This window comes from Budorcas taxicolor, chromosome 3 (genome assembly GCF_023091745.1).
Source record: "Budorcas taxicolor isolate Tak-1 chromosome 3, Takin1.1, whole genome shotgun sequence".
Taxonomy (NCBI): Eukaryota; Metazoa; Chordata; class Mammalia; order Artiodactyla; family Bovidae; genus Budorcas; species Budorcas taxicolor.
In genome coordinates this window covers 59,594,696-59,655,643 of record NC_068912.1, presented here as the reverse complement: position 1 = coordinate 59,655,643, position 60,948 = coordinate 59,594,696, and the positions used below count along the sequence as shown (strand labels likewise).

At 40.8% G+C, this 60,948-nt stretch overlaps 1 protein-coding gene across 2 annotated transcripts; it reads left to right on the top strand.

Moving 5' to 3' along the window:
* The first annotated feature begins 1,137 nt into the window (after positions 1-1,137).
* SAMD13 (sterile alpha motif domain containing 13) lies at positions 1,138-50,122 on the top strand. 2 transcript variants are annotated; one of them, XM_052637903.1, is made up of 4 exons: positions 1,138-1,147; positions 5,806-5,890; positions 33,549-33,660; positions 49,979-50,122. In XM_052637903.1, the coding sequence occupies exons 1-4, from the start codon at positions 1,138-1,140 to the stop codon at positions 50,120-50,122; spliced, it is 351 nt and encodes a 116-aa protein (XP_052493863.1). The 2 variants fall into 2 exon arrangements, with proteins under 2 accessions (XP_052493863.1, XP_052493864.1); XM_052637904.1 differs by lacking the exon at positions 1,138-1,147 and adding an exon at positions 4,347-4,430.
* The last annotated feature ends 10,826 nt before the right edge of the window (positions 50,123-60,948 follow it).

The following is a 60,948-nucleotide window of genomic DNA, read 5'->3' as shown; positions in this document are numbered from 1 at the left end:
TTTAAAGATGAAAAAGAAGTTTGGGGAGGTTAAACAACTTACCTAAGGTCACAGAACTAGCTCCAAAAGGACAGCAGCAAGATTCTAGGTCTATCTGGCTTCTAAAAGATCCCTGATTTTGCTTTTTTTTTCTTTTCATTTTAATTTTTTGGATACAACTTTCTCATATTGTCTCTAGCCTAATCACTACCTCCTATTCAGTCTCTGTATCTGTGCCACCTGCCTTTTCCTTCCCCCTTCATTCTTCCAATCCATAGGTTCTTCTTTTGGTTTCACTTATTTCCATATTTAGTAAAGATTTATTATCAGCTCTTTCAAGGAAGTCCTTCACAGCAGGCTTCCCTCTTTCACTGCGCCCACCACATCCGACACAGCCCTCCTCCCTACCCTCTCTTCCCAGCTGCTAAGAAAAGAGGTGGAGGATAAAAAGAATTGTGCTGGGGGGTCGGGGTGGGGGGCGGAGAGGGCGAAGGGTGGGGGGACCCCCAACCTCCGGAAGTGCGAATACAAAAGACTCCTTGCATTTTTTAGCTTTCCTCCGCGTATCTGTGTTGCTTTCTGGTTCTAATAAAATGAACTAATAAGTCAGTAAAAAGTGCTTTGTAAAGTGCTCTCCAAATGTGATGGGCAATTATTCACTCTTCTTTTACATGACCAGGGCTTCAACTGAGTGAGCCACACAATAGGTGTTCCAAGCAGAGGATGCCGCTTGTTATGTTTGGGTGAAAGGAGTAACACTCTAATGTGGACTTGGCCCGAGGAAATCTCTGCTTGTCATAGCTGCCAAACCCCAGCTCAAAACTTCATCAGAATTGCCACGTGCGAATAAGACAGGAAGAAAATGGTATTAGCCTGAAAACTCCCTGTTTAAAAAGCTCTCTCGGAGTGTTTCACACCTCCAGCTCCCAGGAAGTTTTAAGTTTTTGCAAATGTCCTCCCTTTACCTTCTTAGCTCCCCGGCCCTATCCCTTCCCTCCCGGGCCTCCCAGCTTCCTCGCCGACCCAGCCCTCGGACCCTCGCCCCGAGGGCGGAGACTACAAGTCCCGGCGTGCCCCGCGCGCCCGGCCGGGTGCACTGGGGCTGGGCGCGTGGCGGCCGGCGAGCTCTGCACCGGGGAAAGCCTCCCGGCGCTGGCCATGCGGGGAGGTAAGTGATCGCTCGTGCTACGAGGGCACTGGGAACGCGCCCGTCCTACCCCCCCCTGTCCAGGATGGAAGGAAACGAAGAAAGCCACGAGAAAAACTGCCCTGCCCTCCCTCGTCTCTGCTGTGTGTCCGGTGCTCCTGCAGCTTGTTGTACCCCCAGAGTGTGTTATCTGTCACCCGGGAGTAGAAGTGGGGGCAGAAGCGTGCCCGGCCCCGTGGAGCGCTGCGGCTCCCCGGGGGCTGCAGGGCGGAGCTAGCAGGAGGGGAGCAAGAGATGGCAAGGCTCGGCTGGGCGCTTACCGAACGCCACACCTCCCTACTCCCTTTCCAAAGATGAGTTCCCCTGGGGAGCCCCCAGTCCCAAAGACAAATGATTTCTTCTTGAAAATCTTAGCCAGAAACTTTCCCCTCTGTCACCAGTGCCACAAGCGAGTCGTTTGGCTGTCGGACTTGACCGCTGATTCAAGAGTTTCTCCGGCATCCCCTCTCCTGCCCTATGTTCTGCCCCCACCGCCCCCTCTCCAGGCCCTCCTCAGTTTCCCCTAGAGACCCTCTAGGGCCCTGCTGAGCTCGGCCCTGCCCTTCGGCGACTTCTTGAGATGACTTCTGCAGCGCTGTGTACCCAGGTCTGCGCTCGGAGATCCGGGCTGGAGACGCCTGCGGGCGGATACCTGGAGGCAAGGCAGGGCGGATGGTTCCCCCGGGAGGGTGCTTGCTCACTGGGGGATGAGAGATCAATAAAAGAAGCTGATTGAGGCACCAGTTTCCCATCCTTCCTGACCCATCTCCCTTCCTATCTGAGCCCATTTCCAAGTGTCCCCGAAAATAATACTCCGGAATCTCAGCACGAGGACCTCTGAAGTTACTTTAGCACATCCCATGATGTCCTGGATTAGAGGGTCTTGTTGGTTTGTATCTCTCTCTCACTTCTCTTACACACACAGCCAAACACAATGCATACTGCTTATTCTGCAAATACAAGAATACCACGACACTACGCACACCACAAACACACACATATACCACAGGTACAACACCCACACATATTACACAGCATACGCTTATCACACATACTGCATTTATGCTGTGCCCTACACACACACCAGGCACCACACTACACACAAATACACTTAATTTTTATTAGCAGAGAAGAGGGTTAATATCACTTTGTTGGAAGGAGTGAGGAGGAAGTGGTTGAGTACTAGTATAGATGCTTATACCCACAAATGTCAGTTTACTCCAAAATTAGAAATTAGCTGATGAATGAAACCTCCTGTTGTCAGGATATGTGGCTCATTTTTTATAAAATGGTATTGATTTTTCACAACACCTTCTGAAACCCACACCCTTGTCTAACAAGCAAATTTTTATCACAACAAGGAAGACAGTAAGGGATGCCCTCTTCTACACGTAGGAAGAAATTCTTGGAGAAATAAAATCCTTTCTCCTGTGAGGGTATCTGATGAGAGTCAGTATAACTACACTTGCTTTGCCTCTCTTCTTTCAAGAGTGGTGGGCTGAACCTAATATTGTTCTAAGCAGTGCCATGACGGTGCTGTCAGGGTACTCTCTTCTCTATCCCTTGCCCCCAGGACTCACAGCCCAGCCCCCTTCCATTTGAATTTAGTTGGAAAACAGTTTAGACACCTCAGATCAAGTTCAAAAGCATTATGGAATCTGTTGGTGAAAGAGTCCTCTGTCTCCAGAAGAGTTCATCATTTTGATCATTGGTGATAAACCAAGAAAAAAAACACTTGTTTGAGCTGTGCTCAAAAAATAGTACTCAAAAATAAAAGAATATTTAGAAGTCTTCCCTAAATTATTACTATTTGCTCTTTCAAGGGGGCAATGGCAAAGATGTGCAGAGAGAGCATTTGAAATTTTTCTCAGCGATGATCTTCCAAGAAGTTGAAAATTTCTAATACCATTCCTGCAGTAAGTAAGGGGAAGAAAATTGACTTTGAAATTCAGATTGCAAATTTAGATTATAGTTGCTGATTTTCTAGTGCCCTTAAAAATTGCTAAAGAAAAGAGAGACCAGCAGCTTTCTCCTCAATTCTGCCGTCTATACAGTATTACAGCAGGAAATGACTTTTTCTGGGATCCTTCTGCGCTACCTTGAGAGGTTTTGTTGACATCTTGACCTAAAAGTGTGCAAATATTGATTGTTTATTTCAGTGACAATCATTTGTGTTTCTAGTTATATACAGTATGTTTGTGGAATGGGAATGTTTCCCTTGAGCAGTAGTTCCCAGTCAAGCAAGAGAACTGTAAGATTGACCAGGGTAACTTAATCAAAAGATCATGCCTGGCCTTTATTCCACCTTCCCCTTTCCTGAACTGGGACTTAGGATGGTGGAAGATACTATGAATTTGGGGGTTCGCACAAATCTTCTTTTTCATATGTAATTAATATAGTAGCAGGTGCTCATAGAAAAGAAATGTTGAATTTGTTGAATTATGCTCTTTACGCAACTGGGGAAATCTGGTAAAATGAAACCTCCCAGACTAATTGTTTTTGTTTCGTAGAATAAAGTTTGTTTTATTTTGAGTTTTTGGCTGACTTCATCTGGTAGGATGAATGCCAAAATTAAAGAATGTGGGAGTTCTCAGGTGATCTGGTCATCTCCTTTGCATCCTCTCTGAAATATGTTACTTCCTGCATAATGAAGTAAAAGGATTTTCTGCTGGGCAGTGCTTTCCTTATTCTCACAAAGAGCTTGAAAGCCAGCCCTGGGAACTTTGTCAGCAAACGAGTAACACAGGACTGCAGCTTCTGGGTGTTCACTGAATATAGCCCTTAGGCACTGGACTTTCTCTTATTTTTTCTCCCACAGGGAAGAAAAAAGATAGTTTGACACATGGCATTCATGCTCCAAACAGCTAAGACATATGATGCAGAAACAAGGAAGGGGAGGGAGAAAATAATAGCCTCTGGATACAGTTTGTTTTCCTTTGATCAAGACAGGTGCAGGGAGAATTCTGCAGCGTGGGGACTTGTGATTCATTCACTTCCACTAATTGTGTTGAAGGTAGTTAGCAAAAGTGAACGGGCACACTGTAGCTTTAAAAAGTCAGCCATGAACCAGAAGGCAGTTGGTGCAGCTTGTGTGTGATTCCTAACGTCATGTTGGCTGAGAGCCAGCCTGGTTTTATTTCACTGTGTCAAATTGTACCTCCTTATTGAATTCCTTTGCCAGCCTACTTTGTGAAAGAAAACATTGGGGTTTCTTTGGCTGTTCTTGATAAGCCTATAAAAAATGACATGTTTTAGTTGCTTCTAGGTAGGTTTTCTTTTTACTCTTCCACAAGAAAAGAAAATAATAATAAGACTATGTAGTGTGGTGTTGCAGAGTATCATTGTGTGTTTTGTTTTGTTTTGTTTCTGAGATGCTTAGAAAATGGTGAATGTGTAACAGTTTCCAACTGAAGTGAAATCATTCTTTTGGCATGGAGCAATCAGCACTATCTTCTGTCTACTCTGTAACGGTGTGTGGATGTATGTTAATATCTAGATGTATATGAAATGTTGGATTTCTCTATGAATGATCTAAGTGGTGTAGTGCCTGGAAGTTTGTGTGTGTGTGTGTGCGTGCGTGTATGTCAGCAGTGAAGATTATCCCACACTTACAGTATTATTTGTTAATCATCTACTTCTGTAACAGTGATAAAATCTTGTGAATATACTAAATGGTGCACTTGTCATGTCAGAGTAATCCCTAGGGAAGAAGTGCCGAAGTATAAAGTGATTTGAGAGGAAATGTATTTAATTTATGGCTTCAGCTGTAGAAGAACAAGCTCGTTTCAGAACTAGTTTTTTTTTTTTTTTCAGCAGTTTTGTTCGTAGCTTTTTCATCTTGCTAATTGCATATTAATTGTAGAGGGATTTTATTTTTTCTGTGTTCTACTAAACAAAAAGACGAAGTGATGGATGCTACTATATCTCCTTGAATGTTTTGATGATTTTTACATAAATCTAATGAGCTGCCTACCCTCTCTTACACACACACTCTCTCTCACACACACACACACACACACCAGCAGCACCTTTCTGTGTTAAGGGCTATCTGACATTTTCCTGAGCTTCCAGCTTTACCAGAGCATGGCCATCTCACAGACAGGTTTTTAAGGTTTTCATGAGAATATATGAGGTAGGGGAATATTTGCTGACAAAAGCTTTAAGTGCTCTTTTGCATCGCAGTGAAAAAATAGAGGAGAAGTGGGAGTGGACAGAAAAAAAAAATACAGTAAGAAAAAAAGAAATCACAGCCCGAGGTGGAAAGGGGAGGAAAAGGGGGATTGTTTTTGTCGACTTTGACTCATTTATGAGTTGCAGTGTCTTAAGTGAGAGCTTGGCACTGGGAGAAGCTGTGCCAGTTCACACAGCACTTGTTTTGAACAAGGATTCAATTTCATTTGCAAATGCTTATTGTCGAGGCAGGGAGTGCCAGCACAGATGAAAGCACCCCAATCTGTCTCCTCCAATTCTTTAGGTTTAATCACATCTCTCCAATCGCTGAGGGAACTGGAGATTTAAGCAAACATATACGTGAATTGGTGTGAGGCTGTAAAAGGGACCATTATGTTTCCGATTCAGAATATATATTCTTCTCTCACTTTCAAAGAATTAAACACGAGCTTTTCTCCCTTATTGATTAGTTGCTGAAGTAAAGGAACCCCGCAGCCTCCCCATGCTATCTGTTGACATGGAAAACAAGGAAAATGGCTCTGCCGGTGTAAAAAAGTAAGTGAAACTGGCTTGTGAGTTCTGCTTCTGCGAACAACAGAGGGACTTGGGTTCTATTTTTATACTTCTTGCTTATCTACTACAATACACTGTGGGGGTTGTCTTGGTTGATTGGTCTACACTAGCGACCAGCTTCCCCTCTCCCCCCAGCCTCAATTCCATTTTTCTGTATTCCATTTCTAAGAGATGACTCAGACATCAAAGTGCATAAAGGGTTAGTGTATCAGGCTTTAAAACAGGGAAGGCTGAAGATTCCAGCCCTGAATTCTGAATATTGAAACAAAAACACAGAGCAAACATAGACTCTGCCTCCCAAGTCCGTAGGCTACAAGGGGTATGGAGGGGGGGTGCAGTGTGTGTGTGTGTGCGTGCGTGCGTGAGGGGGAACAGAAAAGAGAGATCGAGTCTTTTTTGAATAAAACCACCCATCTCAAAAATGAAAGCTATAGGAAGGGAAGGAAAAGTGTCAGTAAGAATACTAAGTTTAACAACTTCTCTGTCCTCATTTTATAAACTGTTTCTTGAATGTGAAACATTTCTGTATATACCAAAGTCTCTTTTTTACATCTGCTCTTACAGTTGAAACATCTGATTATATTTATTGTGAGTTATATGCTTGATACTTTTAAATAGGAAAATTTAGTTGCATTATGTGGTGTATTCTGAAACATGCTACATATTTCAGACATAAAATATCTGTAAGTATATGAAAAAATATTTATTCTAGGAGTTATATTTTGGCTCTAACCACAAGGAAGAAGTATGCTCCAAGATAGTATTGTCTGTTTCATTTTTTCCCTGTCATTTTAGTTTAAAATCTCCTTCAACCTGAGCTTTGGAAGAAGCTAATGTAATCTGTAGAAGCTGTGATAACTAAATGAAAAAATAGTATGCTGTATATGTTTATGAATAGAAGGTTTCTTTTATATTAAAGTTACATTAAACTTAATAAAATCTGCTTTAAATTTTTCTCCTGTAATTTATGTATCAATGCCATGCTTCCATGCTTGATCCCATGTTTGAAGTTTGGGGAAAGTAGATGGAGGAAGAATGAAAGAAAGAGATGCTTTTTTTAATGTGTCGGTTAGACCAACTGCTTCCAACAGTACCCTGAGCAGTGTTGAAAATGTCCTACACAGATACTGTCCACCATGGTAGCCACGAGCTGCATGTGGCAATTAAAAACTTGAAATGTGACTCATATAACTGATGAACTGAACTTTTAATTTTATTCAATTTAAATCAATTTTAAAAGTTAACAGCTTCATTGAAATATGATTGCCATATAATAAACTGCCTGTGTTTAAAGTATAAAATATGATAAGCTCTGACATTTGTATACACCCATGAAACCATTACCAAAATTAAGATAACAAACATATCCATCATCCCCACAGGTTCCTCATAAACCTTTATAATCTCTCCTTCCTACCCTTCTCTGCCCTCATATTCCCCAGGCAACACTGGTAGTCTCTCACTGAAGATTAGTTTATTTTTCCTAGATTTTTATATAAATGGAATTATTCAGAATATACTTTTTTAGGGAGAGGGAAGGGGTCTGGTTTCTTTCTCCCAGAATAATTAATTTAGGATTCATTTATGTTATAATATGTATCAATAGTTCATTGATTTTTATTACTAAGTAATGTTTTATTGTATGGATATACAACGCTTTGTTCATTGTTTGTCCACCCACTTGTTCATAGACTTTTGGGTTGTTCCCGTTTATTAGGGTTACAACTGAACTGCCTTGGGCACTTGTGTACAGGTGTGTGTGTGAACATATGCATTTTTCTTGGATAAGTATCTAGGAGTGAAGTGACTGGGCCATGTGGTAAGTAAGTAAGTGAAGTCGCTCAGTCGTGTCCGACTCTTTGCAACCCCATAGACTGTAGCCTACCAGGCTCCTCTGTCCATGGGATTTTCCAGGCAATAGTACTGGAGTGGATTGCCGTCTCCTTCTCCAGCGGGATCTTCCCGACCCAGGGATCAAACCTGGGTCTCCTGCGTGGTAGACGGACGCCTTACCGGCTGAGCCGCCGGGGAAGGCCGTGTGGTAGGTGCATGCTAAACTTTGTAAGAAATTGCCAGACTGGTTTCCGAACAAGTTGTGCCATTTTGCATTCCCACCAGCAGTGTGTGAGCACTCCAATTGTTCTGTATCCTCAGGAACTTGGTGTGATCAGTCTTCTTCATTTCATTGGGTGGGCTTTGTTTTGTTTTTTAATCTGAAGATTGCTTTGTGTAGTATGACCATTTTAATAACATTAATTCTTCCAATCCAAGAGCATGGTATATCTTTCCATTACTTTGGATCATTTTCAATTTCCTTTATCAATGTTTTACAGTTCTCTCCTTGGTTATTAGGTATGGTTTTAATTTTCATTTCTGTAATGACTGAGGATGTTGAGTTTTTTTTTTTATGTGCTTGTTTTATCTATAGATCTTCTTAAGTATTGTTCAGATCTTTTGTCCATCTTTTTATTAGGCTGGTTTTTTAATATATTATTATGTGGAATTTTTACATATTCAGGATACAAGTCCTTTGTTATATACATGATTTGAAAATATTTTCTTGTTGTATGTAACTTGTTTTTTCATTCTCTCTACAGTGCCTTTCAAAGTACAGAAGTTTTAAATTTTGATGAAGTCCAGTTTATAAATTTTTTATTTTATGGATAGTGCTTTTAGTGTCACTTATCTAAGAAACATTTGCCTCGCTCAAGGTCACAAAGATTTTCTCTTATGTTTTCTTAGATTTGGGACTATAATTTTTGAGTTAATTTTTGTATATAATGTGGAATAAGGATTAAAGTCTTACTGTTGATAGTGGTTTCAGTGGTTGGTTTTTTTGCCTTTGGAGATCCAGTTGTTCCAGCACCATTTGTTGAACTATTTCTGCAACTTTGTTGAAAAAATAACTGATCATATATCTGTAGATCTAGTTCTGGACTCTGTTTTATTCCGTTGATATTTTGTATAGATTTACGCCAATGCAACACTGTTTGAATAACTATACCTTTATGATAAATCTTGAAATCAGGTAGTATTATCCATCCAACTTTGATCTTTTTGGAACTTGTTTTGGCACTCTTAGGTCCTTTGCTTTTCCATATAAATCAGCTTGTAAATTTCTACCAAAAAAGAATGCCTGCTGGTCATTTGACTGGCATTGCATTGAATTATAGATCAATTTAAGGAGAATTGACATCTTAACAATATTGTGTCTTCCAACTCATTAACACAGCATTTTGACCCGTTACTCAGGTCCTCTTTAATTTCTCTCAGCAGTGTCTCATGGTTTTCAGTGTTCAGGTCTTACACATATTTTGTCAGATATATCCCTCCATATTTCATATTTTTATACTATTATTAGTGGTTGTTGTTGTTTAGTTGTGAAGTCATGTCTGACTCTTCTGTGATCCCATGGACTGTGGCCCACCGGGCTTCTCTGTCCATGGGATTTCCCAATCAAGGATACTGGAGGAGGCTGCCATTTCCTTCTCTATGAGATCTTCCCGACCCAAGGATTGAACTTGCATCTCCTGTATTAGCAGAGGATTCTTTAACACTGAGTCACCAGAGAAGCTCCATTATTGATAATGCTTTTTAAATTTAAATTTCTAATTGTTTATTGCTAGTATAAAGAAATATGGTAGTTTTTTTTATATTGATCTTGTATCCTACAACCTTGCTAAACTCACTTATTACTTCTAATGGCTTTTTCATAGATTCTATCAGATATTTAACATAGACAGCTATGTCTTGTGAATAAAGACAGTTTTACTTTTTCTTTCCCACTGTGGATACCTTTCTTTTTCTTACTTTATTGCACTGAATAAGACCTCCAGTAAAAAGCTGAATAGCAGTGGTGAGATTAGACATCCTAATTTTGTTCCCAATCTTAAGACAAGAAAAACATTTTTCCTTTTTTTCTTGTCTTTCTTTTCAGCCTGCTTTAAAATTTTTCTCTGTGTCATTGATTTGTGAGCAATTTGATTATGAGACTCAGTGTAGTTTTATTCATCTTTCTTGTGTTTAAAGTTCGTTTTTTGGGAGGGGGAATCTATGGGTTTAGTTTTCATCAAGTTTGGAAATTTATTTTTTTTATTTTATTTTTTACTTTTTATTTTAACTGGAGACTAATTACTTTACAATATTGTGGTGATTTTGCTATACATTCACATGAATCAGCCATGGGTGTACACGTGTTCCCCATCCTGACCCTCCCTCCCCATCCCATTTCTCAGGGTCATCCCAGTGGACCAGCCCTGAGCACCCTGTCTCATGCATTGAACCTGGTCTGGCAATCTATTTCACATATGATAATATACATGTTTCAGTGCTATTCTCTCAAATCATCCCACTCTTACTTTCTCCCACAGAGTCCAACAGTCTGTTCTTTACATCTGTGTCTCTTTTGCTGTCTTGCATATAGGGTCATTGTTACCATCTTTCTAAATTCCATCAGTTCAGTTTAGTTCAGTCGCTCAGTCGTGTTCGACTCTTTGCGACCCCAGCAATATATACGCGTTAATATACTGTATTGGTGTTTTTCTTTCTGACTTACTTCATTCTGTATAATAGGCTCCAGTTTCATCCACCTCATTAGAACTGATTGAAATGCATTCTTTTTAATAGCTGAGTAATATTTCATCGTGTATATGTACCACAGCTTTCTTATCCATTCATCTGCCGATCAACATCTAGGTTGCTTCCATGTCCTGGCTATTATAAACAGTGCTGCGATGAACATTGGGGTACGCGTGTCTCTTTCAATTCTGGTTTCCTCAGTGTGTGCCCAGCAGTGGGATTGCTGGGGAAAATTTTCAACTGTTATTTTTTAAATTTTCTTTGGTCCCTCTCCACTTCTCCTTTGGGGACTCCAGTTATAGCTCTAGGTTTATTTGATCACTTGATATTGCCCCACAATTCACTGATACCCTGTTAACTTTTTTCCAGTCTTTTTTCTGTGTTTCATTTTTGGATAGTTTCTATTGCTTTTCCTTCAAGTTCACTAATCTTTTCTTCTGGAATGTGTAATCTCTTGTTAATCCCACCCAATGCATTTTTCATTTCAAACAAGTTTTCATCTCTAGAAGTTCAGCTTGGTCTTTTTAAATCTTTCATGTCTTCACTTTACATATCCTTCCCTCTACTTCTGAACATATGAAATATAGTCATAAAATTGTTTCAATGTCCTTGTCTACTCATTCTGTCACTTCTCAGTCAGTTTCAGTTGATTGGTTTTTCTTTTCACTGTGAGTCATATTTTTCTCCTTCTTTGCATGCTTGGTAATTCTCTATTGAAAGTTAGGTGTTTTGAATTTGGCCTTGTTGAATGTTGGATAATTTTGTATTCCTGTAAATATTCCAGATCTTCGTCCTGGGATGTGCTTAAATTAGTTGGAAACAAGCAATTGATCCTTTTAAGCCTTATTTTATTAACAAGTATTGTTAGTCAGGACTAGAGCTGTATTTACCCTTTTTCTTCCTCCTTTTATTGACATAAGACCCACATTTCTACTCTAACCAATACTCCTGAGTGATGCGATATTCCTCTCTGGAAGATAGAAACAAGCACTGTTCCCAACTCTGTGTGATTTCTAAGGATTTTTGTCTCTAATTCTTTTTCATGATTCTTTCCCCAGCTTATTTCCTTGTGTGTATGTGATAATCAGTACTCCGCTGAGCACTTGAAGGGAAACCTCTACACATCTCCAGAGTTCTCTCTCTGTAGCTCTCTCCTCTCTGGAACTCTGCACCCGGGCACAGCCTAAAATCTCTCTTCAGGCAGTAAGTGGCTAGGGCTACCATGCTTGTTTCCCATCCTTCAGGGACCACTATTCTTTATTGCCTGTGTCCAATGCCTTGAGTGCCAGTTTTATACATCTTGTCTATTTTTTTAGTTGTTTTAGGCAGAAGGGTAGTTCTGGGCCCCATTACTCCACCTTGATCAGAAATAGCAATGTCAGTTTATATAACAAGTGGCTATTGGCTAACCTGTTGGCCAAGATAGAGTTAGATTATAATACTGAATCCCTAAAATATAGAGTCTTAAGGCTCTTTCTGAGATCTGCTCAAATTGGGGTCACAGTTGCTTCCATTTTGTTTTCCAGGCATGGAAAATATAGTTGCTTTATTAGACAATGTACTTCCCAAAGCATCATTTCCCAAGAAGCCTAGGATAATGACCTTATTCACTGGCCATGTGCTACTGCTCAGAGCTTTAGTTTTACAAGGCGATTATTTATGGAGTCATTTCTCTGTGTCTAGCACTTTGTGTGAGGCTTGTTAATCCTAACAACCATATTTTGAGGTATGTGCTATAATTTCTGTTTTATAGTGGAGAAAACCAAAGCTCCAGGAGGTAAAAAACCTTCTAAGAGTTCACTGCTTGTAAGTCCTGATGTTGGTATTTAGGTGTACAGTCTGGCTTTGAAGCCTGAGCCCTTTCTTCTGCACTGGGGTGACTAGGCTGTCAAAGGTAGCTTTCAGTCTCTTTCACCAGAGGCACAGCTCTTACTCCCAGGGGGCTATAGAAGCCTAAGTACCCAAGATTTGTAAATGATGGAAACATTCAATACTATGACCATAACTTAACAAAGACAGGACTTCCCTTTTCAAAATGGCATATTTCTTCCAAGTATAAGATATATTATAAGTCTGTGCTAAGTCACGCTAGGCAGTGTTTCTCAGAGTGAATTTGTATCACTTGGAGGGCATGTTAAAATACAGGCATCTGGGCCACACCTCCAGAGTTTCTGTTCCAAGGGCCTGGGAGCTCGTGTTTTAACATGTTCTCTGGTAATGTTGATGCTAATGTCCAGTGGCTTTGGAAAACAATTTGGCATTATTTTCCAGTGTTGAACCATAAAATATCTTATAACTCAACGATTCCGTTTCTGGATATATGCTGCTGCTGCTAAGTCACTTCAGTCGTGTCTGACTCTGTGCGACCCCATAGACGGAAGCCCACCAGGTTCCCCTGTCCCTGGGATCCTCCGGGCAAGAACACTGGAGTGGGTTGCCATTTCCTTCTCCAATGCATGAAAGTGAAAAGTGAAAGTGAAGTCACTCAGTCCTGTCTGACTGTTAGTGACCCCGTGGACGGCAGCCTACCAGACTCCTCCGTCCATGGGATTTTCCAGGCACGAGTACTGGAGTGGGGTGCAATTGCCCTCTCCCTGGATATATGCTAGTGCCAGATATATACTAGAAATGACATTTGAGCCATAGATGTAATTTAACATTTTCTGGTGGTTATATTTAAACAGATGAAATTATTTTTAATATAGTTTATATTTGACTGAAAATACCCAGGATATTATCATTTTTAAATGCAATCAATATAGCACATTATTAATGAGATAGTTTATATTTTTGTGTTAAATTATATCAGCCCACTGTATATTTTACACTTATAGTATGTCTCACTTTGGATGCAAAAATTTTATTATAAATATTTGCTCTCTATTAGATTTCATAAAATTTGTGATTGAAAAAGTAGAATCACATACCCAAATACTTCTTAAAAGTTTTTATAAATGAATCAAGTACCAAAAATTATTTTCCTTTAATACATTCACGTACATTGACACAACTGGTTCTTCTTTTTTTATATATTTACTTTTTGTTCATTTACTTGGCTGCACCAGGTCTTAATTGTGGCATGTGGGATCTAGTTCCCGGATGAGGGATCAAACCTGGGCCCTCTGCATTAGGGGCAGGGAGTCTTAGCCACTGGACCACCAGGGAAGTTCCTGGTTCTTCTTTTGTAGATTTGATTTGACTTGGAAGCAATAGCATATCAGTTTCAAAACTGTCTAAGTTAAATAAATTTGCTGATACTCAAAAAAATCATATTGTTAGCATTAAATTCAAAAGTGTATTACATACATTTATAAGACATATAAATTTATCCAATAAATCATCCTTCAAATTTCTCTTAAAATTGATTTATGTTAGAAAGATGTGTGAAATTATTTTTATTGTACTCTGAAAAGTTTCAATTTCAACACAAAATTTTGTGCCTCTTTACCTAGGTTACAAATCAGCATTTCCTTTTTTTGTTTTTCAGGAGCTTCAAATTAATCTCATTTACATGTAGTCTGATATATCAATGAGAAAATATAAATTTCTCTGCTATTTTTTGTCTTTAATTATTGAATATTGGGAAAGCATTTTTTGTTTTAATGAAATCTTGAATTGGACTTAGCAATACAATAAGTCTTTTATACTTCTTCTATGACTTAACAAGTATTGGCAAAGAACACAGATCTTTAAATGTGCTCTATTTCTTTTAAGAGTTCCATTGTTTGGCATTGATCTGTGGCATTTACAAATGTTTATGGAATGATTTAACAATGGCATTCTTGACACTTTTCAGGAGTCTGCTTCAAAAAACTGAACACGTGTATCATACAGTAGAATGAAGCAATGAAATATGTCTCCTGTTCTAAAAGTATATTGAAACCAGATTTTTGTAAACTTAGTGTGGCTGAAGTACCATCTACCAGGATAGGATTTAATTTTTTCAAATCTAGCTGAAGTTATTCTTCAACAAATATAAAACATTTAAAAATATTTAAATAGGAATTCAGTTTTTCAGGCCACAAATTGGTAACATTTCTTCTTAAATTTGGAAGTCTTCTGAGATAAAGCAGACTCCAAGTATGAACTTGGCAGTGTCTTTGATGTTATGGGCTTCCCTTGTGACTCAGATGGTAGAGTCTGCCTGCAACGCAGGAAACCCGGGTTTGATCCCTGGGTCAGGAAAATCCCCTGGAGAAGTGAATGGCTACCCACTCCAGTATTCTTGCCTAGAGAAGTCTATGGACAGAGGAGTCTGGCATGTTGCAGTCGGTGGGGTCACAAAGAGTCAGACATGACTGAATGACTAACACTTTTCACTTTTGATGTCGCACTACTCATCTAAAGCTAAAGAAAAGTAGTTGTGTTTTTCCAAATTTGAACCAATCGATCTTGCTGCTACTGCTGCTAAGTCGCTTCAGTCGTGTCCGACTCTGTGCGACCCCGTAGACGGCAGCCCACCAGGCTCCTCCGTCCCTGGGATTCTCCAGGCAAGAACACTGGAGTGGGTTGCCATTTCCTTTTCCAATGCAGGACAGTGAAAAGTGAAAGTGAATTCGCTCAGTCGTGTCCGACTCTTCGCGATCCCATGGACTGCAGCCTACCAGGCTCCTCCATCCATGGGATTTTCCAGGCAAGAGTACTGGAGTGGGTTGCCATTGCCTTTGATCTTAGAGACTGTTAAAAAGATCTTACATTCTTTGGGCAATTGTTTGATGGCTTGATTGAAAAATGTCTCACTTTTGATAAACTGCCTTTTTAGTATCTTATCATAATATCCTTAAAACTGAATATAACAACATAGCTATTGAAAAAACTGTATTCTTTTTCTGTGCTAGAATCCAAGTTGTTTATAGCTGGACAAATTTATGAGCTCAGATTCTGTTTAAAATCACTTCAAAATGTTTTGTTGGACGTTGAATTTTGATTACAGGTAACTAATGTTATTAGTCCTTTTTGACTGTTGAGAAGCAAGTTACCAAATTCACCACGTCTTTGCTAAAAATGTCTCTTAATATTCTCCATTTTCAAACAGCTTTTTCCCTTTTGCTCTGCTCCAATAAATTGCAATTGCTGTTCATCATGAAATTTCCAACATACTTTGAGTCAGGCTCTTTTTTTCTTTACTGTTCTGACTCTGGTGCTAGTTTCTGCATCTCCTTTTGATTCTGCATCAGTGGTGTTGCCTCCTTTTTACATTTTAAAATGTATCCATACTTATTTTTAACTAAAATATTTTATTATGATTGAAATTGTAAGATTATTAATTATCAATTACAACATACAAAGAGAGTCTTATAACCTGTGCTGTCTGCATCAAACACATTACAATGTCACATGGGTGCATAGAAAAGATCATTTATCTTGAATCAATGTATAGATGCCAACTAGATTGCCATGTGTTTATGTGTAAAACTAGAGAAAGAGAGCTGCATCTGATTGAACTTCAAAGTAGTGTCTAGGCAATGCAGTGGTTAAAGGGAAATGTTATCACACTGAAACAATGAAGTTGTGTTGATCAGAAACATAATTTACATTAATTCGAGTTTTTTAATTTAAACTAGTTAAAATGAAAAACCCAATTTCTTAGTTTGATTTTTAATGCTCAACAGCCACCTGTGTTTAGAAGCTACAATATTGCACAGGTTAAAGCCAAAACAAGCTCTTGCACACATGCATGAGGAGAAAGCTTAAATGAACATGAGGTTGGGGAGGATGATTCTCTCAGGTCAGGGATGCAGGGGTGGAATGGATATAAGCATTGTCAAGATTATAGTTTTTTTAAAAAAGATTATAGCTTTTATTTTGCATGTTGGATTCATAGTGATTCAGTTCAGTTCAGTTCAGTCGCTCAGTCATGTCCGATTCTTTGCGACCCCATGAATCGCAGCACGCCAGGCCTCCCTGTCCATCACCAACTCCTGGAGTTCACTCAAACTCACGTCCATTGACTCAGTGATGCCATCCAGCCATCTCATCCTCTGTCGTCCCCTTCTTCTCCTGCCCCCAATCCCTCCCAGCATCAAAGTCTTTTCCAATGAGTCAACTCTTCACATGAGGCGGCCAAAGTACTGGAGTTTCAGCTTTAGCATCATTCCTTCCAAAGAAATCCCAGGGTTGATCTCCTTCAGAATGGACTGGTTGGATCCCCTTGCAGTCCAAGGGACTCTCAAGAGTCTTCTCCAACACCATACTTCAAAATCATCAATTCTTCGGTGCTCAGCTTTCTTCACAGTCCACCTGTCACATCCATACATGACTACTGGAAAAACCATAGCCTTGACTAGATGGACCTTAGCTGGCAAAGTAATGTCTCTGCTTTTGAATATGCTATCTAGGTTGCTCATAACTTTTGTTCCAAGGAGTAAGCGTCTTTTAATTTCATGGCTGCAGTCACCATCTACAGTGATTTTGGAGCCCCAAAAAATAAAGTCTGACACTGTTTCCACTGTTTCCCCATCTATTTCCCATGAAATGATGGGACCGGATGCCATGATCTTAGTTTTCTGAATGTTGAGCTTTAGGCCAACTTTTTCACTCTCCTCTTTCACTTTCATCAAGAGGCTTTTTAGTTCCTCTTCACTTTCTGCCATAAGGGTGGTGTCTTCTGCATGTCTGAGGTTATTGATATTTCTAGTAAGTTTTAAAATAACTAAATAACTAGGAGGGAGCCATCTTAATAGTTTGGAGTGTGTTCTTCTAGACGGTTTCTGTATAGAGTGCTCTGTATCCATATATATGTGTGCTGTGCTGTGCTTAGTCACTCCGTCTCATCCGACGCTTTGTGACCCCGTGGACTGCAGCCCGCCAAGCTCCTCTGTCCATGAGGGCTCTCCAGGATACCACTCCAAGAATACTGGAGTGGGAAGCCATTCGCTTCTCCAGGGAATCCTCCTGACCCAGGGATCGAACTCAGGTCTCTTGCATTGCAGGCAGATTCTTTACTGTCTGAGCCACCAAGGAAGCCCAATGTATATGAAGGAGACATAAACTTTTATTGAACAAATGGGATCATAGTGTTCTCTTTTTTATGGATTTCAGAATCACAGATTTTGAATTAATCAAAACTTTGGTACATGACACTCTATTGATTTATGTTTAATCATGTAGAATTTTCAATAAATTATAAAAAATTCTCGGTGTTTCACATATATGTGCATATCTATACAACTTACAAGTATACAATGTGACTATTTTTCGCCATTCATTTAGCCTTATTACTCTATTTTTCATCAGTTAGTCTTTTTTCCCTTTTTTCCTTTTCTCCTAGGAGGGAGGAGGAACTAATATTCCCACACACAATAGATGCTTTTAGTAAGTTAGCAACTTTTCAAGTAGTTTGTCTCCCCACCACCACCAACCGCTCACCCCACAGTGGAAAAGCTCTACTGCAATAGAATGCTCACAGCAACAAAGTTTAGCAACCTTTGAAAGAAGCTATTTTTATTAAAATCATGCCTTTTCTTGCTCATGTATCTCCCCATCTTCTTCTGGCTTTGTGTTCAGTTGGTTGTTTCATTATGAAGCAAAGACTAAATTTTGGAACTAACATTTCTTTTATAATTAGTAGTATAATTAATACTTTTCTTAGTAATGAATGTTGAAAAGTTTTAAATTCACTTTAATATTGAAATACTAACTTTTGAACATTGAGATATAGTTTTCATATAACCTATTAGTTTCAGATATACCACATAATAATTCGTTATTCACCAAGATAATTCAAATGTTCACCACGATAACTGTAGTTAACATGAATCATATACAGAGTTAGATTTTTTCTTCTGATAAGAATTTTTAAGATCTACTGTCTTTAACAACTTTCAAATATACAGTGCAGTATTATTAGTTATAGTCACCATGCTGAATGTTACATCCCCATGAATTACTTATTTTATAACTGGAAGTTTGTACATTTTGACCACTTTCAACCATTTAGTGCTTTGCAACCCCTCCCCCCACCTCTGGCAGCCACCAATCTGTTCTCTTTATCTATGGTTTTGGATTTACATTTTTAAAATATTTTATTTTTAGATTCCACATATAAGTGAGATTATGTATTTTTCTTTGTCTGACTTATTTTACTTGCAAAGGGCATTTAAAATGCCCTCACATTCAGTTTATATTGTCAAAAATGACAAGACTTCCTTTTTATGGCTGAATACTATTCTATTTTATATATATATACACCACATTTTATTTTCCAGTGATGGACACTCAGATTGCTTTCATGTCTTGGCTATTGTAAATAGTGATGTAATGAATGTGGGGGAGCTATATCTTTTTGCATCAGTGTTTTTCTTTCTTTTAGTTAGATACCCAGAAGCAAAATTGCTGAATTGTATGGTAGTTCTGTTTTTAATTTTTTTCAGGAACCCCCTACTATTTTCCATACTACAATTCTACCAACAATGCATAAGGGTTCCCTTGTCCACATCTTTGCCAACATTTGTTATCTCTTGTTTTTTTTTTTCAGTAATAGCCATTCTAAAGGGCATAAGATATTTCCTTATTGTTTTGGTTGCATTTCCCTGATGATTAATGGTGTAGAACATCTTTTCATATACCTGTTGGCCATCTGCATATCTTCTTTTGAAAAAATGTCTATTCAAATCCTCTGCCCATTTTTAAATTTGATTGTTTATTAATATTTATTTTTGCTGTGGAGTTATATGTATTCTTTATGTACTTTGGATTTGCAAATATTTTCTCCTGTTCAGTAGGTTGCCTTTTCACTTTGTTGGTTCTGTTTGCTCTGCAGAAGATTTTTAGTCTAATTTAGTCCCACTTGTTTATTTTTGCTTTTGTTGCCACTGTTTTTGGAGTCAGATCCAAAAAGAAAAAATCATCACCAAGACTGATGTCAAAGAGCTTACCACTTATGTTTTCTTCTACAGGCTTTATGGTTTCAGGCCTTACATTCAAATCTTTGATCCATTTTGAATTAATTTTTCTATGTGGTATAAGGTAGTGTTCCAGTTTCATTCTTTTGCACATCGTTCCCTTGTTTTTCCATCACCATTTATTGAAGAGACTATCTTTTCCCCTTTGTATATTCTTGGCTCATTTGTCATTAATTAATTGGCCATATGTGCATTAATACTAACTTTTGAAATAGCCCTCTCTGAGGATTGTTAACTATTAAATATTAAGCTAATTATTAAATTTAAAGAAGTTGTCATTCTTAATGTGAATTAGAAGATTAGGAAGTGAATGATAGAAGTAAGATATTAGGATAAAGTTAGAAATTATTATTGGTATTACTAGAATTTCTATTGGTGTTGCTAGAATTTTTAGGTAGGGCTTCCCTGGTGGCTCAGATGGTACAGAATCTGTCTGCAATACAGGAGACTTGGGTTCAATCCCTGGGTTGGAAAGATCCCGTGGAGAAGGGCATGGCAACCTACTCAAGTATTCTTGCCTGAAGAATTCCACGGACAGAGGAATTCAGGTGGGCTACAGTCCATGTGGTTGCAAAGAGTTGGACACAACTGAGTGACTAACATGCCAAATTTCGAAACTCTGACTTCATTGTAGAATTATTAAAGAGACCTTTCATATAACAAAAGTAACAATAGCTACCATTACTTACCTCATAAAAAAAAATCCAGCAATGTTTATGTGTATAGCAACCCACACATCAGTCAGGCATCTAATTCTAAGGTAATCAGTCACATCTAGGGTTAAATAAATAACTTCACAGAATATTTATTTATTTGCCTGGAAGTCCTGCCAAGTTCCTTAGGGAAGGAGGAAGAGGAAGCTGTTAGAAGTAATTGTGCATCTGATCACTGGCTTCAGCTTTTGTTCATTTACTTGTATTCCTGTCCTTTTGTGTTGTCAAGTAAATAATCATCAGTCCTTAGATGTGTGTTCTTTGAAAGCAAGGAGGAGATTGCAGCCAGCTCCCTAGGTAGTTCCTGGATGTTCGGTTTCATCCACCTTTCCCAGACCCCACAACCATACTGCTTGAGTCTACCTGAACACACTGAGTGAGGGTTCCTGGCACGCTGTTCTTTCCAGGGAACAGCAGTCTGGAACAGGGAGTGATCACAATGTAAGATTCCACTCTACTAAACACATGGGAGAATAAAATAAAGCTCCCAAGGCATGTAAGTGGCTAAATACCAAATACTTCTTAACAGATAGTTAGTTAGAAGTAAAGGAAGAAAGGGAGGGTGGGAAAGAGGGAAGGAGGAAAAAAGAAGGAAGAAGAAAAGAGAAAGAGGGGGGCAGTGGAGAGGAGAGGGGGAAAGTGAGCCACTAATTCAGACATGCAACATGACCTTTCTAATCAGAATCTGATGTCGTAACCCTCCTGTGGATATATTTGGTAGGATAAGTCAGAGTGCTATATGTATGGATTCTTTTTTTTTTTTTTTTTTAGTATTAAGCTTTTTATTTTTTTAATTTTAAAGTCTTTAATTCTTACATGTGTTCCCAAACATGAACCCCCCTCCCACCTCCCTCTCCATAACATCTCTGTGGATTCTTGAATCAGAGAATATGTGGTAGTTGATGGTGATACTTGTAATTGGTAGTTTTATTTTTCTTAATGATGCTAAAATTAATTCCTTAGTATTTTATGGCTGGCTGCTCATTCTGATGTATGATTATCAGTCCACTCGATACCCTAACAAAATACCATAGACTGGATAGCTTAAACATCAGAAACATACTCCTCACAGTTCTGGAGGCTGGGAAGCCCAAGTTCAGGATGCTGGCTGATTCAGTCCTGGAGAAAGCGATCTTCCTGGCTTGTAGGTGGTGCCTTTCTCAGTACGTCCTCAGGTGGACTTTCCTCACTGCATGCGTGCAGATCTTACAAGGCCACCAATCCTGTTGGATTAGGACCCCACCCTCATGACCACATTTAACCTTAATTGCCCTGTTTCCGAAAAGCCCTAGCCCACACTGAGGGTTAGGACTTCAGCATAGGAATTTAGGGGGGCTGCTGCTGCTGCTGCTGCTAAGTCGCTTCAGTCGTGTCTGATTCTGTGCAACCCCACAGACAGCAGCCTACCAGGCTCCCCTGTCCCTGGGATTCTCCAGGCAAGAATACTGGAGTGGGTTACCATTTCCTTCTCCAATGCATGAAAATGAAAGTGAAAGTGAAATCGCTCAGTCGTGTCCGACTCTTAGCACACTGAAGGTTAGGACTTCAGCATAGGAATTTTGGGGGTCAGGGGGACACGATTCAGTCTTAACATATTGTCTTATGGTAAAAGTTTGTTTATGTTTGGTTATTCCCTTAACTTAAATGATAACTTGGGTTAAGGATTGAGTCTGTTCGGTTATACCATTTGTCCATTGTAAATAGCTACCTTAAGGAAATATACATTTCAAAAGAGTAAGATGAGCAAAACTACAGAGTCAGCTAATCATATCATCATATTTTAAGTGTGATAACAACAAGGAGTTCCTATCAAAGTCAGCAGAATTCACAAACATGCATTATATATCTTCTATACATTAGCAGCTCGAAGGGTTGCTGCTTTCTACATATATTCTGGTGTGCTACTGATATTCCTATGAAGGAAAACCGAGTTTGTTAAAGCATTAAAGCCACATTCAGTCCTTTGGAATAGTGACCACTGTGCCTGGCTCAGAGCAGGGAGGGGGAGTTCTGCAGGCCGTCTGTATGCAGTTGTCTTTAATATTATTTACTGGGGTATGAAACATTCCTATGTTTATGTGTAGTGTGAATGTGGGTGTGAATTGTATCTGATAGCAAATAAAATACAAAAATGCATGGAGTCCTCTTGAGAGGAATGTCTTTATTTCCACCAGGTCAGAGGTCTTTATTTGTGCTAGGAAGTTGAGAACAGGTGGGGGAAAAGGCAGATTTGTTTTCAGAAACATGGAGTAGGGTGTTTGGGAGACATTCCTAGCAGAGGAATGCCAAGGACAGAGTGCCGTGTGATTTCAGAGGAGACGCGTGAGCCTGAGGGAAGATGTCTCTTAGGAAAGAAATGATGCAGGAAGACTGACCTCTCTCTTCCTGGGACCTGATCCTGGTGTTGCTCTGGATTCTGGACTCCACACACCTAACACAGCCTGAGTCACACTGCCCTCCTCCCTCCGTCAAGCCATTCCTCTTCTTCCTTAACTGCTCTTTGTAATAAGGCAGGGAACAGGTTAAAACCATTCTTCGTCATGCAGCTGACCTGAGATTTTCCTTTTCACTAGACTGCAAGTTCCCAAGCCTGATTAAGGGCCAGACTCGTCATGAGCAGGTGAAAAGTAATTGATGATGGGAATGAAAGATTGATTGGGTTTATTAGGAAGGAGATATTTAACCAGTATCTATTTTAAATAAGTAGACTTCTAACCCTTAAAACCTGAACAAACAGGGCTTTGAGTAGCATAACCAAAGCTGTGGATATGGGAAGGTCCAGGATGTTGACTGGTTGGATTTCAGTACAAACTTGAAACGGGAAAGAAGCCTAGAAAGTTATGTTTGAATTAAATCCCTGAGTGCCAAGCTAAAGAATTTGGAATATACAGAAGAGCTATTTACTCTTTCAGTACTTTTGTTGCTTGGGTATGTGGCAGTGAAATGCAGTCAACTCTTACGTAGCTGGATATTAAAAAATGAAAAATGTCCTGTCAGGAAACTTTGAATCATCCTTTCTCTTTTTCTGGCTGTCTTTAAGCCAGATACCTACTTGCTAGGATGAAGGGAGAGGGAGAAAAAAAAAAAAATAGAGATAAAATTAAAGCTCATTTGGTTGCTTCATCCTTAGCTATGTCCATAGGCCAAGAGATCAATGTTGATTTATTATGATCAAAATTATATTGCTTTTAGCCAAAGGCTGTTTTAAGATATGACCAAAGAGTAGGTTAATTTAATTTGAAAAGTAAGTTATAAAGATCAAAATAGTACAAAGTTCAAGTGTGTTTCTGAGTGGAAACACAAGTAACATTGAGAATTAGCTTTATAAAAGGAGTAGCGTGATAAATAAATGTCACCATAATATACTAACTAGTAGAAAGTAACTTTTGTTCTGAACTTTAAAGTTGAAATGCAATTAATAAGTATAATGGGGTTTTAAAATCCCATATGGGCTGTATTTATCCAGAGTTTCCTTCTGGTCTTATCAACCTTCAGAATCTATACAAGCATAACTACTGTAAAATATACAGACACTAAATTCCAACAAAGAGTTTCAAATATTTTTCACCTGTTTCCACTAATAAAATTAAAGGGAAATGGACACTTTTGCTGCTAGCACTTTAAATTATCATGTGCCAACATGAAAACATTCACCATAAGGTCCTAATCTGCATGTATCTGCCAAATTTGTTATTTATTGCATTTCTGTCCTCACGGTTATGTCTCTTTAGCTCTCTCTAAAAGTGAGATGATTGTTTAATTAAGGGATAATCAGTTCCCAGTGTGAAGTATTCATGCATGATATAGTTTTTATCCATACATGATGTTCCCAATCATATGCACAGGGATTGAAAGGTGACAGTGTTAAATGGGGACATTGATTTGAATAAGTGACGGGACTGGAGACAAATTCTGCTGTTCTTTTCTTGCTAGTCTTTTTTATAATAAGGCAAAAATGCATATATATATTTTTTCAAAGTCTCCATGCCTGGAAATATATTCATGAACTTATCATCTTTATATTTATATTATATTCTAGGAAATATTTTGCTGTGACAATAATAACAAATACCAAATGATAATGGAACTTTTGTATCTGCCATCTCATTTCATTAGTGAAAAATTAGCAGCCACAAAGGGAGCCACCGTCTGGGAGGTGTTTCAAACAGCACCATTTAAATTCCTCCTGGAGTTTGACATGGACATGTTTGTTATGAGAAAAGATGTGAAGAGAATGGCCCATTTAAAAGGGAACAAAGCATCTCAGTTTGGCCACAAATAACAGTCCTTGAGGAAACATATGGCTTTCCCAGTGGGGAAAGGTGACGCTTAAATCCATCCTCTGAAATGTTCTCATCATTTTATCTGGCCTTGGCACTCTGGTCTCCTGAACCCCCACCATGATGTGGCCTTGGACTACCTCAAGGTTTCTTCTTAATACTGTTGCTGAAACCACTGGACAGGTCCAGCAAAGTCATTTATCTTATTCAACATAAACAACCTCGAAGTGACAATGCGTGCCTGCATGTTTGTGCTTCTGCACACAATTCCCCTCTCAGGGAGGAACTGAGTGTGTGTTTGAAGCAAGTGATGCCTTTCAGAATTGCATTAAAAATTTTCAAGTATCCTAGTCAAGCAGCATTATCCAAGCCCTCCGGTGCATGCATCCTCAGAAGCACCAGTTCATTTCCCCAGTTCTAACACTTAGAGTACACTGTTTACATGTCTGCTTCCTCTTACCAGCGTGCCGGCTCCTTGAAGGGTATGCGTGCCTATCCTCGTAACCTGTCTCTAAGCACAGCACTGAGAGGACAGTAGGCTTTTAGTAAACATTTAGTGTATCAGTAAGTATGGGCTGGAAAATAATCTATGTGGAGACAAACATGTATGGAATTCAATCCTGGTTTTATGTACTATGTGATTTGGGGTGAGTTCTTAACTTTTCTGAGCCTTAGTTTCCTAAAAATCAGGTCACAGTAGCCAGTTTACAAGGAGCTAGAAGGCTGACAGTAGGCAATAAGTGAAAAGCATATTGTAGACTGTAAGTACCCTCTGGTTGTTAGTCCATTAATGTAACAGATCTTCGCTATGGATCAATTGTACACTCCAGTCCAACCAGTGCTGGGTGCTGAAGAGATGCAGAGATGGAGACAGTTCCTCCTTTCAGGATGTGTGTGGTCTAACACTGTGATTTTTATGTTACTTTGTCTATTGAGCTAATCAGCTGTAACTTAGGTGGATCAGACGTTAAATGCATCATTTGACTTCTCTTCCCCCAGATTCTTCTGTGTGGATCCCCTCGCCCTAGGTAGGAGACTTTCCTCATTACTCTTGCTCTTCATGGTACGCTGCGAGCACTTTTGCAAAGCCTTTGTTCTCTGCTGTGATGCTAATACTCAAGAATATTTCAGAGCTGAGGAAATGATGATGTCATATCCCAGCAGAATAAGAATCAGGAAAGGCTCCCATCCTAAAATTACAATGTAGCATACTTTGTATGTATGTATATATATACACATAATATTGGTATGTGTAGATGGAGAAGCTCTATACAGTCAGCAAAAACAAGACTGGGAGCTGACTGTGGCTCAGATCATGAACTCCTTATTGACAAATTCAGACTTAAATTGAAGAAAGTAGGGAAAACCACTAGACCATTCAAATAAGACCTAAATCAAATCCCTTACAGTGATACAGTGGAAATGACAAATAGATTCAAGGCATTAGATCTGAAGAACTATGGACGAAGGTTCATGACATTGTACAGGAGGCAGTGATCAAGACCATCCTCAAGAAAAAGAAATGCAAAAAGGCAGAATGGTTGTCTGAGGAGGCCTTACAAATAGCTGAGAAAGGAAGAGAAGGTAAAGGCAATGGAGAAAAGGAAAGATATACCCATTTGAATGCAGAGTTCCAAAGAATAGCAAGAAGAGGTAAGAAAGCCTTCCTCAGTGATCAATGCAAAGAAATAGAGGAAAACAATAGAATGGGAAAGACTAGAGATCTCTTCAAGAAAATTAGAGATACCAAGGGAACATTTCATGCAAAGGTGAGCACACTAAATGACAAAAATGGTATGGACCTAACAGAAGCAGACGATATTAAGAAGAGGTGGCAAGAATACACAGAAGAACTATACAAAAAAAGTCTTCATGACCCAGATAGCTACGATCGTGTGATCACTCACCTAGAGCCAACATCCTGGAATGCGAAGTCAAGTGGGCCTTAGGAAGCATCACTACAAACAAAGCTAGTGGAGGTGATGGAATTCCAGTTGAGCTCTTTCAAATCCTGAAAGATGATGCTGTGAAAGTGCTGCACTCGATGTGCCAGCAAACCTGGAAAACTCAGCAGTAGCCACAGGACTGGAAAAGGTCAGTTTTCATTCCAGTCCCAAAAAAAGGCAATGCCAAAGAATGCTCAAACTACCACACAATTGAACTCATCTCACACACTAGAAAAGTAATGTTCAAAAATCTCCAAGCCAGGCTTCAACAGTCAGTGAACCGTGAACTTGCAGATATTCAAGCTAGACTTAGAAAAGGCAGAGGAACCAAAGATCAAATTGGCAACCTCTATTGGATCATCGCAAAAGCAATAGAGTTCCAGAAAACCATCTACTTCTGCTTTTATTGACTATGCCAAAGATTTTGATGTGTGGATGACAAAAAACTGTGGATAATTCTTTAAGAAATGGGAATATCAGACCACCTGACCTGCTTCCTGAGGAATCTGTATGCAGGTCAAGAAGCAATAGCTAGAACTGGATATGGAACAACAGACTGGTTCCAAATTGGGAAAGGAGTACATCAAGGCTGTATATTGTCACCCTGCTTATTTAACTTATATGCAGAGTACATCATTTGAAATTCCAGGCTAGATGAAGCACAAGCTGGAATCAAGATTGCTGGGAGAAATATCAATAACCTCAGATACGCAGATGACACCACCCTTCTGGCAGAAAGCGAAGAAGAACTAAAGGGCCTCTTGATGAAAGTGAAAGAGGACAGTGAAAAAGTTGGCTTAAAACTCAACATTCAGAAAACCAAGATCATGGCATCTGGTCCCAACATTTCGTGCCAAATAGGTGGGGAAACAATGGAAACAGTAACAGACTATTCTCTTGGGCTCCAAAATCACTGCAGATGGTGATTGCAGCCATGAAATTAAAAGACATTTACTCCTTGGAAAAAAAAAACTATGACCTACCTAGACAGCATATTAAAAAGCAGAGACATTACTTAACCGACAAAGGTCCATCTAGTCAAAGCTGTGGTTTTTCACTAGTCATGTATGGATATGAGAGTTGGACTATAAAGAAAGCTGAGCTCCAAAGGATGGATGCTTTTGAACTGTGGTGTTGGAGAAGACTCTTGAGAATCCCTTGGACTGCAAGGAGATCCACCAGTCAGTCTTAAAGGAAATCAGTCCTGAATATTCTTTGGAAGGACTGATGCTGAAACTGAAACTCCAGTACTTTGGCCACCTGATGCGAAGAACTGACTCATTGGAAAAGATGCTGGGAAAGATTGAAGGCAGGAGGGGAAGGAGACGCCAGAGAATGAGACGATTGGATGGCATCACCAAAGTGATGGACATGAGTTTGAGTAGGGTCCGGGAGTTGGTGATGGACAGGGAAGCCTGTCATGCTGTAGTCCATGGGGTCGCAAAGAGTGGGACATGACTCAGTGACAGAACTGAACTGATATTGTGTTATCACAATTTTATAGCTCTTCTTAATGAAGAAAGGCAGCTAATTGAAGTCAACCACAGGGATAGTGAATTCAGATGTTTTCTGGGGCACTTAAAAGTGTATCAGATGAGTCACTGTGCTCACTGCTAGAAGTGAGCTGATTAGAAAACCTAAAAAATGTTTTAGAACAATGAACTCCTTTCCAAACATTTTTTTCAAGCCTAACTTAAGCAAGAGAGGGAAGGTAAATGGTATCTAGATAAGAGTCCTCAGTGTCAGCTCATGACTGCTTATGCTGATAGGATGATGGAAAATCCCAGCATGGTATTTTTTTTTTAAGCCCATTTAGCTTTCATTTGAAAATACATGTTAACACCCTAACATGTTAAGAATGTTAGGATGAAAAATAGGTTTTCCCCATGTGTTTTGCCTAAATGGTAGGAAAGCGTGGGGGTGGGGTGGGGAATCAGGGTGAAGTGAGGGACATGTGGCATGTGTGAGTGACCAAGTACATGAGTGTGTGTACACAAGGGCAGTACTGACAGATTTACAATCTCTATGCCCAAAAGGGACCGTAGCTCTAATTAGTAAGCATTGACTCTTTTTAAATTAAGTGTTGTGTTAATAAGTAATTGATCACACGTGCCATTGATTACAGAGAAGACAATAGCACCCGACTCCAGTACTCTTGCCTGGAAAATCCCATGGACGGAGGAGCCTGGTGGGCTGCAGTCCATGGGGTCGCTAAGAGCCAGACACAATTGAGCGACTTCACTTTCACTTTTCTCTTTCATGCATTGGAGAAGGAAATGGCAACCCACTCCAGTGTTCTTGCCTGGAGAATCCCAGGGACCGGGGAGCCTGGTGGGCTGCCGTCTATGGGATGGCACAGAGTCGGCCACAACTAAAGTGACTTAGCAGCAGTAGCAGCAGCCATTGATTAGTGACTCCTTTTTCTTTAGGAGAGAAGTTTGTTTTTTTTTTAATTACTTTTTACTGGAGTATGGTTGCTTTACAATGTGTTAATTTCTACTGTACAGCAAAATGAATCAGCCATACATGTACATGTATCCCCTTTTTTGGATTCCCTTCCCATTTAGATCACCGCAGAGCACTAAGTAACATCTGATGAGCTACACAGTAGGTTCTCATTAGTGATCTACTTTATACATAGTATCAGTAGTGTATACATGTCAGTCTTGATCTCCCAAATCATCCCACGCCCCACTTACAGCCTTGGTGTCCATACCTTTGTTTTATATGTGTCTCTATTTCTGCTTTGCAAATAAGATCATTACACCATGTATCTAGATTTTTTTAATCAAATATTTTAAGTTCCTACTATGAGCAAGACATTATTCTGAGGGTGAGGCAGAGGTACAGCTCAACCCTTGACTTCTAGATATTCAAAGACTTTCAGAAATGCACAAACTCTGGGCAATTTTATTTCCATTGAAAGTAATATGAATCTTTTCAACTTGCACTGAATGTTGAATGTTTCCAAGCTTAGTTCTTGGACCCAGTTCTCTCCTTGTCCCCTCCCAAGGTTTCAAATGCCATCTGAACACTTCTGGCCCCCCACTGGGTACCTCTAGCCCACTCGTCTGCTTTGGGCTCCAGACCCATATTCCGCATTAAATCTCAACTTGGATGTAGATGGTACCCCACACTCAGTGTGTCCAGCTAAACCGGGGGTGTGGTCTAAGTGAAGTTACCACCATCCATCCAGTTACAGGACACTTTCATCTCCTTAGTTCTCATGTCTAGTCCACCACTGGGCTTCTCAGGTGGTGCTCGTGGTAAAGAACCCGCCTGCCAATGCAGGCGACATAACAGACGGGTTCCATCCTTAGGCTGGGCAGATCCCCTGGAGGAGGGCATGGCAGCTCACTCCAGTATTCTCTCCTAGAGAATCCCATGGACACAGGAGCCTGGAGGGCTACTATTCATACGGCTGCAAAGAGTGGGACACGACTGAAGCAACTGAGCATGCACACACTTTGTTGTTGTTCACTTGCTCATCATGTCTGACTCTGTGATCTCATGGACTGCAGCATGGCAGGCTTCCCTGTCCTTCACCATCTCTCAGAGTCTGCTCAACTCATGTCTGTTGAGTCGATGGTTCATCCAACCATCTTGTCCTCTGTCATCCCCTTCTTCTCCTGCCTTCTCTCTTTCCCAGCAACAGGGTCTTTTCCAGTGAGTCAGCTTTTCAGATCAGGTGGTCAAAGTATTGGATGCTTCAGCTTCAACATCAGTCCTTCCAATGAACACCCAGGACTGATCTCCTATAGGATGGACTGATTTGATCTCCTTGCTGTCCAAGGAACTCTCAAGAGGCTTCTCCAACACCACAGTTTGAAGGTATCAGTTCTTCAGCTCTCGGCCTTCTTTATGGTCCAACACTCACATCCATATTTGACTACTGGAAAACCCATAGCTTTGACTAGACAGACCTTTGTAGAGAAAGTAATATGTCTGCTTTTTAACACGTTGTCTAGGTTTGTCATAATTTTTCTTCCAAGGAGCGAGCATCTTTTAATTTCATGGCTGTAGTCACCATCTGCAATAATTTTGGAGCCCAAGAAAAGAAAGTTTGTCACTGTTTCCATCGTTTGCCCATCTTTTGCCATGAAGTAACAGGACCAGATGCCATGATCTTGGTTTCTTGAATGCTGAATTTTAAGCCAGCTTTTTCACTCTCCTCTTTTACCTTCATCTAGAGGTTCTTTAGTTCCTCTTTGCTTTTTGCCACAAGGGTTATATCATCTACATATCTGAGGTTATTGATATTTCTCCCAGCAATCTTGATTCCAGCTTGTGCTTCATCCAGCCCAGCATTTCACATGATGTACTCTGCATATAAGTTAAATAAGCAGGGTGACAATATACAGCCTTGATGTACTCCTCTCCCAATTTGAAAACAGTTGATTGTTCCATATCCAGTTCTAGCTATTGCTTCTTGACCTGCATACAGGTTCCACAGGAGACAGGTAAGGTAGTATGGTATTCCCATCTCTTTTAGGGTTTTCCAGTTTGTTGTGATACACACAGTCAAAGGATTTAAATCGTCAGTGAAGGAAAAGTAGATGTTTTCTAGAGCTCTCTTGCTTTTTCTGTGATCCAACGGATGTTGGCAATTTGATCTCTGGTTCCTTTGCCTTTTCTAAGTCCAGCTTGAACATCTGGAAGTTCTATGAAGCAGAAGTGAATGTTTTCTGGAATTCTCTTGATTTTTCTATAATCCAATGGATGTTGGCAATTTGATCTCTGGTTCCTCTGCCTTTTCTAAATCCAGCTTGGACATCTGGAAGTTCTTAGTTCATGTACTGTTGAAGCCTATGGGATTTTGAGCATGTCCTTGCTAGCATGTGAAATGAGTACAATTGTGTAGTAGTTTGAACATTCTTTGCCTTGCCTTTCTTTGGTATTGGAATGTAAACTGACCTTTTCCAGTCCTGTGGCCCCTGCTGAGTTTTCCAAATTTGCTGGGATTTTGAGTGTAGTACCTTAACAGCTCATCTTTCAGGATTTGAAATAGCACAGCTGGAATTCCATCACCTCTTCTAGCTCTGTTCCTAGTGATGCTTCCTAAGGCACACTTGACTTTGCACTACAGGATGTATGGCTCTAGGTGAGTAATCACACCACTGTAGTTATCCGGGTCATTAAAAATTCTTTTTTGTGTAGTTCTTCTGTGTATTCTTGCCACCTCTTCTTAATATTGTCTGCTTCTGTTAGGTCCATACCGTTTCTGTCCTTTATTGTGCCAATCTTTGCATGAAATGTTCCCTTGCTATTTCTAATTATCTTGAAGAAATCTCTCGTCTTTCCCATTCAATTGTTTTCCTCTATTTCTTTGCATTGTTAACTGAAGAAGGCCTTCTTATCTCTCCTTGCCTTTCCCTGGAACTCTGCACTCATTGTATATATCTCTCCCGTTCTCCCTTGCTTTTTGCTTCTCCTTTTCTCAGCTATTTGTAAGACCTCCTCAGACAACCATTTTGCCTCTTTGCATTTCTTTTTCTTGGGGATGGTTTTGATCTCTGCTTCCTGTACAGTGTCATGAACCTCTGTCCATAGTTCTTGAGGCTCTCTGTCTATCAGATCTAATCCCTTGAATCTACGCATGCACTAGTCCGCCACTAGCTCTTGCTGATTCTGTTGGTTAAATGCTTTTTAAATCCACATGTTTCTCTCCTTTTCTACCACAGTCGCAGTCACCATGAGCTCTTGCTTGGTCCTGTCTTCTCCTCTGGCTCCTCTCCAATACTCTTTTTTCTAGAAATGTGAGTCAGATCAGGTCAGGCCCATTACCTCAGACCACTTAACAAATCCCATTGCTCCTAGACAAAAATTCAGAATCCTCAGTGTGGCATCCACAACCAGCATGGCTCTCTGTATGCATTCCTCTCAGAGAGCCTGAAATCATCTTTACCTGACTTCTTTATATGGTTAACTTCCTGGCTGCTCTCTAGACCTTACCTGAGAAGAAGCTTCCACAAGAAAGCTACTCGTCAGCCCTCCCACTGCCGTAGTACAGGGTACCCATCCTTGGCTACACTGCCTGGCTGTGCATTCAGTTGTGTGATTGTGAGTCAGTGTCTACTCCTCCTGTGCTGTGTGCTCACAAAGGAAGGACTATTCTGTTTTACTCACCAAATGTATTTCCAGTTGGAGGACTAGGAGGGGGCTTGGTCCTGAAGGACCTCCTGAGCCAGGTGAAGCTATTTGGAATTTATCCAAAGGGCAATGGGAAGCCTTTGAAAGTTTGGAAGCAGGGAACAATGTGATAGGATGTACACCCTAGAAGAATCACCGTGGACACAGCATAGCGAAATCCAAACAAGTACTCTTGCAACACGGAAATAAGCAGAGACACAGGAACTGCAGCTCCACTCTTTCTCTATTCCACCTTTCCTCCTCTCCTCTCTAAATCCAGGGAGGATACCCAGATACCCTCTCAAACAAATGCTTGATCAGTGTCTAGTTACCTGAACATTGAGTGAATTCCTAACAACTTGGTTGATGCAAGGAAGGATAAAGTGAGAACTGGTCCAGACCCAAATGTACATCTTCAGCCCGCATCTCCCACTTTAGTAGAAAGTCTAGAGACTGTCTAATCAGCAGAGTATAATACAATGTGGAAAGTGCTCTGATAGGAGTTAGAATGGAGGTCTGGAACTCAGAGGCGGTTCTAACTAATACACTTCCAGGTGGAGCAGAAAATGCCTCACAGGGACTGTGGCATTTGATCCAGTAGGAAGGATAGGATTTTTTCAGAGACAGCTGAGGGGGCCTTCAGTGGCTGGAACAGCACGTAAAGGGCATAGCTGTTGGGGAATGGCTTTAGCCCTGGATGGGGATGGGGTGGGGAAAGTGGTGATGTGTTGGGGCCTTATTGTAAAAGGTCTGGTATTCTTAGTTCAGGAGTGTGAATATCACATGTGGGCTGCCAGAAGTCACTGGGCCACTCCAAATATCTCTAAATTAAAAAACAGTACATGAGGGAATACCTTATATTAAAGGTTTATAGAGAAAGCAGTGACTGGGCCAGTGACAGCAATGATCTTCTGAACCCAAGAAACATAAGAATGATTCTGGTCCTGAAGCATGTACTGTGGGGTCTGGGCCCCCGGTTGCAGTGAGCTGACCCAGGCCTGCCCCCAGGAGACCAGGTGGGGACCTGGCCACACACGGTCGTGAGCACGCTCTGCCCTGATAGCCATCCTGATTGGTATTTTATTTTGCAGTTCCATGGAGAACGGGAGGCCACCGGATCCTGCAGACTGGGCCGTGATGGATGTCGTCAATTACTTCCGAATGGCAGGATTTGAGGAGCAAGCTAGTGCATTTCAGGAACAGGTAACTCAGTCTAGAGAAATACACAATGAACATGATTGCCTCCCTTCCCCACAACAAGCAGAAGGGATTGAGAAGGAAAGGCATAGAGAGTGGTAAGGGATCAGTGAGGCTCCAGGTCACCCCAGCCCGGGAAACCGGGAGGGTGGGGAAGGGAAGTACTGAAGTGACAAGCTAATGATTCCTTCCTGCAAGAGGAAAACCCAAGCGCTGAGACAGAGACATGGGCACAGCTGTGGAGAGGAGGGCCAAGTCTCATCTACATCTGCATCTTCTGAAAGACTGCCCAGCCCTATCTTCAACACAAGCATACTAGAAAGCAAAACATAGAAAAAAGAGGAAAAGCTGGGGCGAATCTGGCAGAGAGACACGCTCCTGTCTGCTGCTGGCCTCTGCGCCACCTGAGCTGTTAATTAAGCCTCCTCCAATTTGCTTGCTGGGTGCTGAGCAAAGTTGAATGGAAAGAGCACTGGGTTTGGACTTCAATCCTGGTTCTTGTAATTCTGTGTGATCCCAGGCAAGTTGTTATGACTCTCTGAGTCATGTTTTCACATCTGTAATGTGAGGCTCTCCGTGCCTAGCTTGGTAGGGTGGTATTGTGAGAATTAAAGAGCAGTGATAAAGGCACGGTGCCTAGGGTAGGTGCTGGCCCAACTTTGATGCCCCCCAAATGTGAATTCCCTCACTCAGATCCAGTGTTGGTACTGGAGAGATGGAGAGAAGAGCAGGGGATCCCTCCCAATTGGGTGATTCCTGATTCCATTTTCCAGGCTGGGCCAGCACTGTAGGGATGGTTCTCAAAGGGCTTTGACCATGAGGAAGCAAATCAGGGTACATGTGATCCACACCAGACCAGCTCTGCAGGAAAACCCAGAGTTCCCATTTCCCTGTCAATGAAGTCTGCAGTCTTCTAAGCATTAAGTTCCCTTTTCTAATTTTGTAATGTAATTGAGAGAATTATAAACTGAGCAATGCATTTTGCTGCTTCTTGCACATCCCCTTAGCCATTTCTTTCTCTCTCAAGCTAGGTTTGGATAAGTGCAGTTATCTAATATCATGTTTTCTAATGAGATATATATCTTGTATTCCAATATACCTAATATCGTATATAGAAAAGTGTACTTCTCTAATATCATAAATAAATCTAATCTCTAGATTTCCTTCAGTCAGTTTTTCTCTTCAACTTTATCCCTGCATATGTGTTTTTTGTTAATTTGGAAAATTTGCCAGAATAACAGCTTAAATCACTTCACACCCACCAGGACAGCTAAAATTAGAAAAACTGATAGCAAATGTTCGTGAGGATATAGAGCAACCACAGTCTCCTACATTGTTAGTAGGAGTGTAAAAAAAAAAAAACTTATATATCTACCCCATGATCTAGCAGCTTCATTCCAGAGTGTTTACCCAAGGGAAATGAAAGCATATGTCCACCAAAGATTTGCACAACACTGTTTAAGTAGCTTTATTCCTAATAGTCCAAAGCTGGAAGCCCAAGTGTCCATCAATAGAGTGAATATACAAACTGTGGTCTAGTCATACAGTGGAATACAGAAAAATGAACTGTACTGATACACACAACAGTTTGGATGAGTCTTAAAACATTATGCTGAATGAGAGAAGCTCTGCATAAAAGAGCTTGTTCTGAATGGTTTTTGTCTTATTCCATGTGGGTTGCTATAACAAAAACACCATGAACTGTGTAACCTATAAACAATACTTATTTCTCATATTTTGCAGGTAGGGAGTCTAAGATGACGGCATTAGCAGACTGGGTGTCTGGGGAGGGCCTGCTTCCTAGGCAGCCCATCATTTTGCTGTGTCCTCACGCAGAGGAAGGGATGAGCAAGCTCTCTGGGCCCGCTTTTATAAAGGCACAGATACGCATGGGGGCTCTGTTCTCATCATCTATTAATAATTGCCTCCCAAAGGGCCCACCTCTTAATATCATTAATAATGCCCTCAAGATCCATTGGGGGGTTGGTTTCAATGTACAAATTTGGGGGAGAACACATTCAGACCATAGCAGTTCTGTTTAGATAAAGGATGAAAACAAGAAAATGCACTAATAATAGAAAAAAAATCAGACAGTGCTTGCCTCTGGGTAGGTAGGAAAGGGGAATGCCTAGGAAGGAGCGTGAGGGAACATTCTGAGGGATGGTAGCATTTTGCATCCTGATAAAGCTTTGGGTTATGGGTATATGCATTGGTCACTGCTTATGCACAAACGTATGCAAATGATTCAGGTTTGTGTATTACACAGCCAGTAAATGTTTCCTCAAAGGTAAAAGACCTATGAAAAATAATTAATGGTATACAAACTGAAGTATTTAGGGAAGAAGTATACCGATTATGCAACTTACTTTGAAATGCATCGGAATACAGATTCACAGTTGCACAGAGGGATGAGTAGATGGATAGACATATGATACAGTAAGCATGGAATATATTCATTGTAGAATCTAGGTGGTGGGAATACAGGCGCTCCCTATAATATTCTTACAACTTTATGTTTGAAATTTTTTATAATAAAATTGTGGGGGTAAATAACTGCAGTTGGAGAGTGGAAGGCTGATCAGCTGAAACCTATTTTATTTTGGTCTAATGTTATAATGTCCATTTGTGTCACTGCAGTTGAATAACTCACTTCTAAAATTAAATTTAAATAATATTATGAAAGGTTAACAAAAAAAAAGAACTTTGCTAAAAGGTCTCTTGGCCAGATTCCCAGCTGCCCAAAAGCATTTTTCAGAAGGAGGTTTTGCTCAGACTCCTCTGAAGCAGATGGCCCAGACTGGGGGTGGAGGGTATTCTTTGGGCCTTTCGGACTCTGAAATGGAACTGGGCAGCTCTGAGCTCAGCCCAGGAGCAGGCCCTTTCTCCCAGGGATGATATCAGTCTAACACCAGTGACATGGGAGTCAAAAGGGGACACAGTTCTCCAAAGCATCTCATTCAGAAGTCCTTCAAGGGAGGAAAGGAACACCGTCTTGTTTATTCAACTCTGGAGCCTGAGAAATGAATTCCTGAGAGAGTGGAATTTTGCAAGCATGGTCTAGATGCTCAAGTTACTTCATTCTTATGGAAAGGTAATTGGAAAGGAAAAGAATCTGCCTTGAATTATTCTCTGGAAGTGATTTGAATCTTCCTCCTACTTTGAACCTCATATCTTTCCTCTTCTCATTAAAGGAGGTAAACTTTGCAAGGAAGCAACCACTGGCCAGACTCAGGCTGACAAGATAAGCAGCTGCTGTGCTTTTCATGAGGACTGAGGATCAGGATCCTCTGCTATGTTATCCTCTTCCATCATCATGCTTCAGAGGCCTTCAGTGTTTCACCTCCAGTGATCTTCCTGGAAATGAACCCCAAGCAGTCAGCAGTCACTCACCACATTCATCCCCAATGGGAAGACTACAGGCTACCCCCAGCCCAAACACAGGACCCTTTTAGGCACTTCTAGGTCACAGCAGCTGAGAGAGAAAAAGAATGGCCACAGGCTTAAATCTTCATAGGGTAGACTCTGCTCTTCCATGTGATAAAAGCAGGCCAGGAAAGTGAGCATCCTCTAAACCACCTTAAAAAATGGCAGGTTCAGAAATGGTACAGTTGCCAAATGCAGCACGTCTTAGTTGATGTGAGAGCTTAGTTTCTTGGCTGTTACGGATGGAATGTTTGTCCCCCTCAAATTCATTTTAAAACCCTAACTCGCAATGTGATGGTATTTGGAAGTAGGGCCTTCAGGAGATAGATTTAGATGAGGTTTTGAGGCTGGAACCCTCGTGGTGGGGTAAATGCCCTGGAAAGGGAGCTTGCTCTTTCTCTCTGTGTTATATGTGAGGATATAGCACAAGGGCAGCCATCTGCAAGGTGGGAAGAGGGCCCTCACCAAGAGCCACATGTTGGCACTGTGATCTTGGACTTCCCGCCTCCAGACTGTGAGTAATAAATCTCTGTTTTTAGGCCACCTGATCCTTGGTGTCTTGTTGCAGCAGCCTAAGCTGACTAAGACACGGATCCTGATAGCAGACACGTCCACCACGACATGTGCTGACTTTCAGGAGAATGTCCATCTTCTTGGTATGGTCTCCCAATATATTACTGGATATCCTGTTGTTGTACCAACCAGACTCAGAGGTGGATTTCTAGTAGCGTGTTCCTTTGGAAGAGGTCAGGCCATTGATTTGTCCAAAGTGCAGGGATGTCCCATGTTCCTGTGGTATGGAGGGGCAGCTGGATTAGCCGAGGGATCTTTGTGTAACCTCCTTTTCTCTATGCAAGCACACTGACACCTAATAATTATCTCCCTTAAGTTTCCCACTGGTGCAGTTATCACCATCAGGTTTTCCTCTGATCAAATTCTTTTGAGCTTCTGTGTGAGCCACAAGTACAGACCAAAAGAATTATCAAGAGGGAAGGCCTAGGCACCTGCCCAGTCCCCTCCACACCCCCGCACCAAGGATCCAATGTCAACAGTGTGCGTGTTTAGGGTCTTTTCCTGCTCTGGCCATTCTGTCATGACCAATGACATGGCTCTCTGTCAGCCCACTGGCCTCATTAACATTGCTCCACAGAGGACTCACTGGCCCATAAGAGGAGGAGGCACTGGGATCCCTTCCTAGACAAGGCAGTGATTACAGCTATTGCCAACACCGTCTCCCCTTCCCACCAACATGGTGGTGTGGTGGCTCTTTTACCAAGTGTCTTCCAGCATTCAGACCTCTTAGGCTGTGGTGTGAAGGATATGAGTGAGAGTCATGACTCCTGGTTTCTTTCCTCCTGATCAACTCATGGTCAGTAGAAGACCCTGCAGGGTTGGCCTTTCTGGGACTCAGATTCCTATGATGAATGTTGAGTTAAACAAGATGAATATTGCTCAAGTTCCTGCTTAAAGAGTCAAGTGTTACCTTTCAACCGGCCCTCACGAAGTAAGCTTTCAATGCACAACACAGGTCACAACTAGATGATAAAAAATTAGCACTTGCCCAGAGATGTGAGTCACCTGCTTTTCAAGAGTCAAAGGTAACGTAGGAATTTTACTTTCCTAAGGGTTTTGTTCTTAAGAAAGAACTTCTTGGCTAACTCATTCAGAGGTACCTCCACCTTCCTTACATAGAACATTTAGGATAAAGTCTATTTTGTTAAACTCTGAAGGCTAACTGAGAAGCTTCTGACGGTGCTTTCAGTTGCCAATTAAGTCCATCACAGCAAGTTCATCACTCCAACTGGACCCTACCTGCCTGTTGTAGGGTAGTCACTTCATGTCTTCTCTATCTGACTCGCACACTCAGAATGTATGTGAAGAAGATGGGAATGGAGAGCTGCCATTCAGTCACTGTCACATAACTCATATTGTTCAGATCCTCAGACTCACAAGTGAGCAACATCAGTGAATCTGTTTCTAGAATAATATGTTTCACTAAGATCTTTTTTTTTCCAAGTATCATGACAAAATAATATGCAACTCATGGTGGCTAATTTTACTCCATTATCTTCTCACATTCCCCAAACCATGTGACTGGAACAGTATTTTACTGTGAAATGTCCAACTGATTGTTAAAGCTGTTCATCTGAAATGCCAAGACTGATAATTATTTTCAGATGGCTTATTACTAACTTTTGATGATGTTTCTGAGGCCACTGGCTCACTAACTATAAATAAAATAATTTATTGCTACAAATTGCCAAGTAACACTAACCTCCTCAGATGGAGCAGTAAAGTGGACAGGCCAGTCAGAGCAACTCTGAGCCCTACTCTGTGTCCTACGCTGTGGTCAGATGGACTTCACCTGTAGTGATTCTAGACAGACACTTCTAATCAGACCCAAGACACATCCCGGTTTGTGGAAGTGGGGGGAGAAAGGGGTTAAGATTATACAATTATAAAAGCCCTCTTTTGTAATAAAAGTACAAAATTATGATACAAATTTGCTAAGACAAAATTTAAGCTTCATTAGCTTCATGGTAAATCCAGCTCTGAACTAGACCAGTTAAAATCCCGCAAATTGGAAATAACTTTTATTACCTTGTCAGCATATTATAATACCAAGTACTAGAAGTATTCAAGGTGCTTTGACACATGATATTTCTTAACGGTTGAAGGCTTCTGAAATGCTTAGACTATTTTGTAGCATAATGAACAGGGGAAGTGGCAACTCAAATTCTGCTGATATGTCCTTTAAGCCCACAAAAATTTTGAAAAGAGTTAAAAAAACAAATGGGTAATGTTAGCAATAAGAAAACATCCAAGAGAATGGAAAGCAAAACTGATAAGAAACTTCTGAATTTTTTGACTGAATGAAATAGAATAGATTTCTATAAACCAAAACCCCAAATGATTTTTAAATCATTTGTTTGAAATGAGAAGTTATAAGATAGCCAGGTACATGGTGCTTCTCTAGCTTATTCACTTGTTCAGTTGTTTCTATAGTAGTTATAGCTTTTTCTAACACTTATGAAAATAAATATAAAACTATTAAAGTAAAATAATGGTCATTATTACAAGTATTATTTTACTTTAATAAGGCCACCTGAAAGCCTTGTAGGTATAAGAATCATTTGAAGGAAGCACAGAAGATTCTGGGCAGAAGAGGGATTAGATACAAATGTATGGGGACATGAAAAAATATAATTTATCTTGAAAACTCCTAGTACCTTGAAGTAAGAGATATGGAGCAGGGAATCCCTGAGGATAAAACTGAAAGATAAATAGGGGTCCAGATAACAGACAGTCTGTTTGCCTGAGAGGGACTAGGAGCCACTGGAGGATATTGAGTGGGGAATACCATGATGAAATTTGTGTTTTTCAAAGATCAGTCTATTGTCGATGTTGGAAAGCAAGGAGACAAAACACAGGAAAGCTGTAATTGTTCCACTGGGGATGGAAAGGAAGAAACATTAGAAAGTCTAGGGAAGATGGTCAAAAGAATTTTGGATCCTTGGCAATGGAGGGTAAAGATTTGTCCTGTTTCAGTTCTCTGCCTTAGCACCAGGATTGAGCTCACTGCTCAAAATGGGAGAGGGAAGAGGCTTGGCTGATGACTGCTAGATTTCTAGATTGGTTAGTTGCAAAATCATCCCATTAACCAGGACATCTATGAGAAGTCAGTTATTTTTCTTTTTCTTTTTTTTAACTTTTTATTTCTTACTGGGGTAGAGCCAATTAACAATGAATGTTGTGATAGTTTCAGGTGAATAGCAAAGGGGCTCAGCCATACATATACATGTACTCATTCTCCCCAAACTCCCCTCCCATCCAAGCTGCTACATAACACTGAGCAGAGTTCTATATGGTACACAGTAGGTTCTTGTTAGTATAGCAGTGTATACATCCATCCCAAACACCCTAACTATCCCTTCCTCCTAGCCTTCCCTCTGGGCAATCATAAGTTCATCTCTAAGTCTGTGAGTTTCTTTCTGTTTTGTATGATTCAATTATATTATTTCTTTTTAGATTCCACATATAAAGGATGTCATATGATATTTCTCCTTCTCTGTCTGACTTACTTCACTCACTAGGACAATCTCTAGATCCATCCATGTTGCGGCAAATGGCATTATTTCATTCTTTTGTGTGGCTGAGTAATATTCCATTGTGTATAGCAATGTGTGTACCACATCTTCCTTATCCATTAGAGAGGTCAGTTTTAAGAGTTTTAAGATGACTAAATGGGTGGATCTAGAGACTGACTCAGCAGGTCAGCTGATGACAGTAGGGTTTCACTGGAGCTGAGGGGAGGCCTGGGAGGTGGAGGACACTTTCCTTCAAGTAGAGGAGTGAATGGGAGGCAAGCGGAGGGAGAACCAGCAGTGGGAGGGTTGTATAGACATGAGGGCTCTTTTCTAAGAGAGGATACTTATTTAGATGCAGGGAAGTAGCCAAAAGAATTGGATAGTTAAAAATAGGATGAAATTTAGAACAGTTCAACGGAGCAAAATCCCTGAGGATAGGAAAGGGATGAGATCAAAGAGGGTGGAGGGACAAGGATATGGAGAAATTTGAACCCTCGTGCATCACTGGTGGGAATATAAAATAGTGCAGCTGCTACAGAAAACAGTTCTGGCAGTTCTTCAAAAGGTTAGGCATATAATCACCACGTACCTAGTCCTGTCCAGCTCTTTGTGACCTCATGAACTGTAGCCTGCCTGGCTCCTCTGTCCATGGGATTATTTCCAGGCAAGAATACTGCAGTGGATTGCCATTTCCTCTTCCATGGGACCTTCCTGACCCAGGAATTGAACCCATATCTCCTGCATTGTAGGTGGATTCTTTACCACTGAGCTATCAAGAAAGCCTTGAAAAAAAGAAATCACCATATGACTCAGCAATTCCACACAAAAGAACTGAAAAGAGGGACTCAAATAGATAATTGTACAGAAATGTTCATTGCAGCGTTACTCACAATAACCAAAAGGTAGAATGAACCCAAGTGTCCATGCACAGATGAATGGATAAATAAAATGTGGTCTAGAACACACGGCTTCCCTGGTGGTATTAGCAATAAAGCAGTGCAGGAGACGTGGGTTGGATCCCTGGATTGGGAATTTCCCCTGGAACAGGAAATGGTAACCCCCACTTGCCCCAGTATTCTTGCCTAGGAAATCCCATGAACAGAGGAACCTGACAGACTACAGTCCATGGGGTAGCAAAAGAGTCAGACATGACTCAGCAACTAAACCACCACCCTTATGGAACATACAAAGGGATGTAATTCATGCATAAGAAAGAATGAAGTTCTGATCAAGATTAATGAACTTTGAAAATATTATGCTCGGTGAAATAGGCCAGTCAAATATTGTATGATTCCATTTATATGAGATATCTTCAATAGGCAAATTCATAGACACACAAGCAGGTTAGAGATTATCAAGGGCTAATAGGGGAGGAAGGGGTTATTGATTCATAGGGTTTCTCTTTGGTGATGGAGGAGTTTAAAAATTAGTGGCAATAATTGCATAACATTGTGAAGATAATGAATGCCACCACTGAATTGTACACCTAAAAATTGTTAAAATTGTCTCTTTTGTGTTATATATATTTTACCGGATTTCCCTGGTGGCTCAGACAGGTAATCTGTCTGCAATGCAGGAAAGTCAAGTTCAGTCTCTGGGTTGGGAAGATCCTCTGAAGAAGGGACTAGCAACCCACTCCAGTATTCTTGCCTGGAGAATTCCATGGGCAAAGGAGCCTGGTGGGCTACAGTCCATGGGGTCACAAAGAGTCAGACACAACTGAGTGACTAACACTTTCACTTTTCTTTCATATTTTACTGCAATAAAATGTAATGTCAGGTAATATACATGATTCAACTTGGTTGATAAAATATTCAACTGTTATATTTTTAAAAAGAAAATGAAGGGATTAATTCTGATCAAGACTGGTACATCTTCCTCTGTCCTTCCCGTCCTCTGGGAGCAAGGAAAGCATGTGTACAGAAACAGCTGAGATGTTCCTTTCCCTCGGGGACATTCAGGGAGTTCCTGACAGTTTCTGTTTGTTTGTTTGTTTGTTTTTTTGCTAACCAAGAGGCAAGCTCCTCTGCTTAGAGTGGACAGGATGGGTAGAGGTTTAAAAAGGAGCTAGAGGAGACAGTAGTGAATTTAAGAATAGCCACCAAGAGGAAAGGGAAAGGGAGCTGAGCAAGGATAAATAAAAGAACTGTTGATATATTCTCCTGACCCAGCCAGGACTGGCATACTGCACATGTTTAGTGTTCATCTTCATGGTTTCTTGATTCCCACCCCCACCCTCATCCCCACTGCACCAGGTATAGCAATCAGAGAACCTGGATTGGTTGCTGAATTGTTCCTGGATGGAGTGTTCATGGCATGGGCACAATGGAGGACTCAACCATAGAGGGTGATTCGAGACAGCATGTAAAAGGAATGGTTCCCAGGGCCACCCAATGGGTGCAGACTTGATGCAAAAGAGGAGTCAGCAGGTGACACATTACCCTGGAGAAGGAGAAACAGATGAAAAAGTGGGTTTAATGGGAGGGACGAGTGACAGAGAGATGAGGATATTGGACATTCCATGTTACAGAGGTGGGGCTCTCCTGGCTGATGACGTAGGAGTAGGTGAAGTGATCAAAATGGTTGGTGTACTAAGAGCAGATGTCATGAAAATGGGTATAATAGCTTACTGTATGAATAGTCTAAGGAGATTGGCTGCAGGTGTTCTGCTTCACTGTAATTCAAGGTCCTAGGCTGATGGGAGCTCTGTCATCTTCAGCTGGACACTTTCAAGATCACCTGGGAATTGACATCCAGTTGGTATAAGGATAAAGAGAAAGAAGGAGACATGTAGATGGTTCTATGGGTCATGCTAAAGAGAGGTCATCCTTTCACTTGTCACTGGCCAGAATGTGGTCACACGGCTACACCCAATTGCAAGAAAGTATGGAAAATGTATAGTTGTGTGCCCTGGGAAAAAGAGCAACCTTGCTACACTTGAGCTTTAAAGCACTGGCTGTTGCAACACTGATACTAAGTTCTATCTTTAAGTCCAGAGAGGCTAACTTTAAGAGAACAGCTGAAGAGAAGAAGCCATATCTGACTGTACGTGGAAGGCTTCACTTCTAATTCTGTTCCTTCAATCTGTTCTTTCCTATCTGGGCAGAAATCTCTGTAACCTAGTTTCCTCATTTGATGAGTTTCTTTCCTTTCCTTCATCAGAAATGTGTACATGATTTTTTTGTGTAATAGAGCCCCTTTATCACCCACTTTGTACCAGAAGCAGATATCCACAAGGAGATATCCATTACATTACTGAAGGCATTAGCCTGCAGAATGAGCCAACATGGATTTTGTGTTTGATATAAATGATACAGGGCTTCCCTGGTAGCTCAGCTGGTAAAGAATCCACCTTCAATTCAGGAGACCCCAGTTTGATTCCTGGGCCGGGAAAATCACCTAGAGAAGGGACAGGCTACCCCCTCCAGTATTCTTGGGCTTCCCTGGTGGCTCAGTTGGTAAAGAATGCAGGAGACCTGAGTTCCATCCCTGGGTTGGGAAGATTCCCTGGAGAAGGGCATGGCAAACCACTCCAATATTCTTGCCTGACCTACAGTCCACATGGCCACAAATAGGCGGACATGACTGAATGACTAAGCACAGCACAGCACATAGATAATATAAATGCGAGACCTCACTTGTTAAAGTAACAGCTTCCAACTGTTACTTTAATGAATGAGATAGATTTCTTTTTGAGCCACACATTTTCTGTTAACAAGCTGCTCAGTGTTTTTTAACTAGATGAAGTCCCTCCAATATGTATACCGTCCACCCCAAATTTTCCACCAATAGGATTGCAAGACAAGCACAGCATCAGCTGATAGTCATTGGCTGATAGTGTTGAGCTCATAATCACTCCACCCATGCTGAGCTGCAGACAGCAGCGTGGCCATGGGGACAGTGTAGAGGATATCAGCCCCAAAGAGGAATTCCTCCTCAAGAAGAGGTTTTGTCCTAGGAACCATGTAATAAGACTCAAAAGGCCTTAGTGTAGACTTCTGTAGCTCACCATCTTCCTTTCTGAAGTTATATGGAAATTCTTCAGATAATAAACTGTCTTGGTGAGGAAGAGTCCTTTAAAGAAACATGGTGAATTACTACAAAGTCCTAGGGGTGCCTCAGAATGCTTCCTCCTCTGATATTAAGAAGGCCTATCACCAGTTAGCTCTTCAGGTCCACCCAGACAAGAACTCAGAAAACCGGGAGGCAGCTGAGGAGAAGTTCAAACAAATAGCAGAGGCCTATGCAGTCTTGTCAGATGCCGAGAAACGAGACAACTATGACAACACCAGGAGGCACTGCATCAAAAGGGAAAACAGAGCAGATGGCAGGGACAAGGATTATTTGAAGGAGGAACTGCGCTTTGCAAGGTCACACTGTGACTTTCAAAGCACCTTTGAAGATCAAGACTTCTTCTCAGGAGGCTGTTTTCCCACTGACAGTGTTGGAGGGGCCAGGAGATTCCGCTCCTCCTTCTTTGATGTGACTCTCATCCCGGACACAGGATTTTCTACTTTTGTATCCCTGGGCTCTGGGCCAAATTCCCCTTCCTCTAGGACATTTGTACCCTTCATAAGCAATGGAATGGGAAACTTCAAACTGGTCACCACTTACAGCCAGATCGTGAATGGCAAGAAAGTGGTTATAAAGAAAGTTCTAGAAAATGTGAGCCAAAAGACTGAAATGAGAAAAGAACATCTGTTTCATCAGATTCCTCCACGCCATGGGTAAGGAGTTGCTGCTGGGTTCTTTTCATAGGGAGGCTGCTGTGAGGCTGGTGTGTCTGGTGCTGATCCCAGACAGAACTGGAATCTGAGAATGTGTTGAACTGGAATGGACAGGGTCTGAGTGAGTGAGTGAAAGTCACTCAGTTGTGTCTGACTTTTTGAGACCCCCATAGACTATACTCCATGGAATTCTCCAGGCCAGAATACTGGAGTGAGTAGCCTTTCCCTTCTCCAGCAGATCTTCCTGACCCAGGAATCGAACTAGGGTCTCCTGCATTGCAGGGCAGGGTCTGCTTAGTCCAAATTTCTCATTTCACAGAACAAGGGACTGATGGGCCAAATGCTCCAACAAGGAGGAACTAGGAAGCCACAGAGTCTGGCTTACAGCCTAAGTCTTCTGACTCTACACTGAACCTCTTTCCCCCTGTACTCAATCTGGGACAGTAGAGACCACCACAAATATGGCTTCTGAGAGGTGTACAGGGTCCGACCATCACAAATCCCCCTGACTTCTCTTCCTGACTTCTTATTTCTACCCTACTTGCTCTTAGCCATTGCCTCTGTATTGATGGCCCTTCTCTTCTGCCCTCATCATCTTTCTCTCCATACATTTCCAATGGACTATATCACAATTAGGCTTAGTTGAAAGAGTCACCTACATATAGATTAATGTTGTTAGAGTGAAAAGTAAATGGGTGAAGATTGCTTAAATATACTTTAAAAAATAGCCAGCATTTTATCAAATGCTCAGTAGAAGTCAGGAATTCCACTTCACATGTGTTATCTCAATAATCTTTTCAGCAGTGAAGTACTGCTTTCCTCCATCATACAAATAAGGAAATGAGGCTTAGATAGATTAAGTAACTTTCCCCAGGCCCCACCTAATAAGCAATAAGACAGTGTCTCACTCTAAAATACAAGCTTATCTACTGAGTTGTAACATCTATGGATGCTACTCATTTATTTTTAGATCTAGGTTCTTGCCCTCTTTGGAAACTTACACCTGTCATCTCTAAATCTTACTTCCATGCATGGGTATTTCAGGAACTTAAGTAGGCAAGCATTTCGAGTTTTATTGCCCAGCAGGCCTTTGGTTTTTCTAACATGAAAACAGAGGTGATATAAAAAGTTTCACTGAAACTAACAAATGATTACCACTTAACACAGAACCATAAACAAAATCCCAAGGTGTGAATTATATTTTTGTTTTGGATTAAGACAAAATCACGGGATGTTTTTGTTTGTCTAACTGGATCTGGTCATACTCCAATGCCTTCATTTATACACAACTGCACTCCAGAGGAGCGTTTCCTGGTGGAAAGTTACTGATGGAGTCTGCATTAGACACCTGTCTTCTGATTTCCAGTGTCATGCCATTCTAGTATACTGTGCTGACTGGCAAAATTTGGGCTTCCTTTGCCTTGCAAGCTTTCATAGAAGTTATATAACAAATGATTAGCTTTCTTAATCTAATCTAAAATAGGGAACTTTCCTATGTTTGTGATTTTTATAAAACACATTTTTATGTAGTCTTTGAAATTTTTTAATCCCAGTGGATTTTCTGAACTTGAACAAGAATATGCCTGCATCCCATTGGCAAAGGGTAGCTTTCAGGCAGGGAGAACACTTCCAGAAAGGAAGCAGAAGATGGGTTTGGAATGGGAACACATCCCATTTCTATCAAAGCTTATACTTTTCCACTTTATAATTGAGAACATCCTGTATGTCAGACACTGTGGTAGGTGCCTTACATGAATCATTTTTTAACCTCCCAAATCCTTCAGGGGGTTATTTCCATTTTACAAGCTTGGAAACTGAGGCTCAGGGAAGTTAAGTCCCTTACCCAGAGCCACACAATAAGTTGTGGAGACAGTTCAGTCTGCAGTTTGTTTGACCTGAAAGATCCCGTTTCCATTATGCCATCTCCACTCCCTTTCAGTTGAGCTGCAATAGTTATGGTTTAAGTTTTGTTATACATATGAATTCTGTTCATTTCAAAAATTTTTAATGAGAAATTCCAGATGGAGTTTTCTTTTACAAACCCTCATCCGAGGTGAACTGCAGTGTGGCTACCAAACAAAGGAAAATCAAATTGGAGCATGAAACATAATTTTCCATTTTGTCTTAAATAAAATCCAAATTTCAGCATTTTTCACAGACGTACTTGGCTTTTGACAGAAATGCTGAGTTGTAGAAGGACTTTTTGCGAACAAAGATATAAAAAATTTCATTTTCAGTTAGTCAAGGAAGTTTTCTTGTATAGAAATGAAAGTACTGTCATCTCTTCCTGGTGCCTGTTTAAAATACATGGTAAGTTAAGTACAGGCAAACAGCAATAAAGGAAAAATGGAGAGCAGGGAAGGCTTTGCTGTTGTGTGAAGCATCCCCAGCGAATCCCTACTTATCTCAGGGCATGAAGCAGAGCATGAGCTTTGCTGTAACCTGTGATTCAGATTCCTGTGACCTCACAATGCCCAGAGCTGCTGCTGCGGTTTCCAGGAGTCAGGCGTCCTCTGCCAACTCTCAGGCTTGTAGGTTTTGCTGATGGACAGTCTTTGGGATTCCTAGCTGCCTAAATAGAAAATAATTAAGATTGGAAAGTCAGTTTCTATGTCCTTAAATAATTGTAAAATGAGGGCCTTGATCTGTCGAGGAATGCTGACAAGTGATTATGTAATTCATAGCTCAGGGAGCACTTGCAAGAATGGTATCTCATGAAATCCTCTCAAAACTCAATATTCCATATTATCAGTTGAGGAGATAGCAGAGAAAAGGACTGCCTAAGGTCACAAAGTGGGTGTTTCTTCAATGTTGTTTCTCCCAAACTGACACATTCAGAGCACATCTTCCTCACAGCCTGGCGATATACATGAGAGGCTTTGGAGGAATGGCCCTCTTGGGGACAGTGTGGGAGGGAGTCACAGCTTTACGTAGCTGCAGGTGCACAGCGAGTCTCCGTGTCTGCCCATTGGTGGTGGAGGGTGGACGGGTAAAGTCACGTGCCGCTGTGTGGAGTTTACTGAGCATGCGCAGCTGGTCCATCTCATGAACCCAGGTCTTAGAACTAGCTTAGCGTTGCCTCACAATAACGAGGATAAGGTTGTATTCAGCACTCTTCTCAGTGCCCTTTTCCAAAAGTTTCAAACTACTTTCTATATTTGGGGTCCTCATCTCTTTCACAAGAAGCTTGTTTTTATGTCATTTCAAAGTTTTGTAGTCTCCACGGTAGAAGTCCGCGGGCTTGAGAGAAGGGGGCCCGTGGACTGTAAGGAGAATCCGGAAGGGAATTTCCAGTGGGCACAGCCCTGCCCCTCGCTGCCTTATCTGGATTCTTGAGGCTCCATTAAGACGGAATGGGTAGCATGAGAGTTGATATTCGAGTTGAAGTAGGATGGTTCTCCTTTTAAAGGGCAGGAAAGAAGTTCTCTGCGAGTGAGTCATTTTTCCAGTGCCCACTGTTCTGATCGAAAAGGTTTCAGAAAACCTGACTCCGGTCCCCATTGGTCCATCGAGACAACACATATTTGCTTCCAAGTGTCAAGAGAAACAGAAGTGAGTTATGAGAAGAGCATGGGCTTTGGCTTTAGGCAGATGAGAATTCAAATTCTGTGCCATTCTTTTGTAACTTCTGGGCAAGCTAACTTTTTGCCTTTATCCTTGGTTTGCCTATAAAATTAAGTTGATAATTCCTACCTGTCCTAATTTATGGAGTGATTTTGGGAATTAAATAGACAAAAATTCTTCTTAAACTTCAATAATATTTTATAAATGCAAAGTGTCGTTCTTCCTTTCAGAAGCTTCGTCTTTGATCCTTCAGGATACATACTCCAGGCTTGCTGTCAGTTTTTTAAGATGTGACATTTGTGATGTGATCTTGAAAACAAAATCAGCTATAGATTATATTTAACTCCAAAATAAATGGTGAAGATGGAAGATAAAAATAGAAGATTACATTTGGGGCACTAGTTTAAAAAAAAAATAGTAATGTTTTTAGTGTGGAGACAAAAACTTCTTCCTTTTGTTTTTCTGCATTATGCTTGAACTTTTGGACTTACATGTTGGATTTACCTTCTGCTTCCATTATAGGAAATTGACGGAAAATCCCTGCTACTGATGACAAGAAATGATGTGTTGACAGGACTTCAGTTAAAACTGGGGCCTGCTCTGAAAATCTACGAGTATCATGTAAAACCTCTTCAGACAAAGCATTTAAAGCACAACTCTTCCTAGTAGTCAAATTGGGGTCTTGGACCTCAAAAAATACATAATGAAAGAATTTGGTTTCATGTGATGAAACTTTGTAAACAGAATACATACATGTGTATATGTAAAGAATTTCAATCAAATGAAACGTTATCCTATGGGATAGACTAGGCAATCCATCGGCTAACCTGAACTCAGCCAGGAGGAGTGAGGACATGCAAACAGGATGGTTTACCTTGTTGACCTAGTCAAATAGAGTGGTCTTTGATGAGATTAGATACCCTTCCCCACAAGGAGGGTTTTCTTCATAGATTACTTTCCCAAATTCCTTGAAAATAGAACTGAATGGAATGAACATCTTCCAGTTACAGATGTAACTGACTATAACAGGGAAGGTCAAAAGCAAGAAAATTTGGGGAGGGGGATAAAAGAGAAAGGGATTGCACCTCCCTTGAAGTCCTCTGCTCCTTAGAGCTTGTGTTATTTGGATGGAATTGCCAACACCCTTTTTTATAGAGGGTCCTCCACTTGACCTTATTAAGGTTTCACTGGGATATGCTGCCATGTTGGAAATGGACGTACATCATGGCCCCTTTAGAAGCAGAACTGTAGCTCTGGAAAGAGAAACTCTGTGGTGTTTTGGGGATATCCATCTATCTTCAGTTAGCTTTCATGGGGGTTAATGGTATTTTCTGCATAGATCTGCTTTTAAATCGATTCTTGGTTTCTGAAGAAGACTTTTTTTCCACATTATGGTTTGTATTTATAATAATTTGTTTCTGAAGAAATTTGCCAAGAGTTATAGATCAAAAAGCCTTGTTACCAGCACAGAATATTTTTCTATATATATATTCCTTCATGATGGTGTAATATTTTTTTAATTCCTCCAATGCTTTGTTTGATTTCTGATTTGAGTACTTGTTTTTAAGAACTTGAAAAAGTGGGCTTGCTTCATCTCTGTTCAAAGAGACATTTGTTCAGTCTCTGTGTGTTGATGCCATATTGAACTGGTGCTTTGTGGTCACAATAAAGCATTGCTTAAGTTTATTCTCAGTGTGTTCATTTTTTATCTTTTCAGTTTGGTGCCTCTTTGGTTGGGCTTCGAGGTCACTCCTTGAAACCATGGAGAGAAAGTTAAGCCTGCTTTAAGAAATTAATTATATATATAGAAGACGTGTAGATCTATATGTAGATTTATCTTCTTTATAAACTGAATTGTCTAAATCAGCCTTATTCCTTACCTGTATCCTATAACTAATTTTATTATCATTTAGGGTATCATTTTAGCCACTGTTTGTCTGTTTTTTTCTTTTTTAGCTATAAGCCTGTGGGGGAAGGGGTGTCACGAATATTTTGAAATTGCGATGAAAACTTTGGACCTTCCCTCCAGATGAAAACTCATATTCCCACATACAAAACATTGCAGAGTTGATGAACTCTGCAAAATTCTCTCTTTCCCCTCCTCAAGTTAAAGAGTCTTTATTTCAGAGACTGTTATAATTCAATCTCCTATGGAGATGTTTTCTCTAAAGAAGAGAAAGTCTAAATGAGTGGGATTCAAAACTGTATTCCAAATTAATTCAATTACGGAGTTTATGGCATGTTGTTTTTGTTTTTTTCATGGCTGCACCGTGTGGCTTGGCTTATAAAATCATTGTTCCCCAAGCAGGGCTTAAACCTGGGCCCTTGGAAATGAAAGCTCAGAGTCCTAACCACTGGACATCTAGGGAATTCATGAAATGTAATGCTTTGTTTTGCATAAGTGGGAGAAGTGTTTAAGAAAGAGACATTCTCCATCCTGAAGTTTTCACAGTCTACAAAACATATAAGACCAAAAGGCAAAATATAGTTAGGTACTGTGAAGTGTGATAGTGTTCAAAGATGAGGACTACACCTGCTGGAAACCTGCGTTGGAAAGAAGTGACAGCAAATCAAATGGAAGGAAGATAGAAGGAAGAACTTAACCTCTCTGAAGGAGTTTTCCACAAGAAAAGTAGTGATGGTGCTTCAACTCTCTCTACTTCAAAAGGATAGCATGAGGATATCCAAGCCCTCTTCTGTGCATCTATCTAATTCCTTCTGTATTAGTTTGGAAAAGATTTGACTGTGAATGATAAAAAGTATTGTCTCCCTCAATCCCACCCTTCTTCTAATTCATGTAAACAAAACAGAAGCTTGCTTCTCTTTATAGCAATGTCCAGATAGAGGGACTAAGTGGTAAGGTCCTCCATGATTGTTAGGGACATAAGTTTCTCTTTTTGCTCTATCACATAGATACTCATTTCCAGAATCATTTTACAGCCCAAGATGGCTGTTTCAGCTGTCACCATCACCACCTGAATTCCAACTAGTGGGGAGAAGAAAAAAGGAACATACATCCTTCCTTTAAGAACACTTCTAAGAAATTGAGTAGTGTTACTTCCTCATATTTTTCTGTCCAAAACTGTCATATCTAAGCTACAACCAAGGCTTGAAATATCTCTTTTTCTTAGAGCCAATGGGCCCAACTAAAAGTCCCATTATTCTGTAGACAAGGGGAAAGGAATATTAGGAGACAACTCCCTTTTACCACTGTCAGCAAGTCACTGGGAACAAATGACACTGAAAGTGAATGTTTTTCTCTATGTATTTTCTAAATATTGTATTTTCTCTAGATTTGAACTTGGACTCACACTTCCTTCAGTCTCTGGATATTTTTATCACAGTCTCCTTTTATAACTATTAGAAACCTTGTTCACTACCCCTAACCTAACTCAACTAAGCTTTAGACCTGACTACCCTATAAATGCTTGTCAAGGAAATAAATGAATAAGGAAATCTTAATTGAAAAGCAAACTTAAAAAAATAAAATTATTTCTCAGTCTCTCTTGATAGCTTTCAGGCAAAATTAGCAAATTAAAGATAGTCTGCCTTTCCCATACTTAGAATAAAAGCCTATGACAGGCAGGCCTGAGTGCCTTAGCAATATCATTAGGTGCTTTCATCCCTCCTCCTTCCCCCACCCCATCAAGGGAAAAAACGGTCTGACCAAAATAGGCCATAGAAACAGTCTGGAAGTACTTGAAATTCAGCAGGTAGACAGCCTTTGCCTCCAGACAGCCGTAAAACTAGAGATGTCTGATTTCTTTTCAGATCACACTGGATTTCTATTAATGTGATCTAGGTCTGCAACTAGCAGCAAATACACATGCTATGTAAGGAAGCACTTCACGAGTATAAGTGGGAATGAGTTTGCCTTTATGTCAGTACATTCTGTGTGAGAACTGTTTAATGTTGAATTTGACTATTCTCAATCAGAGGGACAGACAAGATATCAGAATCATGGGAGATTTTAAAAAGTAATTGCCACTCCACCTCCCCTCCCCACTTTTGAACCTTGGATTCAGACTCTATGAAGGAAATTGTAATGAATTGATTTAAAGACAAGGTCACAAACTGGTTGCTTTTCAGTGGAGTCTAAGCCGACATGTTTTCCTTCGGCCATTGCAGTATCTGTATATTTTTACAACCACATTTATGTTGTTATAGGTGAGGCTGAAAACTCCAATTTATTACAAGTTCTTTGATTCCCTAATATCTTCCAACCAGCAGCTGCACACTTTTACATTAACTGTTTTAGAACCTGATCTAAAGCAAAGAACACAGAGAGAACCTGCTTAGAGTAAGTTAACTCAGGAACTAGAAACTGCATGTAGATTTAGTTTAAAAGAAAACAAGCCAGCATATTACACTGGAATGTGAAGCAGGTTTAAGCATCATTTTTTGATGCTTAGTGGACAGGATGACAATGAAAAAGAAACCAATTGGCAGCTGTCTCTTCATTTTGTCCTTGACAAATATCCCATGTGAGCATGAATTTTGTCCCTCTGAGCTTAGCATATACCGTCAGGGGCATACTGCTCTTCTACTGCATTAGTGAAATATATCTTTGAAGGAATTTAATTTGGAAAAGTCTAATGACCCAGAGTTGCACAACCACTCTCATATTTAGAAGCTGAATGAAAAAAAATACTTGCTGATGGTGATCCATCTGTCTTTGATGGTCATTACAAATGGGATCTGCAGGGGTCAGGTCTGGGCGCGGAGCCATTAAGTGTTTTCTGTAATGATTTGGAAGATGAAGTTAAATGTTCAAAGAGCTGACTGCTATAGGACTGATATGCCTCTTAGAAAAAAACTTGTTAATTCTGCTTCTAAACCAGGAACAGAATCTACAGGAAGGAGAGAGAACTCAATGGGTGCATTAATGAGCAGCTTGTTAGCTTCATGCTGTAGCTCTGTAGGCAATTAAGTATTTTGTGTATCATTCCTGGCCAGTAGTGGCAGTTCTATAAAGAGAGAAAGAGATTAAAATGATCACATCCAGGCTCATTTGGTGACTGTGGCTGCCGTGTCTTTGTGAACCTCAAAAAAATACTTGTGTCTGTTCTAAACTGGAGGCAGAATAATGGAGGCCCTCTGAGCAAAGCAAGGACAGTCTTTGGGTCCCCACAGTAGGTAGCTAGGTTGATGTTTCTTTACTGTAGTTGGGCTGGGTGTTCCCATTACAGTTATCTTTAGGGAGAAATCACAAAAGCTGGGAATGCCTGGCAATCTCCAAATAAAAAATATGTCCCTCCTCCATAGAATAAATACACGGGAAGGCCTACCACTTTTATCATAGTAGAGGTGGGCAAGAGGTCAGTGAGAAAAGATGTAAATAATACTGAACTTGCTGGGCCATGGCCTGGGCAGCCAGATCTGCAGACAGCCAAGATAAAGGTGCATGTGCCATATTCAGCACACACCATCACCTAGGCACCAACCTGCAGGGCACCTTGGGCCACAGAGCTTAGAGACCGTAAGCTTCCAGAAATGTCAAGGGAAGATCTGCCATGGGGGTCTCCAGTTCTGTCATGTGTGGAGCATATTTATGGCCAAGTTTTCAAGTTAACTGTCTTCTTTCTGAATTAAAGATAGCAGAATGAGTCAGTAAATTGTGTTTCAGTCATTTTCTCAGTGAATTTTACTCTGTTTTTATATACTGGAAAATAAAAAAAATTTTGAAATTAGACTATGAAATTTATCAGATTATAAATACATTTTGAGGAAAACTCAGTAAAACTCTTCAAGCAGCCAGCAGTTCCTGCCTTTAAAAGTGAATGTCTGAGACAGTACCCTGTCTCCTGTGCCAGAACCAGTGACACCAGCTGAGAAGCACTGTGGTGTCGTGGTGGAAGCCCTGGGGCTGCTCCAGGTGTTTCTGAGCTTGAATCCAGCCCTGCCACTGACTTGGCCTGGGAACTTGGGCAAGTTGAATGACTCCTCTTAGCCTCAGGTGTCTCATCTTTTCTTCAATGCAAATACAGAGACAGACAAAGCAGTACTATCCAAATATAAATGTGAGCCACATATGTAGTTTACAGTTTTCTAGTAGTCACATTTTTGAAAGTGGAAGGAAACAGAAGAATATATTTCAGTTCAGTTCAGTCGCTCAGTCATGTCCGACTCTTTGCGACCCCATGAACTGCAGCACACCAGGCCTCCCTGTCCGTCACCAACTCCCGGAGTTCACTCAGACTCACGTCCATCGACTTGGTGATGCCATCCAGCCATCTCATCCCCTTCTCCTCCGGCCCCCAATCCCTCCCAGCATCAGAGTCTTTTCCAATGAGTCAACTCTTCGCATGAGGTGGCCAAAGTACTGGAGTTTCAGCTTTAGCATCATTCCTTCCAAAGAACACCCAGGACTAATCTCCTTTAGAATGGACTGGTTGGATTTCCCTGCAGTCCAAGGGACTCTCAAGAGTCTTCTCCAACACCACAGGTCAAAAGCATCAATTCTTCAGCGCTCAGCTTTCTTCACAGTCCAACTCTCACATCCATACATGACTACTGGAAAAACCATAGCCTTGACTAGATGGACCTTTGTTGGCAAAGTAATGTCTCTGCTTTTGAATGTGCTATCTAGGTTGGTCATAACTTTCCTTCCAAGGAGTAAGAGTCTTTTAATTTCATGGCTGCAATCACCATCTGCAGTGATTTAATATACCCAAAATATTGGGCACTAGTGGTAAAGATCCCACCTACTGATGCAAGAGACATAAAAGACTCAGGTTCAATCCCTCAGTTAGGAAGATCCACTGGAGAATGGTATAGCAACCCACTCCTGTATCCTTGCCTGGAGAATCCCATGGACAGAGGAGACTGGCAGGCCACAGTCCAGAAGTTCTCACAGAGTCAGACATGACTGAAGTGACTTAGCACAGCATGGCATCCAAAATATTACCATTTTCCATATGTAATCAGTATAAAATGATTAATTATGCACTTTACAATCTTTTATCCATGTCTTCAAAATCCACAGCACCCATCTCAGGACAGACAGTTCAAGTGTATCAGTTAGAATTAGCCTCAGTTGAAAATAAAAATAATGATGACTTAAACAAGACAGAATTTCTCTACAGTATATGTGGGGCTTTCCCCGGTGTTAGCCCCTGCAATATGGGAGACTTAGGTTCAATCCCTGGGTTGGGAAGATCCCCCGGAGAAGGGCATGGCAACCTGCTCCAGTTTTTTGCCTGGAGAATTCCATGGGCAGAGGAGACTGGTAGGCTACAGTCCATGGGGTTGGAAAGAGTCAGACATGACTAGTGACTAACACATATGTAAAGTCTCAGAGTAAAATCAGAGTTGGTATGGTCACTGCATAATCACTGGGTCCGTCTTCTCCTAGAAATTTGCTGCACCACCCTCAACACACAGCTTCCTGTACAGTCCAAGGTAGCTGCTTAAGCTTCAGAATCACATTTGTATTCTAGCCAAGGAGGAGGAAGAGGAGAGAAGGGTATCTGTTATGAGAAGTTACATATAGCATTTCCACTTACATCTCTTTAACTGAAATTTAGTCATTTGGCCATACCTAGATGCAAGGAATCTAGGCATCTAGACTTGATGGACATGAGTTTGAGCAAGCCCTGGGAGTTGGTGATGGACAGGGAAGCCTGGTGTGCTGCAGTCTGTAGGGTCACAAAGAGTCAGACATGACTGAGCAACTGAACTGAACTGAGATGCAAAGAAAGCTGGGAACTCTAGTCTTTCTTTCCAGCAGCCAAGTATTCAGCTGAACAAGGACAGGAGGATGGATAATGGGGGCAAGCTAGCAATCCTTTCATAATACCAATCTCATAAGATTGACGGAGGATTGAATGAAAGTACATTGTACAATCATTGGTATTACATGACAAGTGCATTAAAATATTGTTTTATTACTTGCACAATCATTCGTATTACATGACAACAGCATTAAAATATTGTTTTATTACTATGATCTCACTCCCTTTCCAGCTTAGCCCAGCCCCAGAATTTAAAAATGTGTGTGTATGTGTGGGTGTGTGAGTGCGTGTGTGTTCGGTCATGTCTGACTCTTTGTGACCCTGTGCACTGTAGCCTGCCAGGCTCCTCTGTCCATGGAATGTTCCAGGCAAGAATACTGGAGTAGGTTGCCATTTCCTACTCCAGGGGACCTTCCTGACATAAGAAGATTGAACCCACATGTCTTGCATTTCCTGCATTGGCAGATGGGTTCTTCACCGCTAGCTCCACCTGGGAACAAACATATGCTAAACCCAAATACTGCTCATTTGATGCACCCTAATATTGCTGAAAGTGAAGGAGGAAAGTGAAAAAGTTGGCTTAAAACTCAACATTTAGAAAACTAAGATCATAGCATCCAGTCCCATCACTTCATGGGAAATAGATGGGGAAACAGTGTCAGACATTATTTTGGGGGGCTCCAAAATCACTGCAGATGGTGATTGCAGCCATGAAATTAAAAGACGCTTACTCCTTGGAACAAAAGTTATGAGCAACCTAGATAGTATATTCAAAAGCAGAGACATTACTTTGTCAACAAAGGTCCATCTAGTCAAGGCTATGGTTTTTCCAGTAGTCATGTATGGATGTGAGAGTTGGACTGTGAAGAAGGCTGATCACCGAAGAATTGATGCTTTTGACCTGTGGTGTTGGAGAAGACTCTTGAGAGTTCCTTGGACTGTAAGGAGATCCAACCAGCCCCTCCTATAGGAGATCAGTCCTGTGTGTTCTTTGGAAGGAATGATGCTAAAGCTGAAACTCCAGTACTTTGGCCACCTCATGTGAAGAGTTGACTCATTGGAAAAGACTCTGATGCTGGGGAGGGATTGGGGGCAGGAGAAGAAGGGGACGGCTGAGGATGAGATGGCTGGATGGCATCACTGACTCAGTGGATGAGAGTTTGAGTGAACTCTGGGAGATGGTGATGGACAGGGAGGCCTGGCATGCTGCAGTTCATGGGGTCGCAAAGAGTCAGACATGAATGACTGACTGACTGAACTGAACTGAATATTTTTGAAAGATAAAATGATTTACTTTTTAGGTCCTTGGATATTGGGTGGTTCCAGATGCTTTATCTTCATAAGGGCACATAAAAGGAGAAAACTTGCATTATTTAAGCTCCATGAAAAAAGTGTTATGCTGAGTTAAGGGAAATATGCTGAGCAAAATGTGTATAAGCTTTTATTGGTCCCCGAAGACCTAAAGAAGTTAGTCTGAGGCATTTAGTGCATTCTAAATATTAATGCATCCAGTTCCTAATCCGAAATGAACAGTCAATGACATTCGAAACAGTTTTGTGAGACCAACGAAAGGGAGACCTCTGATACTTTTGTCATTTTTAATGAAGACAAGTGTGGGTCAATAACAAACAGCAAAAAATTCTTTAAATAAAGTTTAAAAATAGATCTGTGTTCATTAATTTGAGCCAATTAGGTTGACATCAGTTTGTTTAATTGTCTATTTGGGCTGATTTTATAATGAATTTTTAATACTAAGGTGACTTCTCCCAGCCACTAGAATGTCTGTAGGTTATTCAACAGCCTTTTGAATTGTGTGCAGGTAGAATGCAGAGTAAGTTCATATTGGCTGAATCTGCACACAATTAGAAAAAGGAGAACTGGAGCTATGAGTCCACGGTGGGGGATGGTGGGAACACTGGACTGAGGGTCAGGATCTGCTGTTGACTTACGTACAAGATGTTGTACCAGTCGCATAAACTCTCTTGCTTCAACTGCCTCCCATGTAAAATAAACATGTCTAACTAGAACTTTATTTCAGCACTCAATATCTTTGATTTTCTAAGAATCCAATTATTTGACTTATATGTGTCACTGCTTCTCTCCACCATTCAATTAAACTCACAGTATTGTCACGTTGCACAATGTCATTTCCTCTTCATGAATGTCCTGCGGTTTCAGTCCAATTATGATTCTCTCTCGGCTGTGCAGTGGGCTGGGAACAGCTGCTTTTCTTGAGAATTGTTGAGTTTGCTTATTGTACAACCCTGTAGCTTTCACTTTAAGTTACTCTCACTTTAAACCCCTGGTGGAAGCATCTCCTCTCTATGAATAGAACTGCTAGATAACCAGAGCCTAGGGTTGAGGGGATGGGAAAGCATGAACTACCCAAGTGGGTCTCTAGGAAAGATGGTAAGTGGGGCCATTTCCACTTTTCCTTTGTTTACCAGATCCACATGCTCTGCTTTTGGGGGACATAGCACCGAAGAAGAATCAAGTATTTAGGGACTGTACTATATCCTAGAGGAAGATACCCCTTCATCACATTGTATTGTCTGCAACCTGGAGCTGCAGTTGTGCCTTTAAAAACCACTCCATCCCTCTGTTAGGCCAGCAGCTTCTGGATGATACACTGTGTGCTAGGACAAGTGGATCATATGGTCATTTACAGACTGCCACATCTCCTTTAAAGTAGGTATTTTGGTCCCGAGGTCTGAGTAATGTTATTTGAGATTGTATAAGCTCTTGGACAGTGCTGCTGGCTGAGTCCCCATTGGCATGGAAAGGAAACTCATATCAATTCTAGTTAAGATGAATCATTGCTCCTTTCAGAGTAAAAGGGGTCCATGTATTCAGTTTGCTGCCAAGCCGCTGATTAGTCTTCTTAAGCATTTGAGCCATTAATGTCTCACTTGATATTGGTCTCTACTAGTAGGAAGTTGGATATTTGTTAGCAACAGTTATGATCAGTAATGGAGAGCAGGATCCAGTGCTTTGGGACTCATGCATAGCCTCCACCCCTGCCACTATGACTACGCTATTCATGAGCTCATTGTGTCAGCACTGGATTGCCAATGACAGAGGCTGGTTGATATCAACTGGCCAAGCCATTCTGTCTACTTGATTGGCCAGTGACTCTTCCATGGTTGATACCCTTTGGTAGATATTATATGCAATACAAAAATATTCATATTTAATGACCATTCCCACAGAGACTTGTGTCCGGTTTTAAATTATAAAGATGACTGAGTGACAACATGGAGAGTTCAATGCCATTGAAAGAAGAATTTTAGTACCCACATTTCCTGAGAAAAGGGGGCATGCCATGCAGGGCCACAGTGGAAACATCATAAGTTTCAGTCAGAAGACAGAAGCAGAAGGTTGAGAAAAGCCTAGGTTTTGTTGTGGTAAACACTAGAGGTGATGGAATTCCAGCTAAGCTGTTTCAAATCCTAAAAGATGATGCTGTGAAAGTGCTGCACTGAATATGCCGGCAAATCTGGAAAACTCAGCAGTGGCCACAGGACTGGAAAAGGTCAGTTTTCATTCCAATCCCAAAGAAAGGCAATGCCAAAGAATGTTCAAACTACCACACAATTGCGGTAGCATCTCACACACTAGCAAAGTAATGTTCAAAATTCTCCAAGCTAAGCTTCAATAGTACGTGACCTGAGAACTTTCAGATGTGCAAGATGAATTTAGAAAAGGCAGAGGAACCAGAGATCAAATTGCCAACATCTGTTGGATCATTGAAAAAGCAAG

What these genes read in the sequence shown, in the direction of transcription:
- SAMD13 (XM_052637903.1), top strand. An exon ending in GGCTCTGCCGGTGTAAAAAA is followed by an intron (nt 5,891 to 33,548) that starts GTAAGTGAAACT and finishes TTTATTTTGCAG; the next exon opens with TTCCATGGAGAACGGGAGGC. An exon ending in CTAGTGCATTTCAGGAACAG is followed by an intron (nt 33,661 to 49,978) that starts GTAACTCAGTCT and finishes CTTCCATTATAG; the next exon opens with GAAATTGACGGAAAATCCCT.